General features: G+C 38.2%; 3 pseudogenes; 1 reads left to right on the top strand and 2 right to left on the bottom strand.

Annotated features, from left to right (window-relative positions):
* Positions 1-32,269: 32,269 nt before the first annotated feature.
* LOC124523420 (thymidylate synthase-like) lies at positions 32,270-33,614 on the bottom strand (annotated as a pseudogene).
* A 191-nt stretch (positions 33,615-33,805) lies between these two features.
* LOC124523419 (60S ribosomal protein L7-like) lies at positions 33,806-34,540 on the bottom strand (annotated as a pseudogene).
* Positions 34,541-48,038: 13,498 nt separating this feature from the next.
* Positions 48,039-48,410, top strand: LOC124523418 (anaphase-promoting complex subunit 16-like; annotated as a pseudogene).
* Positions 48,411-72,089: the final 23,679 nt, after the last annotated feature.

The raw sequence follows: 72,089 nt of genomic DNA, 5'->3' as shown, positions 1-72,089 counted from the left end.
GGATTCATAGCTCCATGACAAGTTTTTTTTTTTTTTAGAAACTTCATTTGTATTATTGGCTTTGGGCACTTTTGAATCAGAGATCCAGATGAGATCATGATGAGTCTATTTGTCTCGTCTCTCTGCTCTGCTTTCTGTGGACTTGCATTCACTTAGCAACTGCAGATGATTGCCCCCACTTGCTCTTTCAGGATCTCACTTTAAGGGAGTGAGGGAGTCAGAAGGCCTCAGCAGCTCTGGACCATGTATTCTCATGCTTCATGATCCAGGTTGTCCAAAGTCCAAAGAAGGGTTTCTAATAGACTGTTCCTGTTTTCCAGAAGCCCCAGCATTAGATATTCAACTCTTATTGACTTTGATTTTGTTAAACACACTTCCATAAGTTAATCGGTGTAATTAGGAAGATGAGATGTGTTAATTAGTTTAAATCAATCTGGGTTCATCCATGGAAATTGGGGTAAGGCCAGTTCCCCCAAAATCACAAGACTAAGAATGAGAGAGTGATGAATTCCCCAAAGCAAATTCCATGGGATGGTGTCGGTCAGCCAGAAGAGCAAAGGTCTGCTATGGAAAGCATCCATTTCATACATATTTTTTTACTTCTTTTTCTCATACCTGTTCTTCCAACTGACAGAGTGATTCCCGGTCTACCATTTTACCAAGACATTTGATGTCTACATATTCCATTGATGTTGAATGTGAGCCCTGTTACAGACTCCTAGCTTTGCCTAGACTCTCGGTATATGAAGTTATTGTCTCACTGGCTGTTTGCTCCTGCTTGGCCTTGGGTTCCACTTGAGTCCATTATCCTGTGTCTGTTCCTTTCTGTGTATCTCCTCCTCTTCCTTCTGCATGTCCTTTGTGGAAGGCTAGAGCTGGCCTAACTGAATGGTTACACTTCAAAGGGCAAACGTCTTACCTGAAGGAAGTGTGAGTGCTGAGGGAACCAAAGGCAAGCTAAGGGTAAAGCACAAGCTAGCAACCCCCCAGCTCTCCCTCCTCCCCCAAGGTGGGATATGTGAGACATTCCTCACACCCTCCTGGCTACCTGAGAACAAAGGAAAGGGAAAAACAAATGGTTAACTGAGTAGAGGTCACAGTCATGAAGGACAGGAGTCTCCAGCAGTTTACAAATGTCTTAGTGAATTACAATAAAAAGGCAACCTTATCAATAACTTAACCTCCAGAAACCTATAGACTCAGTTTCCTGGAGCCCTAACATCACCCTCCCCTCCATAGTGATGTGGGGCACAAAGGCAAGAAGGAAATGGCAGGTGAAATTAAATTTCTTTATAACCTGCAGCCCATTGACAAATACTTGAGGCAAATACAGAATATAACATTCCTCCAGGAACTCCCTATTGTCTTATTGTTAATGCTCTGCTAGAGGAAAAAACAACCTTAGTTTGACAATAGCTAGGCCTCCAGTATCTTAGAAGTCCTCTTTAGCATATACAAGTCCTTTTGGAAACCTCCCTTTTGCCTTTAGCTCCCACAACTTCCAGGTGTATAATCAGCCACTCCTCATAACCCCAGTGCAGCTCTTTCTGTCCCTGCTTTAATAAAACCGCCTTTTTGCACCAAAGATGTCTCAAGAATTCTTCCTTGGCCATTGGCTCTGGACCCTCACCACCACTCCAAAACTGCATCACAAGGCGATGGGAAAATGACAGGTTAAATAAAGTTAGGGAGTCGATAAGTCAGTCAAACACTAAGTCCAGAGGTCAGGTTGAAAACTAGATATATGACTTAAAAGGTACCATGTACAAAGCAGAATTTTGGATGGAAAGTGAGGGACCTAGGCAATATTGCATTCAGTGTCCTAGGCTTACCTTTATGGGCTTTATGTATATGGTTGATGGATGATCTGTACTGGCTTAAATGGACAGGGCATGATGAGCATCTATCTCAACTGGTCATAATGACCTGAGTTATGTGCCTGTGTGTGTGTGTGTGTGTGTGTGTGTGTGTGAGTGTGTGTGTGTTTGGCATATATCCTTGATTTATTAAAGTTTTATATTTCCTACATTTGGTTAAAATGTTGAAAGGAAGATGAATGGTGCTAGGATCTGCCTAATTCTGTTAAGATCAATCCTTGCCTCAGTTTCTATGACTCATCTTGACATCAGGCAGAAGGGGTTCTGTTAAGGTTTAGCTTAACAGTCAGGGTTCAACCTTAAATTCTTTTCATAGCACCCTGTTACCTTTGGTTCTAGCTCTGGTGAGTGGAGCTTCAGCTTTTTTCTTGGGTTGTGGTTTTCATATCCTTGTTGTAGCAACTGTGTTTCATATCGTGCCCCTGTGTGCTCAGCCTCTTGCCTCCTTAGCCTATGTAATTCTCAAACCGGGAGCTTTGCCTTACTGTTAGTCCCCTTGAAAGCTGAGTACGTGCTATTTACCGACTTTGAAATATGGATTTTGAGTGTAAACTGAGGTTCAAGCTTGGTTAGAAACAAAAAAACAATTGTAGGTCACAGTAGTATTTGAGGGGAGGTCTTTGGAGGAAATGGATATGGTTATTACTACTTTGAGTGAAATAGGGAACAGACAGGTATGATGAATATGTTCCAGTGACCTCTAAAGTACATCAACAAAGAACATCTTAGGAGAGGGATGGGTAAGGTCTTAGGCAGGTTTAAGTCTGTGCCTGGTCTGTTTCTTGTTATCATGAATTATTTCTTCTTTTTAATGTTGATTCATTAATGTTTAATCTCTCAAGAATGTAACCTTTAACCATGAAGCCTGTTATAAATACAAATCTTGGAAATATATTTATTATGAGATACTGAATATACTTGTACAATCTGTAGCTATGTTTATTATAGTTAAATAAATTTGTTTACTTAAGCTGTAAATAAGCTACCTTGTGATAATTAACTCCATTGATGAACTCACTTGTTTTGTGTAAGTTGATTAGCATGCCCCTCTGTACAGATCATGTAGGTTAGGTTGTTTGGCAAAGCTTTTGTTATGATTGTCAGGCCTTCTTGAGGGCTGCTTGACATAAAGGGCTGGTAGTAGGTTCTCTTTAATATAATGTGACACCATGTCCTTCTGCATTGACTCCCTGCCTGTTTGTCTATCTGCATCCCCAAATAGTTCCTGCCTGCCATTTCCTATCACTAAGCTTTACTACCTGTTGGGACCGTAAGTTCTTCTCTATCACTTCTTGTTGCTTTATGTATTCTCCCTTTCTCAGAGCTTCTGTATCCTGCCTGCTGAACTGTACTTCCTTTGTGCCCTGGCACTGGGTCTCCTCCTCCAGGTGTGTGTCCAGCTTCATGTTCCAGCCTCCTCCTGTCTTTCATCCCAATGCTGTAATTAATGGGATTAGGTCTAATCCTGACAGGTGGAAAACGCTACATTTTTCTTTCTAAAAAACTCAAAATATAACCTAGATTATGCTGCCTTTTGTAGCTCTGTGGTTCTTAAATGATTTTGTTTTGATGGGTCAAAAGAAATTGAATTGAGAAGCTGCTCAAAAATTGTTATATCCCCTTCTGCAGGAACTGACAGCCTCTGGGTCACTTCCTCTCAAATTTCCAAGGGCACAAGGATCACCTGAGAATTTGTTAAGATTCCCACAGGCAGCTGTAGATCTTTGACAGGATGTGAGGACTTTCTTTTTTCTGTGCCTCACTTGTTATTTTGAGGCAGGTGGTCTGGGGCCCACACATTGAGATAAATTGCTATGATGAGTTAGAGAAATCTGCCAAAGCTCTTTCTATTGTTTAAGGCAGGAAAATATACGATAGAGACTGCCCTTATTTTTTGACATATCAAAAGGCTAATCACAGGAGGAAAAAGCAGCTTCCCAGAACCATGCAGGGCATTATTTGCTATCTCATATGGACTGGCATACAATACAGGCATTTAGTTACTGAGTGAGGGAAATTCCCAGTGCGTTTATGATAGGATGCTCTAAGCTCCCTCTCCTTAGCAGGAAATGAAGACTACTTTGCCATCCATACCACTAATTTCTGATGGAACTTGGCATGGTTCTTGATAAAAGGAAAGATTCTCAAGAAGAATCACACACACACACACACACACACACACACACACACTGTCTCTCTCTCTCTCTCTCTCTGTCTCTCTCTCTTTAGCTCCAATTTCAAATCACTACTTGAGGTTTTTTGACTGAATTCCTACTTGTTGATTATAAAAATGGTACTTAGGAACATAATGCTTTTCATCCATTCATACAGTCATTCATCATTCAAATATTTATTGAGCATCCATTTTTTGCCAAAAAAAAAATGTGCTAGTGAGCACCGGAGAATAACCATGAATGAAAACAACAGTGTAATTCTGGTGACCACAAGGAATAAAAAGTTGAAAGTATTCCAAGAGTAGAATGTAACTTAGAAGCTGGGGAAGGTAGTGTGGAGAAATGAAAACTGGGGAGTATTTTTGTCTGATGAAGAGACCTTTAAACTTTGATCTTAAAGATGAATAGGAGTTAGGTTAACAGTGAGGGTGAGATCTTCCCTCGAGTGCTTGATGCGGAGAAGCCAGACTGTTCAAGGACCGGAGACAAAGCCACTGAGAGAATTGGGAGGGAATCGAGAAGAGGCTGGAATGGTGCATGGGGACAGCTCACCAGAACCATATGCATTATGCCAACTCATGTGCAGTGAAACACCACTGAGCGGGTTTGAAGTGAGGAGTGGTAGGATGAATCTTTTTTTTTTTTCTAAAGGACAGATAAGATACTATATGAAGGATGGATTGCAGGGGAAGAGTAGCAGCAATGAATGTAGGAGATGAATTAGGAAGCACTGCAATAGTCCAGGTGAGCAATGGTTTTGGATGGTTCTATGGTGATGATAATGGAATCAGAGAGTGTAAATCTGAGTCATAATTTTCAACTTGATAATTTATTAGACATGGAGGCAAGAGCCAAGGAAATGTGACAAAGTTCTCCAGGTAACTGACTTGAGCAACAGAATGGAGGGCTGTGTATTTTACTGAGGTTGGAAACACCAATAAAGTGGTAGTGTTCACATAGAGTTGACATGTTTAGCTCCTGTTGAGAATGGGTTATCTGAATGGAGCCATCAAATAAGTAATATAGGACTCCAGACAAGGGTCATGCATAGACACAGATGTACTGAAGTCATGGGAGTGGATGTCTTCACCTTGAAAATGAGTAGAGATGGGGGAGCCACTAGATAGGTAGCTGAGAAGGGAGGGTCCAGAGAACACAGAGAGGGACTGGCCTTTGAGAGGAGAAGGACATTTTTGCCAATAGGAAAGAGAAAAGAGGGGGAGGATAGATGGAGATGCAAGTAGATTTAGAGAAATTTTTCTTCTTTTGTAGGAAGGTAGCTTCTCTTATCTCTGCGAAGTCAGAGGCAAGGTCATCTGCTGAGAGTAAGGAAGATGGAAATGAAATCAGAGGTTCGAGGAGAGAAGAGAGGATTGAAATGCAGTGCTTTAGGACACACGCCAATGCTCCTATTTTGCCTTTTCCCAGTTGGCTGCTGGCTCCTCCTGGGCCCAGCCTAGCACTAAGACAGCTGATGTCTGTATGTCTTTTACAGAAGGATTTGAAAAGCATGGGTTGATTTGGTTTGGTGTTCTCAAATTTTTACAAGACTCTTATTTATTAAAGAAACTCCCGATACACTGTTCCTTCACTGCCTAGAATGTCTTCAGTGCACTTCAGGGTTATAAAACATTTAATTTTATGTCGCTGAGAGTTGTGCATACAGAATGTGTCACATAGCTCTTTTCTTGCTGAACACACCTGCCCTGAGAAAGTGACCTTTGGCTTTAGACCAAGGTGGGGGGGGGGGGAGTTGCTAAAGAACGCCCATGGAAAGCTTTGAAGTAGGCAATAAGATCAATTCATCTTTGTTGCCAGTAATGGTCGATTTTCCATTTAAATAAAAATGGACTTCCCTTCAGTGTGAATTTTACCAAAAACTGGTGCTAATGCCTAAATGTACGTATGGTCTGGTTCTCTTAGAATCTTACCAATCTTGGGGCGCCTGGGTGGCGCAGTCGGTTAAGCGTCCGACTTCAGCCAGGTCACGATCTCGCGGTCTGTGAGTTCGAGCCCCGCGTCGGGCTCTGGGCTGATGGCTCAGAGCCTGGAGCCTGTTTCCTATTCTGTGTCTCCCTCTCTCTCAGCCCCTCCCCCGTTCGTGCTCTGTCTCTCTCTGTCCCAAAAATAAATAAACGTTGAAAAAAAAAATTTTTAAGAATCTTACCAATCTGATGGGCGCCTGGGTGGCTCAGTCGGTTAAGCATCCGACTTCAGCTCAGGTCATGATCTCCCAGTCCATGGGTTCGAGCCCCGCGTCGGGCTCTGTGCTGACAGCTCGGAGCCTGGAGCCTGCTTTCAGATTCTGTGTCTCCCTCTTTCTCTTGACCCTCCCCTGCTCATGCTGTGTCTCTGTTTCAAAAATGAATAAAAACATTAAAAAATAATAAAAAAAAGAATCTTACCAAGCTGAAGAGTTTTCTAGTGAAACCTTTGACAGTTATATTTAATAGTAGCTGATAAGTAGTCAGGATGTGACTTGATTTGAAGCCAAACGTTGTAAGTAGGATTAATGTCCTTGTCTGTTTTTCCATCCCTAGTGCATATTTAACCAAATTATGCTTTTCCCTCTTGATTTTATTTAGTCATTAGCTGTGTTGTAATGAAGATCCACAGTGACTAATTCTTCAGTCTCCTAAGGAGGTTGAGATATATCAGTGCTGGTGTGAGGCTGTGGTGTGGAACAGCTCTCTCTTCTCTTAAGCTGTCACTCGAGAGGTACAGATTCACTGTCTGCCATTTAAACTGGAGGAGGAGCCCTCTTAAGGTTTGTAGAATGAAACACCATGGAAGGGGTTATGGGGAAAACTATACGGTCCTTTGGTTCTATGAGCTCTGTAGCAGTCTAAAGAGAAATAACAGGATTTTATTTACCGAAGGTGAATTCATGGAAAACTACTGAGCATGCTAAACAAACCTGTCTTTTCCTACATAGTTATTTCTCTCCCACCACTCACCCTTCTCCAACCTAATGTTAAGAGGGAGGATCTTAGATTTTTTGTGCTATTTTTCTACTTCTAATATAATTTTGTCTTTCTTCACTATGCAGTCCAAAAGTTACCTCCTAGCTGTCTGTTTAAAAAAAAAAAAAACAAAAGCAAAAACAAAAAACCCGCCAATGTTTTCTTCCCTTAATATCTTTAGGGACTTATTTTGCTATTCTCTCGAGGCTCACATCACTTTTCTTAATTGCTCACACGAATTTCTTAATGTCTATCCACAAATCTTGAAACACTCAAACTTCTACCTAGTATTTTCACCAAGATCATGGTTCCTCCATAGAGACAAAAACATCTTAGAATACCTGAGTGAGAAGTAGCTTAATAGGTTAAAATAACAAGAGTATTTGCCCTTTTAAAAGAAGAGAACTACATGAAAAGGAACTGATAGCAGTCGACATCAGTGGGATTTCGTGTCCTTGAATTTGTTTCATCAGATCTTTCATAACTGGATGCTCTGTCCGCATTCAAGGTTAAACGTGACTGCACCCAGAAACTGGGTCCTGTTTTCCGAAACACGGGCTGGTCAAACTACCTGAGTCTTTGGCCGTGTTGTGTGCTCTCTTCCAAGGGGAAGCCCTCTAACCCTTGCCTGAGGTGAAACTCCCACAGTGAGTAGAAGGAGTGCACTGTTCAAGTCCTGACCCACCATGGCTACCCTGTGATGTGTGTCAACCTCATCTTCCTTTTTAATGGAGAGGTGGACACCTAGTACCCTGCTCACAGGCAGTTGTGGTACCCAGGGCACTTTGTACTCAACTCTTTTTATAGTATAGCAAAACTTGGTGCATTGTTATTAATGTGGTTGTCTTTAAACCTTGACTAGAAGTTCAAGAACTGTCATTTTCATCTTTCTATCCACATTTGCCCAGCACATTGTAGAGATATCCTTTCAAATAAGCAAATTCCACTTAACAACATCTATATGTAAAGTCTTTCTCTAGGTGCAGGAGAAATGCCAAGATGAATAGGAACCTAAAATTTATTTGGGGAGATAGGAAAACAGCTAACTACACAGATCAGAGTACAAAGGTGAGATCATAGAGATGCCCAAAGAATCATTGGAGGGAAAGATTAATTTCAGTGGGAAAAACCCGGGAAGTGTTCTTCAAGGAAATGCTTTTCAACTGGCCTTGAAGGCTGGGAAGAATTTGGGCAGGTGGAAGCAGACAGGCAGTGTTATGAGGTGCATGAGCCAAACTCAGAGGAGGGTGGATTGCCCTCTGCTATGTAGAGGAAAAGAATCAAGGGGAATTGTGCTGAGTTGTGACATATAATACTCTTAGCAGAAAGCATGAAGGTTTGCCATTCATAATTAATAGAATAAGTGTCAGAAGTTTCTCTTTGATCCAACTTCAGAGTTCAAGCAAAGATCTAATAAATAATTCATCATTCCTAAGTGTTATCTTCATTTGTAAGTTTTTCCTAGGTTTTATAAACACATAATAGGACAATAATTATTATCTTTTTAAAAAGAATTTTTGTAAGGGAAATAAAGGCAGAGCGGGAAGATTTTTCTGCTTAGTAGAAGTGAAAAAAATGTATAATTCAGTTCTTATAATTTGACTCATTTTAAAAAACAAAGTGTGGAATATGGACATTAAATATCAAACTGTGCCCCAGAGGCCAACATCCCTGGATCGTTTCCATTCACGATGGAATTATGGTTCTTGGTAATTAGGGAGGAAGACTCACTTTTCCTTCTGTCCTATTTTCCCTCCCAGGCCTGAGCCCACACAGGCCCTAAGCTAGTGCTCTGGGAGTCAGGCAAAGAAGTGTCTGTGAGAACTTCTCAAAGCTATCTGGATTCTCTCCAAATGCAACAGTATAACACGTTTGGTACATCTGGCCCAAGGCCAGTTTGAAGACCATGGAATGGACTCTCCAAGAACTCAGTCTTCTTCTTCCCTCTCAGTCCTACCTCAATTAAAGCACTTAAAGGGCTTTCATCCTTAGGTCACCCAACTAGCACGACACCCTTAGATGGGGGAATGCCTTTGCTGGGGTCCTTTGGCACAGGCTGATAATACAAATGCTTTATGTTATAGTATCAGAGATGATGCAATATGAGAGAAAGACTTAAGGCTTAGAGACTGTCAAGCAGCAGATCTCAAAAAGTAGGGATCCTCAAAAGGAGATTATGAATAGGATATAGATCATAGTGATGTAAGAAGAGGAGAAACTTTCTGTTCCAGGTTAAAAGAACACAGCGTGAATACCTTTCTTAGCCGATACAAGGTGCCATGCCTAGAGGCATTTGGATCAGTCCTCCGATTTGACCCTGCTAATAATCCACTCCTGTACCTTCACAGGATTGCCAAGAGAGCCAGAATGGAGAGGTGAAGGAGCCTGGAAGAGTCCTCCCCATCCTTTCTGTGGACCAGCAACCAACAACTGGGGGATGGAGTACAAAAGCTCAGCTTCTCTGCTTCCAGATGGAGAAACTTTAAGGTGTAATTTCTGCTCTCAATCTCCCCACAGGGTCAGGCCAGGCCTAGGACTTCCTCCCTAAAACATACCCTTTCCTTGACTTGCCCCCCTTCCCAGTCCTCCTCCTACTTCTCGTTATCTCTTTGAATAGCACATTGTTAATAAATCACTTGTATCCAAATTCTTGGCTCAGGGTCTGCTTAAGGGAGAACCTCATTTAAGCCATCATTATTACATAATCCGCACCTTAGTTTGCAAGAAAGACAAGAAGAGAGGTGTTTCATTTGTTAACAAGAAGAGTTGTTAAGAAAGGCAGTTTTATGTCTACTACTCTATGAAAACAAATCAGAAGAATGATAGCAATATCAGCAAGTGGTTCTAAAAGAATAGTAGGCATTGGCTACAATGTTTCTGAAGCAGCATTTCAGAGAACAAATATATCCTACTTTCTATCTTCCTGTCTTGTTTTGTTTTCCAGTGAAAATCCTACTTCCCAGGATGCTGCGTGGCTGTCGGTTAAGCATCCGACTTCAGCTCAGGTCGTGATCTCATGATTCGTGGGTTCGAGCCCCACATCTGGTTCTGAGCTGGCAGCCTGGAGCCTGCTTCAGATTCTGTATGTCCCTCTCTCTCTGCCCGCCCCCTGATTGTGCTTGCTCTCTCTCAGATAAATATTTATTAAGAAAAAGTCCTACTTCCCATCTTATTTATTAAGCACCCCGTTAGGTTTTTCCAGGTTATATTCGGTTGAAATGAATGAGCTCAAGGAGATAAAAAGATGGCCTTTCTCCATGGGTAAATAACATAAATATATCCTCTGTTGATTTTCAACAGGATAATCTCGATATATCCTGCCAATAATCCATTTAAAATTGGTCTGTGTGGCTGCTGCTATTGCCCACAAGTCCAAGACAGCAATGTCCATAGTAACTGAACTTGCTTCCTTTGCTTTCGGTGGCCTATGATGTAATCATGTAGCAGTCTGAATACTGGGTAAGCTTCAGCTTACTGTCAGAAACAGGGAAAAGGAAAAAAGTGATTCCGGGGGCTCCTTGGTGGCTTGGTTAAGGGTCTGACTTGATTTCGGCTCAGGTCTTGATTTCATGGTTTGTGGGATCGAGCCCTGTGTCAGGCTCTGCGCTGACCGTGCAGAGCCTGCTTGAGATTCCCTCTCCCCCTCCCCCGCTCTCAAACTAAATAAATAAACTTAAAAAAAAAAAAAGTGATTCAGGAGGAAAAAGTGCCATGACTGAGACTGAATTAATCTTAAGGAATTATGTCTAGGTTGATCACCTAACAGGGGATATGGGGGATATAAGAGAGGAATGCTCTCTTTTTCAGATCTCAACAATGGGGGGCTAACATGCACCCATTTCATCATTCGAGAAGCCCTCATCATCTTTTCTGAATACTTCTACACATAGGATTAACATGTAATGTTGATGAGTACTTACTTGTTTAAGCTTTATGTTTCTGTCAATTGTGGGGTTTTTTGCTTGTTTGTTTGTTGTTTTGTTGCTGCTGATGTGTTTTATTCTGTCTTATCTCATTGACTAGAGGACTGTTTTCTTTTTCTTTCCAAACTCCCCACAGAATGAGCTCCTGGAATGTCTTATTCACTGTTGTGAAATAGATGATTACTGTAAAAGCATGTTTGCTTCAAGGTTTATAATTTGAATCCTTCCTTATTTACTCTAGAGTATTTTGATATTTAAAGAATGCTGTGGTGATTTTTGTTTTGTTTTGCTCTTAAATATCATATTGAATTATATACAGCAGTTTCCAGGCCTCTCTGGGTAGCAGTTAGTCTTCTTTGCGCAGTCTGAATTTCATCAACCAGGAAACTTGATTTTAGATGTACTACAAACAAATATGGATTTAGTGCAACGATATATGATCTGAATCCTCCTCACTTTATTTCTGGAGATCTAGGACTAGTTGTCTGGGTCCCAGCCATTTCTTGTACTGTGAAAGCTAAAGGCCATGTATCAATTTCAAGAACACATTCAGAGAAGGTGACAATGACCACAAGGAATGTTTTTGATTCTCGGTGATCGTCGTGTAAGTTTTGTGCCACCTAGTAACCCCAACTACTTTCTCCTCTGTGTTCTCCTGTAATTAAATCAACCCCTCTCATCCAGTTGTGATTGCCTGGAATTAGGGTAATCTCTGGGCCTCTATTTGAAAATCCTTGAAGTTTTAAGATACTTACTTTTGTCCAAAACACATAAACTACACATAGGGCCTTGTGTGTCATCTAACAGATCTGATATTATAATGGATTTAAAGAAAAGCTTTGGACTTTTTGTCTTTCTCTGCAGGATGACTCTGCCTAGTTTCTAATCTTTAAGGCCAGTACCCATAATTCAGTGAAATAAGGATACATTAAAGAGATTTCTTAAAAGTGACCCCTTGCTGTTCAGGAGCAGAGATTCAAGAACACCTGGCCTTGAAATTCCCATTTCTGGTCTGTGTCCCAGGACTTTTGAACAGGCTACTGCTCAAGTTGAGAACTTGCAAGAATTTTTGCAACCCCTGCAGTGGCTTCTCAGAATTTAACATTTTTAGGTGCTGCATCTTTTATTCTTGGTCACTTTTTCAGCTCAAATATTGTGGATTTGAGCTTCTTGTATTCCTAAACTAATAATGCATTCATACTGAGGAATTGCTGTAAGGATAAAGCTTGGACTAATATTCAAGCATGGGTTACTCATTACACGTGGCAGATTGACAAAGGCATTTGTCTCTACTGCCTTCTTAAACCCAGATAGGATCAAAATGGAAAGGATAAAATAACAAATAAGAGATGTCAAGAGAATTTTGGAAGATGAAAGTATATAAAACTTACCATCTCTTGCAGCCGGATTCCTCTTCTACTCTGGAGAAATTGAGCCAGGCAGGATATGGTCTCAGGGCAACTGGGCACACCTGAAGACAGGGTGGCGGCCACATCCAGAAAATGGATATTTAAGTGAAGGCCTGCATATGGAATGAGGAATGCCTTCATTCCTCTCTCCTGCTTGGCATTAATATCTCTAGAAGTCACATTAATACTTAAATAGAAGATGTGAGAAAAGAAATGAGTCCAAGAGAAAGATCTTTAGTGATTTGTGGGTGACCCAGAGAGATGGTGAATTTCTTGCTTGGCCAGCCTGAACTAAAGCCCAGAAGTCAGAAAACTCTACCCCCACCCAGGAGCTTCCCACGGTGACCCTTAAATATAAATAGATCCACCAAGATCACCAGGGATTTAATGAAAGCCTCTAGAATGAAAAACACAGACCCAAAGCAAAGTGAGAAGCACAAGGAAGAGGGAAATTCATAGCAAATAGCAAAATGCAAGGAGTAAGAAAACATTAGGAAACAAACTAGTATTTCCAGAGATGAGAAGAGATTGCATTTATTTTTTTAAGAGAAGCAGGATAAGAGGAAAAGGGGAACATTAGAGAAGAAGAAAAGCTCCAGGAAATTAAAACAGTGTTGGAAGGTAAAATTGAGGAAATCCCCAAGAAATTAGAAACAACGCCATCAACAAAGTGATGGAAAATAAGAAAATTGCTCATCTTAGACTGTATAGGAAGAAAATCATTATCATTATTATTTAAAAATATTACCATAAAATACAATCATTATTTTAAAGTGGTGATTTTTATCTTTTTCTTTCCAGAGATTATTTTTCTTATTAGTTTTTCTTGGCTGATCCATTGCCTTGCCTTCCAGAACAACACTGATGAGTACCTATAATAGCAGACATCCTTGTTTAGCTCCTGACTTAAATAGTAAATACTTCTTATCTGGCTAAATGAATTCTTATATTCTTGACTTATTTATTATTTTTAATCATGAATGAGTGTTGAGTATTATAAAATGGAGATTTATAAATCTCTATTCAAAAGAATAAGTGGTCTTTCTCCTTTAAATTTAAAACAGTGTTGTACTGGTCCAGGAGTAGATTAGGGGATTAAGAGTCAGAGGGGAATAAATTGTAATAGACATGTCTTACTCAATGATATTATTTAGTATAAAATAATTTAAATAAGCACAAAATTAATGATGAAATCACCGTAGTTTTAGTTGTTACTTGTTCTTAGCATCATTTAGGAATGAGCTAATTTGGTAAAAGATAAATAATTTCCTTGAGCCTAATTTGTTAATCTCGTTAATTTATTTAAATAAATGTGATATTTTGGAAGTATCAAAAGCACATTAAGATAAAATCACAAAAACCATCACAGAGTAAATTAATAACTTTAGTTTGGTAACAAAAAATGAAATTGTCTTGTATTCCACTATGCAGATAAAGCAACTTACTGATTTTATATATATTTGAACTGTATGGACAGGCTGTGTGTAGATATCAGTCCTGCACTGTGAACTGGGAAACATGGATCTTTCAATGTGTGGAACAGAAAAGACTTACTCTGAACCACCTAGAGCAAAAAATAAAGATGTGAATTAGAACGTAAGTACTAGATTGCCCAAAAGGGTCTGCTTGTAAGATCTCTGAAAAGAAATGCATTGGTATGGTAAGAACCCTGGACTCTGTAGCCAGACTGCTTGGGTTGGAATCTCAACTCTACCCTGATTGGCCATGCAAACTCAGGAAAGTATTTGACCTTTCTGAGTTTTGTTTCCATTTATGTATGTATGTAGGTATGTATGTATTTATTTATAAGTTATTGTCAAGTTAGCTAGAGCACAACGTATACAGTGTGCTCTTGGCGTCGGGGTAGATTTCTGTGATTTGTCACTTGTATATAACACCTAATGCTCATCCCAGCAAGTGCCCTCCTCAATGCCCATCACCCATTTCCCCTCTCCTCCCCTCAGTTTGTTCTCTGTGTTTAAGAGTCTCTTATGGTTTGCCCCCCTCTCTGTTTGAAACTATTTTTTCCCCTTCTCTTCCCCTGTGATCTTCTGTTAAGTTTCTCAAGTTCCACATATGAGTGAAAACATATGATATGTCTTTCTCTGACTGACTTATTTCACTTAGGTACCCTCCAGTTCCATCCGCGTTGTTGCAAATGGCAGGATTTCATTTTTCTCATTGCAAGTAGTATTCCATTGTATATATAAATCACATCTTCTTTATCCATTCATCAGTTGATGGACATTTGGGCTCTTTCCATAATTTGGCTATTATTGAAAGTGCTGCTATAAACATTGGGATACGTGTGCTCCTATGAATCAGCACTCCTGTATCCTTTGGATAAATTCCTAATAGTGCTATTGCTGGCTTGAAGGGTAATTCTATTTTTAGTTTTTTAAGGAACCTCCACACTGTTTCTTTCTCTTTAAAATGAAGTTGTAATAGTACTCCACTCATAGGATTGCTGTAAGGATTGAATGAATTAATATGTGCAAAGCCCCTGGAATAGTGCCTGATCCCTTAGGCATCTGTAACTGTCAGCTATTATTATTGGTTTGTTGTTTTAAAGTTCAAACATATGCATCTCTTTGTCTTTATTGTTTACCATCCGGGACCATTTACAATTTTCTCTTTTCCACCTTAGGAATTAGTATGTGTGAGCACACATGTATGTGTAGTGTGCCTTATGTTAGGCAGAAGGACCCAAAAAGTCCTATTTGCAAAACCTGATTCCCATATCCTCCTTGTAATAAAACCCACAGACATTGGATTACGATGTCATTGAGTAGTTGCCTCTGTTTCCTTATGACAGCAAGTTTTCCACGTGTTGGCAAACCTCCGAGTGTGTTTTGGAGTAGAGCCCTATACCAGAATCACCTGGCTCTAAATTTACCTTCTGCCTTAAGCTGTTTGGCTTTAGGCTTATGCTTTACTTTTATGGGGTGTATTCAGGATTTTAAAAGGAAAGTCACGCTGTGGTGCACAGGGTAATTTCTTAGCTTTTCTGAGAAACAGACTCTTATTAAACCACACATCTGTGAAAATGATGTATGTTCTTCTTGTGCCTAATAAAACAGCAACAACATCCTTTCCTGAGCATTGGATAATCTTTTGGTTCTTCTTTTTTACATGATATTATAATTGTGCCCCTTCTTCATGAACTCTAATTTTAGAATTTAGAAACAAAGGAAATAACAAACTTAATTTGGATAGAGAGAATTTGAACAAGGGTAATGTTTTGAAATGTATGTCCTGTGTCTTCTCCTAAAAAGAGGAAGTAATGTACCAGAATGATGAAAGTTCTTAACTCCAGGTCATTTTTCTACATACCCTTGGGAAGGGTTATAGTCCTTGTGATGTTTTTGATATGACTCCCCCTCCCTTTCTCTAGGGTCCAGTGTAGGGTTTGAACTCTACACTGCTCTCCAACATAGACTGCTCTCTGGAGTTTACAGAAGGTAAACATATTCTCATTGACTTGTATATGATGCTAATGTGTTAATTGTCCGAGAGCATCTGCATTTTCAGGGGATACAGAATCAGTCTTTGCTAGTGGGATTTTGCACAGCAGGAAATGACTGGAGGGCCTTGCTAGGAGACCAACCTAGGCTTAGTGGAAGCATACATAAACGACAACTGCTCACTGGAACAGGGTCTCATGGTTTGTGAAGCACTTCATATGCATTTAATTTTTTACCTTTAATTTAATCTCGGTAGCAATCCTATGAGGTAAGCCTTAATAGCCTCACTTTCTGAGTTAGAAAATTAAGGCCCAGAACATTCAAGTGGTGGGATCCAACTTGCAAAGCCAGAGATTTGCTATGACCTGACAGAAGCTGTTCATCTTCTCATCAGGTGTTCTTACTATTCCTTTGGGCAGGTGGGAAAAGGAAACTATCTGTATATGTTATGCTACCTATAATGACAAATACAAATTAAAAGAAAGAGGCTTAATTCTCCCATTTGAAACCAAGGGATGAAACTTCTCTCTCCTTTTTCTCAGAGCATTTACTTTAAAAATGCTTTAGAAAACTTGTAAAAAGAGAGAGAGAGGGAGAGAGAGAAAGGACTCAGATAAATAAAGTGACAAATAAGAGGAGAAATAACAACCAACACCCCACAGAAATACAAACAATTATAAGAGAGTATTATGAAAAACTATATGCCAACAAATTGGACAACCTAGAAGAAATGGATAGATTCCTAGAAACATATAAACTACCAAAACTGAAACAGGAAGAAATAGAAAACTTGGACAGATTGGTAATCAGCAAAAAAATGCATCAGTAATCAAAGAACTCCTAACAAACGAAAGTCCAGGGCCAGATGGCTTTGTAGGTGAATTCTACCAAACATTAAAGAAAAGTTAATACCTATTCTTCTCAAAACATTCCAAAAAAAAAATAGAAAAAGGAAAGAACTTCCAAATTCATTCCATGAAGCCAGCACTATCCTGATACCAAAAACCAGATAAAGGCACCACTGAGAAAAGAGAACTATATCCAGTATTCGTGATGAACATAGATGCAAAAATCTTCAATAAAAGGCTAGCAAACTGAATTCAACAATATATTTAAGAAATCATTCACATGATCAAGTGAGATTTATTCCTGGGTTGCAAGGGTGGTTCAGTATTCACAAATCAATCAATAAGAGAAAGGATAAGAAGCGTATAATCATTTCAATAGATGCAGAAAAGGCATTTGCCAAAGTACAGCAACCATTCATGATAGAAACCGTCAACAAAGTAGGTTTACAGTGAACATACTTCAACATAATAAAGTCCATGTATTAAAAACCCACAGCTAACATCATCCTTAATGGGGAAAACCTGAGAGCTTTTCCCCTAAGATCAGGAACTAGACAAGGTTGTCCACCATCACCACTTTTATTCAACATAGTAACTGAAGTCCTTCCTGGTCGCAGCAATTAGACAACACAAAGAAATAAAAGGCATCCAAATTGGTGAGGAAGAAGTAAAACTTTCACTTTTTGTAGATGACATGATACTCAATATAGAAAACCTGAAAGACTCCACCAAAAAGCTACTACAGCTGATAAATGAATATAGTAAAATCACAGGATACATCCATGTGCACAAATCGGTTGCATTGCTATACACCACTTTCAATGAAGCAGCAGAAAAATTAAGAAAACAATCCCATTTACAACTGTACCCAAAATAATAAGATACCTAGGAATAAACCTAACGAAAGGAGTGAAAGACCTATACTCTGAAAACTATAAAAAACAGATGAAAGAGATTCAAGATGACACAGAGAAATGGAAATACATTCCATGTTCATGGATTGGGAGAACAAATATTGCTAAAATGTCTACACTACCCAAAACAATCTACACATTTAATGTAATCCTTGTCAAAATACCAACAGCATTTTTCACAGAATTTGAACAAACAGTCCTAACATGTATATGGAACCACAATAGACCATGAATAGCCAAAGCAATCCTGAAAAAGAAAAGCAAAGCTGGAGGCATCACAATACCAGAATTCAAGTTATATTACAAAGCTGTAGTAATCAAAACTGTATGGTGCTGGAACAAAAATGGACACATAGATCAATGGAACAGAAGAGAAAACCCAGAAATAAACCTACAACTCTATGGTCAATTAATCTTCAACAAAGTGGCAAAGAATATCCAATGGGACAAGGACAGTCTCTTCAACAAATAGTGCTGGGAAAACTGGACAACAACATGCAAAAGAAAGAAACTGGACCACTTTCTTACATAAAACACAAAAATAAATTCAAAACGGACTAAACACCTACGTGTGAGACCTGAAACCATAAACATCTTAGAAGAGAACACAGGCAGTAACTTCTCTGACATCAGCCACAGCAACTTTTTTCTAGATATGTCTCCTGAAATAAGGAAACATAAGCAAAAATAAACTTTGGGGACTTAATCAAAATAAAATGTTTCTGCACAGCAAAGGAAACAATCAACAAAACTAAAAGGCAACCTATGGAATGGGAGAAGATATTCGCAAATGGCATATCTGATAAAGGGCTAGTATCCAAAATATGTAAAGAACTTTAAAATCCAACACCCAAAAAACAAATAATCTGATAAAAATGGGCAGAAGACATGAACAGACATTTCTCCACAGAAGACGCCCGGATGGCCAACAGACACATGCTCATCATCACTTACCATCAGGAAATTGCAAATCAAAACCATGATGAGATGCCACTTCACACCTATCAGAATGGCTAAAACCAACAATATAGGAAACAACAGGTGTTGGTGAAGATGTGGAGGAAAAGGAAACCTCTTACACTGTTGGTGGGAATATGAACTGGTGCAGCCACTTTGGATAACAGTATGGAGGTTCCTCACTAAGTTAAAGATAGAATTATCCTATGATGTAGCAATTGCACTACTGGGTATTTACCAAAGGATACAAAAACGCTATTTCAAAGGGATACATGCACCCCTATGTTTATAGCAGCACTATTTACAATAGTCAAATTATGGAAACAGCCCAAGTGTCCATCTACTGATGAATGGATAAAGAAGTGGCATGTATATACAATGGACTATTACTCAGCCATAAAAAAGAGTGAAATATTGCCATTTGCAATCACATGGTTGGAGCCAGAGAGGGTAATGCTAAGCAAAATAAGTCAGTCAGAGAAAGACAAATACCATTTGATTTTACTCATGTGGAATTTAAGAAATGAAACAAATGAGCAAAGGGAAAAAGAGAGGCAAACCAAGAAACAGACTCCTAATTATAGAAACAGACTCCTAATTATAGACTCCTAATATAAACTGATATTTACCAGAGGGGAGGAGGGTGGAGGATTGGGTTAATGTGTGATGGGGATTAAGAAGGGTAGTTGTGATGGGCACTGGGTGAGGTATGGAAGTGTTGAACTTGTACACTTGAAACTAATACAAGACTGTATGTTAACTAACTGGAATTAAAAGCTTAAAAGAAATGCCTTAGAAAACTTGTCTTTATACATACTTCTCTTTTTGAAATGTATATAAATATTTTTGAAGACTAAATAAGCCTTTTGTTGGCCTTATGACAGAGCAAGGTCCAAGACTGTGGAGTCATCTCTTTCAAATGTAAACACCAAGGGAGGTAGCATCCCTATCTCCCAGTTTTAGGGGAGACTGTAGGAGCCTCACTTTGGTGGCCCTCTTACTCCAAGCTGCAAAACGACTACCTTCTGTCATGAATATATGAGCTTGTTGTTCTCCTGGATAAAGCCAATAAACTTAACACAGATGGTTATCCCAATTAGTGGATTAAGTTAGGATGAAACATGTGTGATGAATGGCTCTGCCAAGCCCTCTTGCTTGAAAACGATTGATTATCTTCCGAACATATGTATGTTGAGTTGTATCTGCCTGGCTATATAAAAGGGTGAGATTACTTTCTGTTCTTGCAATCTCTTAGAGGGTTGCTTGTGATGGGTATCACTTTCTGGCTTACTGCTTATTCAATAATAAAAACTATTTTCTTTCTATACTTCATAGAGAAATTTTCTCAGTTGGGAGATTTGTTTTTATGCATTCCCCCTGCATACCCACGTCAGTTTTTCATTAATTTCACCGTCCTTTTTTTAAAACGGAAAATCAAGTGTTTTTCAGAGATTTTGATATTTAAGTTACGATGCTGTTTATTTGCATGGGAGTGTTAAGATTGGATGAAGTTTTGACAGCTTACACAATTAGGATGAGTAATGTTTTTACTAGCCAATGGGAATTGTCACACATCTGGCCTTTTCTTAAACATCCTTGTGAGATAGATCTATTTATTATTTTTACACCTTTTCTTAGTCTTCAGTTTTTAATTAATTTGCCCTCTCAGCCACACACAGAACTAAAAAGATGTGGCGACTGATTGAATACAAATGCCAAATTCAATCAACTCTTCAATGTGCACCATGAACCACAGAAGCATAGTCAAAGATAGAACTTAGAGACCTCATATTAAATTAAATTCTTCAAATCACCTTGGTATAGTTCCCTGTTTGAATATTTTCATCATGACTGGATATATGTATATCCATATAGGTCCAACCATGCTGAACGTATGTAATTTCTGTGGTCAGTGAATAGTCTTCTATTGCTTTTTTTTTTAGCAGCAGTAAGAAAAGACTGACTTTACCTGGCTAGCACAACAACTGTTTGCCACAAAAATTGTTCAAGTCCAAAGTCCAAGGTCGGAACTAACACAGATCAGGGGGGAGAAGCTTTGTTACTGTGAGAGATATGCCTTGGGGATATATGGTGCTAATGTGCATTTATTAACTGAATTCCATCTGAAGTTTAATCAGTCTTCAAAGTAAGGAAATGGATTGAATGTCATATTTTTAGGATAGATGATGACAAGACTTTTTTCATCTCAGACCGATTTTCTACTTTGGCATTTTTTCAAGAAAGATAAGATCCACTTAGAAGCTGGTCTGTATATACATTTGCACATTTTCTGTATTGAAGAGCTCCATCTTTCTTTTTATATAAACCTATTTTTATTAGTTTAATTGCAATTTGAAAAAAATGTTCCCCTTGGCTGCATTTCAGAGTGTGAAAATTTTCACTACAAGGTTTCTGAATACGCTAATAGATCACATTACTGTGCAAAGTAAAACTGTGTGTGTGTGTGTGTGTGTGTGTGTGTGTGTGTGTGTGTGTGTGAAATAAAATGTAACACAACAATGTGGCCAACTTATAGATTAGGATCTATCTTTTCCCCCTTTTTATTCTATAGTCCTGTAATATCTCTAACTTTAAATTAGAGATTATTTTAATGATTTTTGAAATAATTTAAAAATAATCTTTAATAACTTTTTGAAAGTGTAGTACATACTATGGCATCACAGTTATGATCAACGTTGAAAAACCAATGGAGTATAGTGAAGCAACTGAGGTTTTAATCAGAACTGAATTTATTTATTTATTTATATTTATTTTTAGTTTTTTATGTTTATTGTTGAGAGAGAGACAGAGCGTGAGCAGGGGAGGGGCAGAGAGAGAGGGAGATACAGAATCCAAAACAGGCTCTCAGCTGTCAGCACAGAGCCCCATGTGGGACTTGAACTCCTGAACTGCAAGATCATGACCTGAGCTGAAGTGAGACGCTCAACTGACTGAGCCACCCAGGCGCCCCTAATCAGAACTGAATTTAAATTTTAGTTTTGTCATTTATCAGTGTTGAGACGTTAATTTCCCTGAATCTCAACTGACTCATCAATAAATGAGGAAAAAAATACCTAGCTACCTCTTTAGAGTTTTTGTGAAAATAATATTTATAAAATATCTATTGTGCCCAGCATATAGTAGCTGCTAAAAAGTTCTCTTAACGTCTTTGTTGTTACAGAAGTCGTTGGGATGTATACCTCTTGTGATTCTTTGTAAAGCAAGTCATTCAATTCTAGGATAACCAAATCTGTAGTTAATGTCAGTAACATAGGATTTGGTCAAGGAGGGCTAAAATATTTTAAATTCTTCTAAGAATTAACACAAAGCTTCTCAACTTAAATGTGCCTACTAATCACCTGGAGATTTTGTTTGATGGTGATTGTGATTTCATAGGTTTGCTTGAAGCTGGAGATTCTGCATTTCAAACAGGCTCCCAATGATAATGATCATGTTGCTGGCCCATGGACCACACTTGGAGTAAGATGGCTCAGGTATGAGGCAAGCTCTTGGGATACTTCTTATCACATAGAAGGTAGTTTGTATGTGATTGGTACAAATACTACTGAACCTATTTTATTCAGTTATCTAATATTAAAATAGAACTTATTATTTTGTATGTCACTCCTTATTTTTAAAGTATTTTCCACTGTCATCCACAAATTGCACAGTTACAGAAAGATTAAAAAGTACCAAATCCAAATATCCTGTCACTTGCCCTAACTACTTTTAGAGGGGTGGTCCTTAGATTGATTGATATTTATCCAATTTTATTGAGATGTAATTAACATAACATTATGTAAATTTGAGGTGTACATGTTGATTTAATACACATATATGACAAAATGATTACCGCCATAGCATTAGCTGACTCCTTCAGTTTTGTCACATAATTACCAGTGTGTGTGTGTGTGTGTGTGTGTGTGTGTGTGTGAACACTTAAGACTTACTTTCTTAGCAACTTTCAAGTAATGTAATACAATATTGTTAACTATAATCATCATGCTGTACGTTAGATCCCCAGAACTTATTCATCTTATAAGTGGAAGTTTATATTCTTTGACCAACATCTCTCCATTTTCCCCGCCCCCCAGTTCCTGGTAACCACTCTCTGCTTCCATGAATTAAGCTTTTTTAGATTCCGTATATAAGTGAGATCATACAGCATTTGCCTTTCTCTGACTTATTTCGCTTAGCATAATGCCATCAAGGCCTATCTATGTTGTTGCAAATAGCAGGATTTCTTTATCATGACTAAATAATATTCCATTGTATATGTATACCACACTTTATTCAAACATCGATAGACACTTAGTTTGTTTCCATATATTGGCTGTTGTGAATAATGCTAGAAATAAACAAGAGAGTGCAGATACGAGATAGTAATTTCATTTCCTTTAGAAATATACCCAAAAGTGGAACTGCTGGATCATATGGTAGCTTTATTTTTATTTTTTTGAGGAACATCCAAAATGTTTTCTGCACCAGTTTACATTCCCACCAACAGTGCACAAGGGATCTCTTTTCTCCATATCTTTGCAAACACTTGGTCATCAGTATCTCTTTATCTTTTTGAAACTAGGCGTTCTAACAGATGTGAGGGGATAGCTCATTGTGGCTTGATTTGCATTTCTCTGATGATTAGTGATATTGAGTCTTTTCATGTGTCTGTTGGCCATCTGTATATCTTCTTTGGAACATGTCTCTTCAGTTCCTTAGCCCGTTCCTAAATGTTTTTTAAATCACTTCATATTCGTATAGTTCATACCTAGCACAGAACCTGGTGTATAGTAGATGGTCAATAATTGCATTTTGATTACCCTGAGGGTAAAAAGCATTCTTAGATGGTTTTTTATCCTGACTACACAAGAATTGCCTGGGTTTTATTTTAAAACATACCCATGCTTGGCCCCTCCCCAGACCAATTAAGTCAGCATCTTTGCCAGTGGGTTTTGGAAGATTTTTAAAACTCCCCAGGTGATTCTAATGGGCAGCCACGATTGAACTGCTAAAATGAGTATGAACAAATATCCAGACATTTTCTCTAAATATCCTACCTGTGGGTTCCTTCAGGTCATGTACGAGATTTTCATTATCCTATTTCCTGCTTGTGTTCAGCATGAATGTTAATCATGTCTTAGGGACCCTCTGCTTCGAATTTTGAACATGAAAAGCCCCAGGGGAATTTTAATTTCTTAACCATCTCTTGCTATCTTGGGGCATTTTTTTGTCTCTCCTCCCCTCCCCCCCACTGCTAAGTAGATTTTAAGGAACATTTTAATTTCTTTTCTTTTCTTTTTTTTTTTCAGTATATGAAGTTTATTGACAAATTGGTTTCCATACAACACCCAGTGCTCATCCCAAAAGGTGCCCTCCTCAATACCCATCACCCACCCTCCCCTCCCTCCCACCCCCCATCAACCCTCAGTTTGTTCTCAGTTTTTAAGAGTCTCCTATGCTTTGCCTCTCTTCCACTCTAACCTCTTTTTTTTTCCTTCCCCTCCCCCATGGGTTTCTGTTAAGTTTCTCAGGATCCACATAAGAGTGAAACCATATGGTATCTGTCTTTCTCTGTATGGCTTATTTCACTTAGCATCACACTCTCCAGTTCCATCCACGTTGCTACAAAAGGCCATATGTCATTCTTTCTCATTGCCACATAGTACTCCAATGTGTATATAAACCACAATTTCTTTATCCATTCATCAGTTGATGGACATTTAGGCTCTTTCCATAATTTGGCTATTATTGAGAGTGCTGCTATAAACATTGGGGTGTAAGTGCCCCTATGCATCAGTACTCCTGTATCCCTTGGGTAAATTCCTAGCAGTGCTATTGCTGGGTCATAGGGTAGATCTATTTTTAATTTTTTGAGGAACCTCCACACTGTTTTCCAGAGTGGCTGCACCAATTTACATTCCCACCAACAGTGCAAGAGGGTTCCCGTTTCTCCACATCCTCGCCAGCATCTATAGTCTCCTGATTTGTTCATTTTGGCCACTCTGGCTGGCGTGAGGTGGTATCTGAGTGTAGTTTTGATTTGTATTTCCCTGATGAGAAGCGACGTTGAGCATCTTTTCATGTGCCTGTTGGCCATCTGGATGTCTTCTTTAGAGAAGTGTCTATTCATGTTTTCTGCCCATTTCTTCACTGGGTTATTTGTTTTTCGGGTGTGGAGTTTGGTGAGCTCTTTATACACTTTGGATACTAGCCCTTTGTCTGATATGTCATTTGCAAATATAGTTTCCCATTCCGTTGGTTGCCTTTTAGTTTTGTTGGTTGTTTCCTTTGCCGTGCAGAAGCTTTTTATCTTCATAAAGTCCCAGTAGTTCATTTTTGCTTTTAATTCCCTTGCCTTTGGGGATGTGTCAAGTAAGACATTGCTGTGGCTGAGGTCAGAGAGGTCTTTTCCTGCTTTCTATTCTGGGGTTTTGATGGTTTCCTGACTCACATTCAGGTCCTTTATCCATTTTGAGTTTGTTTTTGTGAATGGTGTGAGAAAGTGGTCTAGTTTCAATCTTTTGCATGTTGCTGTCCAGTTCTCCCAGCACCATTTGTTAAAGAGACTGTCTTTTTTCCATTGGATGTTCTTTCCTGCTTTGTCAAAGATTAGGTGGCCATACATTTGTGGGTCTAGTTCTGGGGTTTCTATTCTATTCCATTGGTCTATGTGTCTGTTTTTGTGCCAATACCATGCTGTCTTGATGATTACAGCTTTGTAGTAGAGGCTAAAGCCTGGGATTGCGATGCCTCCTGCTTTGGGCTTCTTCTTCAAAATTACTCTGGCTATTCGGGGCCTTTTGTGGTTCCATATGAATTTTAGGATTGCTTGTTCTAGTTTCAAGAAGAATGCTGGTGCAGTTTTGATTGGGATTGCATTGAATGTGTAGATAGATAGCTTTGGGTAGTATTGACATTTTGACAATATTTATTCTTCCAATCCATGAGCACGGAATGGTTTTCCATTTCTTTATATCTTCTTCAATTTCCTTCATAAGCTTTCTATAGTTTTCAGCATACAGATCTTTTACATCTTTGGTTAGATTTATTCCTAGGTATTTTATGCTTCTTGGTGCAATTGTGAATGAGATCAGTTTCTTTATTTGTCTTTCTGTTGCTTCATTATTAGTGTATAAGAATGCAACTGATTTCTGGACATTGATTTTGTATCCTGCAACTTTGCTGAATTCATGTATCAGTTCTAGAAGACTTCTGGTGGAGTCTATCGGATTTTCCATGTATAATATCATGTCATCTGCAAAAAGTGAAAGCTTGACTTCATCTTTGCCAATTTTGATGCCTTTGATTTCCTTTTGTTGTCTGATTGCTGATGCTAGAACTTCCAACACTATGTTAAACAACAGTGGTGAGTGGACATCCCTGTCATATTCCTGATCTCAGGGAAAAAGCTCTCAGTTTTTCCCCGTTGAGGATGATGTGAGCTGTGGGCTTTTCATAAATGGTTTTTGTGATCTTTAAGTATGTTGCTTCTATCCCGACTTTCTTGAGGGTTTTTATTAAGAAAGTTGCTGAATTTTGTCAAAGGCCTTTTCTGCATCGATTGACAGGATCATATAGTTCTTATCTTTTCTTTTATTAATGTGATGTATCACATTGATTGATTTGTGAATGTTGAACCAGCCCTGCATCCCAGGAATGAATCCCACTTGATCATGGTGAATAATTCTTTTTATATGCCGTTGAATTCGATTTGCTAGTATCTTATTGAGAATTTTTGCATCCATATTCATCAGGGATTTTGACCTGTAGTTATCTTTTTTGGCTGGGTCTCTGTCTGGTATAGGAATCAAAGTAATGCTGGCTTCATAGAATGAGTCTGGAAGTTTTCCTTCCCTTTCTATTTTTTGGAACAGCTTGAGAAGGATAGGTATTATCTCTGCTTTAAATGTCTGGTAGAATTCCCCTGGGAAGCCATCTGGTCCTGGACTCTTATTTGTTGGGAGTTTTTTTGATAACTGATTCAATTTCTTCACTGGTTATGGGTCTGTTCAAGCTTTCTATTTCCTCCTGATTAAGTTTTGGAAGCGTGTGGGTGTTTAGGAATTTGTCCATTTCTTCCAGGTTGTCCAGTTTGTTGGCATATAATTTTTCATAGTATTCCCTGATAATTGCTTGTATCTCTGAGGGATTGGTTGTCATAATTCCATTTTCATTCATGATTTTATCTATTTGGGTCATCTCCCTTTTCTTTTTGAGAAGCCTGGCTAGAGGTTTGTCAATTTTGTTTATTTTTTCAAAAAACCAACTCTTGGTTTCGTTGATCTGCTCTACAGTTTTTTTAGATTCTATATTGTTTATGTCTGCTCTGATCTTTATTATTTCTCTTCTTCTGCTGGGTTTAGGCTGTCTTTGCTGTTCTGCTTCTATTTCCTTTAGGTGTGCTATTAGATTTTGTATGTGGGATTTTTCTTGTTTCTTGAGATAGGCCTGGATTGCAATGTATTTTCCTCTCAGGACTGCCTTTGCTGCATCCCAAAGCGTTTGGGTTGTTGTATTTTCATTTTCATTTGTTTCCATATATTTTTTAATCTCTGATTGCCTGGTTGGCCCACTCATTCTTTGTAGGGTGTTCTTTAACCTCCATGCTTTTGGAGGTTTTCCAGACTTTTTCCTGTGTTTGATTTCAAGCTTCATAGCTTGTGGTCTGAAAGTATGTATGGTATGATCTCAATTCTTGTATACTTATGAAGGGCTGTTTTGTGACCCAGTATGTGATCTATCTTGGAGAATGTTCCATGTGCACTTGAGAAGAAAGTGTATTCTGTTGCTTTGGTATGCAGAGTTCTAAATATATCTGTCAAGTCCATCTGATCCAATGTATCATTCAGGGCCCTTGTTTCTTTATTGACCGTGTGTCTAGATGATCTATCCATTTCTGTAAGTGGAGTGTTAAAGTCCCCTGCAATGACCACATTCTTATCAATAAGGTTGCTTATGTTTGTGAGTAATTGTTTTATATATTTGGGGGCTCCCGTATTCGGCGCATAGACATTTATAATTGTTGGCTCTTCCTGATGGATAGACCCTGTGATTATTATATAATGCCCTTCTTCATCTCTTATTACAGCCTTTAATTGAAAGTCTAGTTTGTCTGATATAAGTATGGCTACTCCAGCTTTCTTCTGACTTCCAGTGGCATGATAGCTAGTTCTCCATCCCCTCACTTTCAATCTGAAGGTGTCCTCAGGTCTAAAATGAGTCTCTTGTAGACAGCAAATAGATGGGTCTTGTTTTTTTATACATTCTGATACACTATGTCTTTTGGTTGGCGCATTTAGTCCATTTACGTTCAGTGTTATTATAGTAAGATATGGGTTTAGAGTCATTGTGATGTCTGTATGTTTTATGCTTGTAGCAATGTCTCTGGTACTTTGTCTCACAGGATCCCCTTTAGAATCTCTTGTAGGGCTGGTTTAGTGGTGATGAATTCCTTCAGTTTTTGTTTGTTTGGGAAGACCTTTATCTCTCCTTCTATTCTAAATGACAGACATGCTGAGTAAAGGATTCTCGGCTGCATATTTTTTCCATTCATCACATGGAAGATCTGCCATTCCTTTCTGGCCTGCCAAGTTTCAGTAGAGAGATCGGTCACGAGTCTTATGGGTCTCCCTTTATATGTTAGAGCATGTTTATCCCTAGCTGCGTTCAGAATTTTCTCTTTATCCTTGTATTTTGCCAGTTTCACTATGATATGTCGTGGAGAAGATCGATTCAAGTTATATCTGAAGGGAGTTCTCTTTGCCTCTTGGATTTCAATCCCTTTTTCCTTCCCCAGATCCAAAAAGTTCTCAGCTATTATTTCTTCAAGTACACCTTCAGCACCTTTCCCTCTCTCTTCCTCCTGTGGAATACCAATTATGCGTAGATTATTTCTCTTTAGTGCATCACTTAGTGCTCTAATTTTCCCCTCATACTCCTGGATTTTTTTATCTCTCTTTTCCTCAGCTTCCTCTTTTTCCATAACTTTATCTTCTAGTTCACCTATTCTCTCCTTTGCCTCTTCAGTCCGAGCCGTAGTTGTCTCCATTTTATTTTGCAGCTCATTGATTTCATTTTTTAGCTCCTCCTGGCTGTTCCTTAGTCCCTTGATCTCTGTAGCAAGAGATTCTCTGCTGTCCTTTATACTGTTTTCAAGCCCAGCGATTAATTTTATGACTATTATTCTAAATTCACTTTCTGTTATATTGTTTAAATCATTTTTGATCAGTTTGTTAACTGTTGTTATTTCCTGGACATTTTTCTGAGGGGAATTCTTCCATCTCATCATTTTAGATAGTCCCTGGAGTGGTGCAGGACTGCGGGGCACTTCCCCTGTGCTGTCTTGAATAACTTGCGTTGGTGGGCAGGGCTGCAGTCAGACCTGATGTCTGCCCCCAGTCCCCCACTGGGGCCACAGTCAGACCGGTGTGTGCCTTCTCTTCCCCTCTCCTAGGGGCGGGATTCACTGTGGGGTGGCGTGGCCTGTCTGGGCTACTTGCACACTGCCAGGCTTGTGGTGCTGGGGATCTGAAGTAATAGCTGGGGTGGATCGGCGAGGTGCACTGGGGCGGGAGGGGTAGGCTCATATTGCTTTTCATTCGGAGATCCGCTTCGGGAGGGGCCCTGCGGCACGGGGAGGGAGTCAGACTTGCTGGAGGGATGCATCCACAGAAGCACAGCGTTGGGTGTTTGCGAGGTGCAAGCAAGTTCCCTGGCAGGAACCGGTTCTCTTTGGGATTTTGGCTGGGGGATGGGTGAGGGAGATTGCGCTGGCGAGCGCCTTTGTTCCCCACCAAGCTGCGCTCTGTCGTCCTGGGCTCAACAACTCTCCCTCCCGTTGTCCTCCAGCACTCCCGTTCTCCGAGCAGAGCTGTTAGCTTATAACCTTCCAGATGTCAAGTCCCGCTCACTGTGCGAACACACTCCGTCTGGCCCATCCGCTTTTGCAAGCCAGACTCGGGGGCTCTGCTTGGCTGGCAGGCCACCTCTCCACCCCGGCTCCCTCCCGCCAGTCCGCATAGTGCGCACCGCCTCGCCGCCGCCCTTCCTACCCTCTTCCGTGGGCCTCTCGTCTGCGCTTGACTCCGGAGACTCCATTCTGCTAATCCTCTGGCGGTTTTCTGGGTTATTTAGGCAGGTGTAGGTGGAATATAAGTGATCAGCAGGACATGCGGTGAGCCCAGCGTCCTCCTACACCGCCATCTTCCCAGGATCCTCAATTTATTTTATTTTCATTGCAAAAGACATACATGCTTATAAATTTTTTAAAAATCAAGCAATAGATTGAAGAAATTTAAGTAAAAAGCCTTCTCTTTGCACATCCTTCATTCCTACTCCATTCCACAATATCCTCCCCCATTGATAGTTTTTGTGTATGCTTCCAGTAATTTTCCATGCATATATCATCATATATTCTTACATAAACATATCATGCATACAAACACTCAAACCACATTCTGTTGGGAGCTTGCTTGTTCATTTAACAACATATCTTGGAGGTACTTCCATTAGCATATACAGTTTTACTTTGTTCTTTTTAAAGGATACGTATCGTTCCATCACATGGCTAGATCATGATTTTTTAACCAGGTCCTTGTTAATGCACACACAAAATGTTTCCAGTTTGTAAGCACTGTATTAAAATCAAGGCCACAATGATCATCCTTGCACATGTCTTGACATAATTTTGGCATCATTTCTGTTAAAAAATGTATGTGTACTGTCCAACTTCCACTTTCAGCAGCTGTTATTGGCGGTGATTCCCTGTCTCCCCTCGGTAATAGTGGAATATGTCGGCCCGCGCTCTGCCTTCCCAGTGTCTCATAGCAGAACTCATTAATCCTGCATCACAGGCTCAGCTGCAATCCATTTCTTAGATCCATCCTAAGGGAAGAGTAGAGAGGGAAGAAGAAATGCTGATTATGTTCCAAATATTGCCAGACACAGTAGCTCTGAAAGCAATGATAAAAAAGTAGTTATTTTTACCTATAAACATGGTGATAAACATGGCCCATAGAAATTAATCATTCTAGGCATATAGGGGTGGAATGGAGATTCAAAACCCAGGTTTGTTCTCTTCTGAGTATTTAGTCTCAATGTCTTTTTTTGAAAATTTTGTTTAATGTTTGTTTATTTTTGAGAGAGAGAGAGACAGAGCACAAGCAGGGGAGGAGCAGAAAGAGAGGGAGGCACAGAATCTGAAACTGGCTCCAGGCTCTGAGCTGTCAGCACAGAGCCCAATGTGGTGCTGGAACTCATGAACTGCGAGATCACGACCTGAGCCCAAATTGGACACTCAATTGGCTGAGCCACCCAGGCACCCCTTAGTCTCAATGTCTTAATACTTTTTCTCCTTCTTTGCTGTTCTAGTGGTACAGGTATTTGGTCCTACTCACCACGAATGAGACTGGGATGACCTTTGAGCTCCCATGTTATTTTGTGAACTGTAGCCTCTCCTCTTACCTAGCAGTGTCTCTGTTCTGGTAACTGGCTGGTAGTATACTCTTTCCTTCTTGTGCCTTGCTCCTATATCCAGGTTTCTCTTCCAGCACCTGACCTGGTATTCTAAATGTTCCAAGACAAGGTACCAGCCTTCTGTGTCTCACATTTCTTTGGGCACTAAGTTATTAAGTTGCCATTTAGCTACAGTGCATAATGTGTGTTTGCTGGTGGGGTATTTGTGGTATTAACAGGAAAATGACCTGACATCTGAATTTCTGCTGAATAGGGTTCTTGTTCATTTGGGGTTCCCATCAGGAAGTTACTTTACCCAATAAAGCACATACTATAAAGCCTACCCTTTGCAAAAAGGAAGAACAAAAGTGTCAAAGTAAGTCACAGAACACAGACATAGGGAACCAAAATGTGTAGACAAGCAGATAGGGAAAGATTCAATTCTCCATTAATAAATACTAGTAGTAGGCAGTTTGTAAAGTGTTTTCCAGGGAAGACACACTTTCTTTGCAGTACTAATGGTGAACAAACTAAGAATTTTCTGCGAACAGTGAAATCATCAATATGAGGAGTAGTTTCATATAGTACATGTAACAATATTCCAGCACAGAATGGGGTTAGGCAAGACTTGCTGAAGATCCATAGAAGGGAAATCCATAAAAGAAACAAACAAAAAGAAACTATTATCTTTTCCATATTAGACCAAGTTTTTACCAGTTCTTCAGGGAAGAGTAATTAAAATTTAATACTAATAACTAACCCGTGTGCATCATTTACTTTTTCTTTTTTTTTGCAGAACACTCCTTTATTATAGCAATGTATAAAGCAAATATACCATTAAAGGTTTACAACCACAACTGTACATTATTATGACTGTTGGTGTTGTTACTCAGCTTGCTCGCATTTAGGGGAATAGCTTATACGTAATTCTTGAAATTCACTGAACTTCTTCATAAAAATGTGGGATTGAAATGCATGAACACATTTCTAAGCAGATCTAAATTTTCACTCTCCTGAGCAGCTCTAAATTTTCGCTCTATTCCCAGCCTCAGCATTTTCACACATCCTTTGCGAGTTCACCAAACTCAAGGCCTTTTGTTACTAAGAGAACCAGCAAGGCTACGTTTGCAGTGGCAACATCCTTACAAGATAATGAATAAAAATTGGTGTTTACCAATAGATTTTTGACCTCGTTCCTTCTTCCTTTAGGGCAACCAAACTTTCACTGGGCATTCAGTCCAACCACTAAAGACTGAGTATCCTTCAAATCCCTCCTTTAAAAGCACTTCAAACAGGCATTTCCATTTTAATAGTCCAGTGAGGATTGTACCCTTCAATCTGAAAGTCCTCAGCCTTGAAGTCATCAATTGTCTCAACTTTTGGAGGGATTTTGAGCTTGGGTAAAGGCAGTGGTTCTTGCTGTAGCTGCATTATCAGGTAAATATGTGCATCTCCCAAAGTATATACGAAGTCACCTGGCTTCGGGGCAGTACTATCATGTATGTAGGTGGGCAGGGTGGAGCTGGCGGTGTGGAAGGGCACACCCAGGTCCAGGTCTCCTGACCTTCAGTACAGCTGTCAGGACAGCTCACCGTTCACCGTGTAGGACTGGCAAAGGGCATGGCATGGAAGTAGGGCCATAAGACGAGGATCTTTTGGATTCCATCCACACAGGAAAGATGATGGTTTTGGTTGTGTCAGTCACCTTTTGCAGACCTTTTGGTCTACTCCTTGACCTGAATAATCTGAATCCTTATCTTTGTATTCTGCCCCCAAATGCCTCTCTACTGATAGCCATAAACTGGGCCTAAATCCCCTTCTCTGTTGGAGAATCCCAGGCTGTCCAAGAAATCTCAGGGTGCACCGGCATCCCGGATATTCACTCCCTTGGAAGACAGTTCCCTAGCGTTTGTAGGTCTCTTGGTAAAACCACAGCAACTCCTCCAAAACACCCTTTCAGAATACACGTTTTGTTGTCAGCAGAGGAAATTGATCTCTCACTCCGGCTATAGTGCGCCTGCGTGCAGAGCACCCACAGCATGCTGGCGCGGTGTGGTCATCCTTCCAGAACCTGCAGCGCAGGCAGGATGTGCTGCTCCCTATTGGGTGGCGGCCATGACTGGGAGCCCCCTGCTGCGGGGCTGTAGGAGCAGGTGGCGGGCGGGCAAGGTGGTGTGGGCCCTTCTGTGTGCCTCTTTTCCCTCGTCTACTCACTTCTGAGAAGCTTGCTTCCTTGGACAATTACTACATTAACGCACATATGGAGCCTTGAGAATGGTATATGGTGCAAGAAAGCGAGCAGTTTGACATGATACAGCTCAGGCTTTGAATTCTGGATTGGTCACATAACCACCAATGTCAGTATTTTCAAGGATGAACACAACAGTATCTGTCATCCTACATGTATTTCTGGAATCTTGCCATTCTCACATAAAGAGGTATAGTCAAATTCTCCTCTAGCTGAAAATGTGTGGATTCGTGACTACCTTATAACCAAGAATGTGACAGAAGTGACACTGTGTGACTCAGAAGCTAGGTCAGAAAAGGTGATGTGACTCCCCTTGCTTGCAAGAACACTTGTGCCAAAATCTAAATCATTGTGTAAGCAATCCAAGTATCCTGAGGCTGCCATGCTTTGAGGAAGCCCAAACTAGTTTACATGGAAAAGCTCTAACTCCCTCCCTCTCTCTCTCTCCCTCCCTCTCTCTCTCTCTCTCTCTCTCTCTCTCTCGATAGGTAGATAGGTATCTTTTTTTTTGTTTCAATTTGAAAGTAGTCATTTATTAAACTGATTAGATTATAGAAATAATCATAGTAGATACCTTAGATCATCCTTCTAATAAAGCTCTTGATCTGGTCTTCTCTGTTGTCGGCATCTCCACCTGCTACAAAACAGGTGGACTTTTTCTTCATCCCCACTTGTGGAGAAGATAATCTGAAGGCCCATAAGAAGTTGTTTGCTTCTTTGAGATGTTTTCCATCAATATAGATCTCGTGATTCAGATCCTCCATGTAGATAATGCCATATTTACCAGGAGATTGAACAATCAGTGTTTTATCTGTCAGGGTAATTCACCTCTCGTTGATTTTGTCATAACCATGTTTGCAAATCATTTCATTCACCAACTTCAAGGTTGGGTATCCCCTTGCTATATATGGTTTCACAATCTTTAGCATGTTAACTGAAGCCTTGTTGAGCTTAACAAAGGTGCCATGGAAGATCTGGCTAAGACGAAGAAGCTGCAACACCTGTAATCTTTGGGCTTACACCATTGATACCTCTGATGCTGATGACAAATGCCATTTTGGGTTCTGCAGAAGTTGCCAGCTTTTCTTGCCATCTTAGCCATTTGAATCTCAGTTCTATACATTTGCCTATTTTCCTTGTGGTGATGCTTGGCTTTTTCACAGAGAAGCTGCCACCTTGCCTTTTGAAACATCTTTGGCAAATTTCTTTCTCAAATGCTAGATCTTCAACATTTTGAAATTCCTTCACTTTTTCTTAAGGGTTTCTGGCACAACAGGAACCTTCTTTTTCTTCTCTTTTGTACCCTCCATAGTTCCAGCTGGAAAACAGCTCTAGATAGATATCTTGATATCAGTACATCTCAAGAGAGAGAGAGGGAGACCAGCTTTTAGTTTCAATATAGCTGATATCTGACTGTGGCCTCATGAGAGAGCCTAAGACAGAGTGGCCCAGCTGAACTTTTCTTAAATATAAAGTCCACATATTCTGTTAACCTAATAATATGAGTGTTTTATGCCACTAAGTTATGAAGTGAATTGTTACAATGCAGTAGTAATTTAGGATTGACATCTTGTGATCTTCAGCAAATCATTTGATTTATAGGAGGCTTGGCTTTCTTACCTGTAAGATAGTGGCAAAGATAACAGCTAAGGAGGGTAAGTATTAAAGTAGCCCACCTGATAAACTACTCCTAGTAGCAAGACCCATCCTCATGTGTGGGTCCACTACTTCCTAGCCCCTCCTCACTGTCCTATTTCACTGTAAGGAAGCAATCACTCCTTTCTACTATTGACCTAATGACAAGATCTCAAAACTTCTAGACATTTTGAAACCACTAGACAAAATACAGTATGGTTTATATGAAGTTAAACAGGCTTCTTCTCACTGGTTCACAGGAGATAGGGCATGGAAGAGTCTTATGGACATGAAAATATATTATTTAGGAGAAATCATACATTGAAGCACTGTGAACCACTAAGCATAAATTAGTTCACCAGATTCGTCACCAAAAAGAGTTACCAGGACCTAATAGCAATACAGCAGTTTTGGTTGGAGATGTAGAGAGTTGGGGGTAGGAATAAGATATATACCAGCAGAGGAATACAGCCACATTGAAGGCTGAATTGAAAGTGTTTTATTTCCCTCTCCTGACTTGCCCAGTGCATCCCTCCAATTTCATAGATCCTACTACATTCACTGAAATTTCTTGTTGACTACCAATTTGCATAGCCCCTCAGAATGTCCTCAATGTAGACCTTACTGTGTGTATAATTGTGTGTGTGTGTGTGTGTGTGTGTGTGTGTGTGTGCGCACGCATGTGCACGTGTGTATGCATTTGGGAGAAAAAATTTGATTCTATCTTTCTAGGTTCTTTGGTCTGATAATCAAATTAACATAAAACAGATTAATAAGATAAAACAAATGTAATTAGGGGGCGCCTGGGTGGCGCAGTCGGTTGGGCGTCCGACTTCGGCCAGGTCACGATCTCGCGGTCCGTGAGTTCGAGCCCCGCGTCGGGCTCTGGGCTGATGGCTCGGAGCCTGGAGCCTGTTTCCGATTCTGTGTCTCCCTCTCTCTCTGCCCCTCTCCCGTTCATGCTCTGTCTCTCTCTGTCCCAAAAATGAATAAACGTTGAAAAAAAAAATTAAAAAAAAAAAAAACAAATGTAATTACATATTTATTGACGGTCCATAAGAATATGAGACCCAAGGACAAGCCAGACAATTGAGACTTATGTGGCATCTTGAGCTAAGGAATGGGATATGGGCCTGGGGTTTAAAGGGGAGGAGGATGATTCACAGGATGATAAGAGCAGATGTTTGGTAATTAGATATTTGTCCTGCCATACAGATAGGTCATTCAGATAAAAATGTAATCTCTTAGTAATAGCTCTTTTTCTGGGCCAGGCCCTTCTCTACATTTTTTCAGGTAGTTTACAAAAGAGATGAAAGTTACTTCTGAGTCTGCTGAATCTTGATTGCTCAAAATTGTCCATATGCCAAAGTGGCACATTTTGGGGCTACTTGTCCTTGAGCCTCTTTAGGAAGGATAAGGAAAGTGGTGTGGCAGTAAATCTTTAACATTCAGTTCTTTAGAAAGAAAAAGCCCTGATTTTTAGCATTTTTCTGATTTCCATGGGGGTAAATACTTTCATCATGGCCAATTTCAAGCTACCAATTTGCCGTTACTGAGCACAGAGCTGGGAGAGCCTGAGTAAGCAGCACTCCATTATGCTCCCATCATACACATTATAGTAGGCATAAATAATTTCAAAAACATAGTTAACAATAAAATGTAAGAATTACATAATAGTAAAATGTAAAATGTAATGTTTTGACAATTTCGTACCTTTATTTTAATATAATTTATTTATAATTTTATATAATTTAATTTTTAACAATGGTCGGGCAGAATTCCTCTCAATTTAGTAATTGGCTCTCACCAGCCAATAGGAGACATATCTAGCATATCGCTGGAGATTAGTTAATAATTCTACATCAGCAATTACAGCAAACCTCAGAGAAAGCTTTCCAGCAGTTATGCCACTGAAGGTGAGCAGAATTTGCCACTCCAAAATATGCCCCTTTGGCACAAAGCTTATTTTAGGATGATTATTTTTGCAAAAAACAACAGAAGTTACCCTTTTGTAAGAAACATTTACACTTACAAGGAAAATCTCCATTTGTAAGGGTGTCTCCTTCTCTGTACCAGGAAAAGAAGAATGACTCAATTTCTAGAAACTATTATCAATGGAGAAAGCAACTGACTTAAATCTGCTTAACTATTTACACTTGTTAACTGTGCTTTGCCTGATAATCTCATATAACTGACTCCCTACCACCGCCCCCCCTCCCTGCCCCCAACATCTTTTGTCTTTGGCTAGAGATATTTAAGGTGGTAGCTTGGGCCATATTAGAGTTACTCAGTTTTCCTGGGTCTTCCCCGTGTATATAGGAGGTATACATGTTATTAAACTTTAGTTTGTTTTTCTCCTGTTAATCTGTCTTTTATTACAGAGGGGTCTCAGCCAAGAACCTAGAAGGTAGGTTCTTGCATATACCATGGTATGGTTGCAGTGAGATACTAATCTCCTACATGGTATGGTAGGGTCTGAGTCACCTCTGACTTCAAGCAGCCTCATTCATTTAGCCACGTGCTGTGCAAATGGGCCAGGACAGGACATGAAAAAGTCCGAGAAGCCCTGCTTCAGAATACCTATTAACTCCTTTCAAGCCATTTCTCTCTTGAGCCAGTGCTCAACTATATATTGACTAAAGTTTAATTTTTTCTATGTTTTTTTATGTGTGTAATAACCTAAAAGTGCTATCAGATAAATAACCAGGAAATATTAATCACATGTCCTGTGCTATAGACTCTGGGAACATTATAAGGAAGAATACAATAAAATCCCAGTCCTGAAGGACTCTATAATCTAGTCACAGAGATAAGACTAACACTTCAAACAATCACAAAGGCAATAAAAGATAGTAGATGTGTGTAATAAAAGGTGAAATGATATGGCACAAACCATAACTGTCATTGAATTTCAGACAAGGTGTTGAGAAAACAAAAGGAAACCCAACTGATTTTACCCTCTCAATTTACAAATACAGGACTTACTATGATTATTAACCAGTTATGTGGGAGTGAGGCAGGGTCCAGCTCTCCTAAATTCCATGCCATCCATTTAATCCACTTAACAACTGAGCAGCTATCATGCCCAGGGTACTGTTCTCAGGTGAATTTTCCATTAGGAGATACAGTGCCCAAGACTCACAAAGAAATTTTAATTTCTTTTCTGTCAGAAGGATAAAAACACTAAAATTTAGGTCCAAGAAAAGTTTTAATATATGATATTAATATATTTGTCTTTATACCAGTATAATCATAAAACACAATTTTTAATATTTTTATTTGCCAGCCGAAATATATCTCTTTGGCATGTGGATTATTTTAGGCTGATTATTTTTAAGAAGCAGAAGGCTCAAGAAATTTTTCTTTTTTTCCTTCCCACTAATTGCCTAAAAGAATTTAGATAGAGGGCTTGTTCCAGGAAGGGAGCCATCACCATAGGTAACGATTATGTGATATGAACTAGGTATGGTAGACAGGGAGGAGCTTAGCAAGATCTGTTGGATTGAAGTCCTCTCTATGTCCCATTGTTTTTGCAAGGCCCATCAGATATTTGTTTACCAAAAATTTACACTTTTTCATCTTTTGTGAATTGCTTTCCTTCCTTTTGAAGACCTCTACCCTCTTCTGCTTAGCTTAGGATGACATATATAACTTTTTTTGCCTGATTATCTTTGGAATCTCTCATGTTTATGTGGATTCCTTACACGTACATCATTAAATCTGATTGTCTCATGTTAATCTGTCTCATGCCAATTTAATTCTTTTTGTTTCAAAATTTTATTTTTTTATTCAAGTATAATTAATATACATTGTAATGTTAGTTTCAGGTGATATTATAATGATTCCACAATTCTATACATTTCTCATTGCTCATCAAGATAGGTGTAGTCTTAATTCCCTTTATCTTTTTTACCGATGCTCCCATACACCTTCCCTCTGGCAACCATCAGTTTGTTTCCTGTTTTTAAGACTCTTTGTTTCTTTGTCTCTTTTTTCTTTGTTCATTTGCTTTGTTTCTTAAATTCCACATACGAGTGAAAGCATATGGTGTTTGTCTTTGTCTGACTGACTTATTTCACTTAGCATTATGCCCTCTAGGATCATACATGTTGTTGCAAATGGCAAGATTTCATTCTTTTTTAGAGCAGAGTAATATTCCATTTTGTGTGTGTGTGTGTGTGTGTGTGTGTGTGTGTGTGTGTGTGCATGCACACATACATACCACATCTTCTTTATCCATTCTTTTATCAGTGAACATTTGGGTTGCTTCTATATCTTGCAAGGTTATGGTATTTAATACTGCAGTAAACATAGGGGTGCATATATATTTTTGGATTACTGTTTTCATTTTCTTTAGGTAAATACCCAGTAATGGAATTACTATATCATATGGTATTTCCACGTTTACTTTTTGAGGAACATCAATGTGGTTTTCCACTGTGGCTGCACCAATTTGCATTGCTACCAACAGGGCACAAGGGTTTCTTTTTCTCCACATCCTCTCCAACACTTGTTATGTTTTGTCTTTTTGATACTAGCCATTCTGACAGGTATAAGGTGATATTTCATATGGTTTTAATTTGCATTTCTCTGATGATTAGTGATGTTAAGCATATTTTCATGTTTCTGTTGACCACTTGTCTGTCTTACTTGTAAAAATGTCTATGTTGTCTGCCTATTTTTAATTCTTTGGGGGGTTTTATTTGGTGCTGAATTGTATAAGTTCTTTATATATTTTGAATAGTAACTCCTTATCACTTATATAATTTGCAAATATCTTCTCCCAATCAGTAGGTTGCCTCTTTGTTTTCTTTATGGTTTCCTTTGCTGTGCAAAAGCTTTTTATTTTGGTGTAATCAATAGTTTAATTTTGCTTTTATTTTCCTTTCCTGGGAAGACATATCTAGAAAAATGTTTGTATATCTGATGTGAAAGAAATGACTAGCTATGTTTTCTTCTTGGAATTTTATGTTTACAGGTCTCACATTTAAATCTTTGATCCGTTTGAGTTTATTTTTGTGTATGGTGTAAGAAAGTGGTCCATTTTCATTCTTTTGCATGTAGCTGTCCGGTTTTGCCATCACCATTTGTTAAAGAGACTGTCTTTTCCCCATTGTATATTATTGCATCTTTGTCATGGATTAATTGACCATGTAACTGTGAGTTTGTGGAATCTCCTGTTCCCTTGATCTGTGTGTCTATTTTTATGTCATTACCATACAGTTTTGATTACTATGGCTTTGTAGTATATCTTAAAATCTGGGATTGTGAGAGAGAGACAGAGAGAAAGGGAGAGAGAGAATCCAAATCAGGCTCCGTGCTGTGAACACAGAGCCTGATGCAGGCTTGATCTGGCGAACAGTGAGATCATGACCTGAACTGAAATCAATAGTGGGATGTTCAACCATTAAGCTAACCAGGCACCCCTCAACTTTGTTCTTTTTAAAGACTACTTTGGCTATTTGGGGTCCTTAATGGTTCTATACAAATTTTAGAATTATTTGTTCTAATTTTATGAAATATGTTGTTTAATAGGGATTGTTTTGTTGTTATGAAATATGTTGTTTAATATGGGATTGCATTGAATTTACAGATTGCTTTGGATAGTGTGGACTATTTAAACCCTGTCGGTTCTTCCAGTCCATGAGCATGGAATATCTTTCCATTTGTTTGTGTGCCTTCAATTTCTTTCATCAGTGTTTTATCATTTTTAGAGTATAGGTCTTTTACTTTAAATTTTTAATATTTTTTATGGAGAAAAAAGCCCAGGAAGGCAAAAGCACCTCTGACCCATGAAGGTCATAATGAGGTTCTATTTTAGGCACTAGGGAAAGGTAAAAGGGTGAGTAAGACAGATAATGCTCTGCTTTCATGGAACTTTCATTCTCTTAGGGGGAGAAACCATTAGGAAGTCCATAAACAAATCAAGAAGCAAAATGATTGCAGACAGTGATAAAGGAAAGGCTGTAAGAAAATAAAACATGATTTTTTTTTACAGAGAGACAGGGTGGGAATGTTTCTAAAATAGGCCTTTTGGAGGAAGTTGAGCTCTGAATGATGAGAAAAAGCCAGTCCAATAAAAAGATCCAAAGGAAGAGCTTTCCAGACTAAGGGAAGAGCGTGGGCAAAGGTGCTGAGGAATTAGCTTGGTGGAGTGGAGGAGCCAAAAGCTCAGGGGATTAGTGGGTTTGAGCATAGAGGGAAAAGAGAGGAGGTGAACAGAAGAGGTGGAAGTGGTAGGAGGGGCTGTAGCATGGAGACTTGAGGCCATTGAAGGGCATTACATTTAGTGAAGAACACAGTGGGAAACCACTGTAGGTGTTTAAACAGAGGAAGGATAGAATCGCAATACATATATCACAATAAGATCAGTCCAGGTTTAGTGTGGAGAATTGCCTGGAAATGGAGGAGACCAGTTTGGAAGCCTGAACATTAAGGCAAGCAAGTGATGACATTCCTTAAGTCAGTGTGGTAGCGCTGGGGATGGAAAGGACAGGATAGATCCGGGATGTGTTTTGGATGTAGAGTAGCAGGAATGGATGTTGGAGCAGCGGGAAAAAGCATCAAGGGTGGGGAAGAATGGGAGAGAAGCCCCATAGTATTAGACTATGAAAATACACCAAAGTTAATGGGATAAAACGTATGCAAACCCCAATTGTAGTTACTTGTAATATTTTGGTATTTGAAAGCTATTAAAAAGGGAGTAAGTTCTTTCAGTTTATATTGCTTATGAATCAGAAGATGCATTGTTTTATAATAACTTTAATTGTCCTGAAATACATTTCATTGAACATATATTGTGGGTAAATGAGCCACAAAGGAAGGCCCGATTTTTAATTCGAAGAGTACTCAAAAACAAATGAAAACAATATATCAATAGAAACAAAAGACAATTTTAATGAGTGTTTTATGGAACACTGAAATAATTCCTCTGTATTATAACTTGAATCCATTATGTAAAAATTAAGCACAATAGGATGGATAAAAAATGTTTAAATTAATAGAAGCTTATACATGTGTGATGGAAGCATGAGAATCATCTGGGGGAGGCCATAGTGAACCTCAGAAATTATTTAGTCTTTCAAAGTCTGTCTTCTAAAATGTAATAATGCTCAACTCATAGCATGAGATTAAATTAATGTACTTTGTAGTCTGCTATATCAGTGGGTGTGTTACTTTTCAGAGACGTGGTTTCTGAACTTAAAAAAAGTTAACAAACTAGATAAAAAGCCAATTTTAATCCAGTTAGTCTCTTAAACAAATTATTGGGATAAAGCAGATTGCAGGATAAAAATTTTGACCAACTATGAAAGCAAACAGCTTTATTTTTCCAGCTTTATTGAGGAATAATTGACAAATAAAATTGTCATGTATATTTAAAGTATACAGTGTGATGATTTTATATATATATATATATATATATATATATATATATATATATATATATATAATTTGTAAAATGATTACCATAATAAGGTTAATTAATGTATCCATCACCTCATATAGTTACCTTTTGTGTATGTGTGGTGAGAATGCTTAAGATTTACTCTTAGCAAATTTCAATTATACAACACAATTGTCATTAACTATAGTTACCAAGCTGTACATTAGATCCCCGGAACTTAGTCATATCGTAACTAAAGACTTGTACCCTTTGACCAGCATATTTCCCCCACACCCCAACCCCTGGTAATTACCATTCTATTCTCTGTTTCTGTGAGCTTGACTTTTTTTTTTTTTTTTCAACGTTTATTTATTTTTTGGGACAGAGAGAGACAGAGCATGAATGGGGGAGGGGCAGAGAGAGAGAGAGACACAGAATCGGAAACAGGCTCCAGGCTCTGAGCCATCAGCCCAGAGCCCGACGCGGGGCTCGAACTCACGGACGCAAGATCGTGACCTGGCTGAAGTCGGACGCTTAACCGACTGCGCCACCCAGGCGCCCCGCTTGACTTTTTTTAACTTTTAGATTCCACATATAAGTGAGATCATATTATATGTATCTTTCCCTGGCCGACTTACTTCACTTAGCATAATGTCCTTCAGTTTCATCCACATTGTTGCAAATGTCAGGATTTCCTTCTTCTTGCCAGCTGAAAAATATTCTGTGTGTGTGTATGTGCGCACATGCACACAAATATTGCATCTTCTTTATCCATTCATCTAGAGAAGTACAACTAGGTTGTTTTTGTATCTTGGCTATTGAGAATGATGCTGGAATGGACATGGGAGTACAGATATCTCTTCAAGATAATGAGTGCATTTCTTTTAGGTATATAACCCTTAAGTGGGATTTATGGGTCATATGGTAGCTCTATTTTTTAATTTCTTGAGGAAGGAAACTCCATAGTGTTTTCCATAATGGCTGCACCAGTTTATATTCCCACTGACAGTACACAGGTTTTCTTTCCTCCATATTCTTGTCAGCATTTATCTCTTATGTTGATGACAGTCATCCTAACAGATATGACTCATACCTTGTTGTGGTTTTAATTTGCATTTCCCTGATGATTAGTGATGTTGAGCACCTTTCATATACCCCCTGTTGGTCATTTAAGCAAACAACTTTAAGGAATGTTAAGACTAATAGTGTTGGGTTTTACAGAAAAATTAAAGTTATATATATATCTTTATTACCTTTAATATCTAGAAATATGCAATGGTATACTGTGAGAATTTAGAGAAATTATAGAAGTCAGACAGTCTAATGGTTCCCAGACCTTGGGATTTATAGAACAGTTAATTTTCTGGAAAAAAAAAAAAAAAGAAAAAAAAAGAAATAGAAATGAGAGACTGACACAGGACTGGCAACTTTTGATTTATTCATATTATAAGATAAAAACATCAAATAACCACTATCATCTACTACTATGAAATTGAGTTCTTAAAATAAGACATTTTTATGCCAAACTTTTATTAAAAAATAATTACTCAAAAATACAAAGTGCTGTCTATATATATATATATATATTTTTTTTTTTACAAATAACCAATTATAAAATGTTGGTCCATATTTCTTATTTTTGGCAGACTGTTGAATGTTTGTCATGATCCAGTTGGCAATTGTTGATGCCTATGCCCTTTGGCAATTGAAAATTCATCCAGTACTCCAATTTTTAAAACGACAGGAAGCTCATCACCAACAAATCACTTGGTGACTCATCAAGTTTAAAACCAGGTAAGTTTGCTTAATACAGTAAAATTTACCATTGATATTTCTTATACAGACTGTTTTTTAATGCCTCTTGAAAGCATGGATTCCATTGATATACCTATTATTCACATATAACTATTATTATACCAAACACACATTGTTCTGTTTATTCACATGATTTTGGTAGGATCTTGGAGATGATATTTTATTGTGTATATAGCTGTGTTAGAGTTACACTTTAAAAATCTGTGGATTTTTCCATAGTTCAGGTTAGTCTCCCTCTTGAGAATATTTTATATTCAATTATTCTTTTGACAAGTATCAATCCATATTATTTCATGTCTCCTGGGCTGCCCAAGGCTGATGTAAGTAGTCACTAGTGTAGGAGGAGATTTGAGTGTCAAGGAGAGGATACCCAGAGGGCTCAGAGTCAGGGAAAGTAATGAGGGGATAGCCTGGTACCACAAAATAAAATGAGAGGTGGCATTTTATCCAAATACAAGATAAAAAAGAATTGTGCTGACTTTGACAATAGTATTAGTAGTTAACTCTCATAAATCTTCTCTTCTCTAAGATAAGAATCAGATACTAATGAAGTCATGAGAAGAGAGGCTTCTGGGAATGACTTTGAAGGGGGCCATTTAATTCTTTGCTGTAGTAAGTTCGTAACTGAAACAAGGATTCTGAGCTCTATTTTCTCTCTTTCCTCTCACTTGTGATGCTTCAACTCCTTAGTCCACTTCAGCCAAAGAAAATGTATTAGTCTCCTGATATAAATTTGAGAGCTGAGAAGAGAGTTTTCGGAAACCATGATTGCTCTAAAGAATGTAGATGAAACCTTGTAAAATGATAGGCAATTAAAGTAAGAAGTATACCAAAATGTCAAAATTTATTATCTCTGGGCAAAGGGATTATAAGCACTTTTTATTACTTTCCCTTTTCTGTAGTTTTCAAATGTTCTATTGTACATATGTATCACTTTTACAAGCCCAAGAAACGTGTTGCATATGTAGAAAAACAAAACAAAAAACAAAACCCTGCCAGTATGGACAACCGATTGAATCGATTATAGAGATATTGTCAGTGAAAGCAGAATAATTTGCCACAAAACCTGCATATTTTAAGCACTAATGAAATAATATCTTAAACTAGAATAGAGAGGTGCTTGATGGATTGCATAAATAAACTGTTTGCTTTATCAAAGGAAACCTGTAATTACATTTAATATGCTTAATCCCTGAACTGTGCCTTCTTAGCAATGTTAAGTCGTAAAAAAGAGGCAATGTGGATCATGGTTAGGTTTGCTCTGTAAAATTGCAGGAGGTATTCCAAGGAGAATGATGTAGAAGAAGTTATAACACAATTGCCTTTCCAGGGACTTACTTGGAAAGTAGATCTCTAGGATGAGTAGACACATATCAGAGATGTGAGGAGCCATTGTGTTTGAGGTGACTGGCATGGGTAGTGACCCCCCAGCAGTGGAGAGCACCTATCATAAACTCCTTCAGCCTGTGTCCTAGTTCCCTGAGGCACTTGCCTGCACCTGGGTAAATGTGGAGTATGTTTTAGCCAACTCCTATGTAACCAGATTGCTGCTTCCTCTATAGTGGACAGAATATCCTAGATATCCTAGTCATTTGAAAATCCATGTAGAGACATTTGAACCCAATCTTTAAAAGAGACTTAGCTATATGGAATATCACAGAGCTGATTTCACTGGAGCTCTTTGGCCTATATTTCTTTATTTCTCTCTTTTTTAGTTTTTTAAAATTATTTTTATCTTTGAAAGAGAGAGAGAAAAACAGTCCGAGCAGGGGAGGGGCAGAGAGAGAGGGAGACACAGAATCGGAAGTAGCCCCCAGGCTCTGAGCTGTCAGCACAGAGCCTGCCACAGGGCTTGAACTCACAACCCATGAGATCATGACCTGAGCCGAAGTTGGACGCTTGACCTCCTGAGCCACCCAAGCGACCCTGGCCTATATTTCTTTAAAGTACTATTTTAGATTTTAGAGGGAAAATGTCTTTGCCATTCACTGTGTAAGAAGATCCAATACCATATTTATATATATGTATCTGAGCCAGTATTAAGTAGAGTGGAATTTGAGTGACTGATGTAATTATAAAATTTTTGAATAAAACTAGCACCAAAATTCTTTAATGTCCTCCATCCTTTTATCCTAAAACAAAATTGATAATTGGGGACATGTAGTGTCACAACTGAGAAATTGTGTTTCTTTTGAATACTTCTTTTTTGGAAGGACCATTAAGGTGCTTAGAGTAAATACTTCTACTTATCTGTGTGTAAGTCTGTGAAAAGATGACTGGTTGACTCTTGTTTAGATAAAAGCACCACAAAACCTCAATGATCTCAAGCTTTATTTATTTATTTATTTATTTATTTATTTATTTATTTATTTTTAAGTGTTTATTTATTTTGAGAGAGAGAGAGCAAGCAGGGGAGGGGCAGAGAAAGAGGGAGAGAGAATCCCAAGTAGGCTTCCATACTGTCAGTGCAGAATGCAACATGGGGCTCAGTCCCACAAACCATGAGATCATGACCTGAGCCAAAGTCAAGAATTGGAGCCTTAACTGGCTGAGCCATTCAGGCACGGCAGTGATTGCCCCCCCGCCCCCCCCCGTGATCTCAAATTTGAAGGCCAAGAAAAAGTAATTACGCATGTCAGAAACATAAATGGCAATTCTTCACAGGAAAGATTTAGGTAAAAGTTGAACCCATAGGACCTCCCTCCAGATGGCAAATTGCACAGCCTCACTTCCACATGCTAAGGAAATGACTTCATCTTTAAGTATTGCCTGCTCCCCTGTCATTCTAAGGTCTGTGCTAGATGGGAATTTTAAAGTTTGGGGTTGTTATGTCATCAGCTCAGGAGATGCAGAACTGAGAAAGATGTTAGGAAACCTCCAATCCAACTCCCTTGTTTTAATGTTTTTGAGAGAATGAAGAACAGGACAGAGGAAAACTCGAGACATTCCCCTAGGTCACACAGAAAGGCAAGTTGCTAATTACATGACAGTTGCTCATATGGTTTAATTGTTTTTATGACAACCCTTAAATCCTGTTTCTCCCTCCTTCTTCACTGCATTTCCTTTTTCTTTGGAGACTGTCATGATCAGGGTAAAATACTGAGGTAATCACAGACCCATTGTGATTGCCATCCAGGGTCCAGCATTCATATATTATTTACTGCTGAGTTCTAGCCTGTAAAACACCTGTTCTCCTAATTTTTCTCTGGAATGAACACAAGTATGCATATGAGTATGCATATACCTGACCTACTCCTGGCTGTGGGCTCATATTTCCAATGCACTGTAACTGCACTGCTTTCCCTTCCCAAGAAAGAACAATTGACTATAATAGTGACATTCTTTATAGGGAAAATCTTAAGTATTCTAAAAAATTTTTATTCATTAAATCATTCACATATTTTCATAGTTTAAGCTATTTCTAGCCACATCTCCAAACTGATTGTGACTATGGTCACTAATATTCCCAATGAGAAATGTTGCTTTGTGAAGTCACTTTGTTTGATTTAATCCTTTGCACGCTCTTATGTGGTAGTTACTGATTTTATCTCCATTTTATACATGAGAAACCTGAAGCTCAGAGAAGTTAAGTAACTTGCCCAAAGTCCCACTGGCCAGTGGAGGAAAAGTCAGCATCTTAACCCTGATGTCACTGACTCAAAAGCACATAACCTTTCTCCTATGCTATGGTGCTTTCTTTAAGAATTGAGTCTCCACTTAAAAACTGAGAACAAACTGAGGGTAGATGGGGGGGTGGGAGGTAGGGGATGGGGGGTGATGGGTATTGAGGAGGGCACCTTTTGGGATGAGCACTGGGTTTTGTATGGAAACCAATTTCACAATAAATTTGATATTAAAAAAAAAATAAAAACAAAACAAAACAAAAGAATTGAGTGTCCAGTCCTCCTCTTAAACACTGCCTGCGCTGCAGCTCTGGCTGCCCCTGGGGGGCAGGGCTGTAGGGGAAAGTGCCACATCCTTTGAGTGAAGTGAGAATTCTGCTAGAGAGGAAATGGCTGCCTCTTCATCATCCTCCTCAGCTGCTGGGGTCGTTGGAAGTTCTGTCACTGGATCTGGTGTCAGTGTCTCAGACCCTGCCCCACCACGGAAAGCCCTTTTCACCTACCCCAAGGGAGCTGGAGAGATGTTGGAAGATGGCTCTGAGAGATTCCTCTGCAAAATCTGTTTTCAGTTACCAAGTGACATCTGTGCTTAAACAGGTGAAAGATGATCAGCAAGTTGCTCGGATGAAAAAATTAGCTGGTTTGGTAGAAGAGCTGGAGGCAGATGAGTGGTGGTTTAAACCCATCGAGCAGCTGCTGGTGTTCACATCCTCTTCAGATTGACCTTGCCCGGATGGCCACCTCTGGTGCACAGCCAGTGCCCCGGGAGGGACTTTTCTTGCAGCTTACACAGCCACCCAGAGATGCACAGCTCCACTGTGGAATTGCTTGATACACATCCATGCTTGGTTTCTCTGTATCTATCTGCAAGCAACAAATACTTAAATGTGTGATCATGCAGGGAAAAGTTTTGTTTATTCAGAAAAAGTATTGAGAATCAGATTAATACAACCAGCATCAGGTTTAAAAGATATTTATAAAACTTTACAAGCCAGGTAAGACATATGCCAGAATTGGCCAACTGAATGACGTCACTCCTGTCATTCATGCAGTGCCTGGAGTCCTCACTAGTCAAATCCAAGATCAGGATCTGGAATTATAAAACACAGCATTTCTGACCTAAAACAGTTCTTTGCAGATGAATGTGATTTAAGCTCAGGACCTGTCCAAATGAGGAATTTTAAAATGTTCATTTTTTTCCTTCTATTTTTAGACATCTAATTCTATAGATTCCAATTTTTTCTAACCTCTTCTAGATACATGCTAAATGCTGGCAAAAATACTTACTTTTTGAATGTTGAAGCACTTGTAAAAATAAATCTGTGAGCAAAATCCTTTTAAACAAAGAAATCCTGAGTTCATTTTATTGGTGGGCTCAAGCAATTCTGTAGCAAATAAATCCTTTGAAAGAGTTAAAAAAAATTGAGTCTCAAATACATCCTTCTTTCATAAATACCCAGTGTTAGGTGGGTGATTCCATGCTTAGTTGGAGTAAGAACACCTAGAGAAATGTAGCTTCTGTCCTGTCCTCTCTACTATATTTCATCCCTCTTCTTTGAATGATTTTTCATTACCTTTTCAATTTAAAATGTATATAAAAGCAAATGCATGTGTTCTTCTCTCTTTCTTTCATAAACAGTAGTGTAATACACTACTATGTATTTTTCCCCATTTTGCTTTTTTACTTAGCCATACTTTCTGGAAATGACTACAAGGACATGCACAGACATACTCTCTATTCCTTTTACAGCTCCATAGCACTCTACTCAATGCATGTACTGTACTTCATTTAGCCAGCTCCATTGGATTGATAGTTGGGTTCCTTTTGGTCTTATTTTGTTGTAAACACTATTTCAAAGAATAGATAGCCTTATGTATTATTGTATTGTTTTTGTATACATCTTTTTTTGTCATGCATCGTTAGGATAGATTCATAGAAGTAGTTGGTATTGCTAAGAAGGTAAATGCACATATAATTTTGCTACATGTTGTTAAATTCTACTCTGTAATAGTTGTATTAATTTACCACCCCAATCAGCAATTCAAGAGCATCTTTCCTTCACAGTGTTGCTACCAATAATGTTCATCAAATTTGAATTTTTATCAAACTGATAAGTGGGGAAAGATGTGACAGTGCAGTTTTAATTTGTGTTTTTCTTATTATGAATAAATTTGGGTATTTTTCCATATGGTTAAAAGCTATTTATTTGTGTCTTTTTGGGGGGCAATATTTGTTCATTTCCATTGTTTGTCTTTTTTTTCAGTTTTTAAGGGCTCTTTATTTTTACGAATATCGATTTTTTTTCTGTGATAGATATTACAAATATTTTTCTCAGTTTGTCATTTGTCTTTTGGCATTTTGATTTTGCTACCATAAAACTATTTGCCATAAAATTTCCATTATAATCAATTTCCACTTATCAAGAAATAGTACAGAGTAACCAATCTGAGAAATAATTGTGATTAAAAGCATTATTAATATACTGTGAATTTTGGAAATGTATAGTTACTATGAATCAATGAAGATAGCCACAAATAAGAAGCCAGGTCTTTGCAAGAAAAAAAAAAAACCTAACAATATGTAAGGGTACAAGAAATATATGAACAAATAGGGGAAATATAGTATTTTTGGATAAAAATATTCCATAGTAAAGGTGTCATTTTACCTACCAGATATATAGGAACTATCAAATCCAAAGATTTAAAAATGAAAAAAAGTAAACAGGGACTCAAAAAACTTGTAGAACAGTACCAAATTACTAACATATGTGCAATTGGAATCTTATAATCAGAAGAGAGTAAGATTGAGCCAGAAAAAAAAAATCAAAATTCAGAATATCATGCCTGAAAACTTTCTAAATTTTATGAAAAAAAATCCCTCAAAACCCTGATTTACAGATCCAAGGAACTCACCAAACACCAAACAGAATATATACATATGTAATTATAATAGCTATATTTGAAAGAAAACCATACCTGTGCACATGATAGCCAAATTGCTAAAAACTGAAGATAAAGAAAAAAAGCATATACAAAAAAGACATTATTTAAAGGAAAACAGGATAAGAAGGGCATCCTTAAAATGTTGAAAGAAAAATAAATTATTCACCTAGAATCCTATGTTAAGTAATAATAAGCTTTAAAATCAAGGATAAAATAAAAACATTTTCAGATAAATGAAAACAGAGAAAATTCCTTGATGGCAGATATCCTTAAAATAGACAATGGGCAATGAATAAAGTTTACAAATCCAAACATTAGTTACTTGAATAGATTAATAAAATGGATAAACCCCCTAACAAAAGTAGTCAGTAATAAAGAGAATACAAATTACCAAAATAAAAAATGTAAGCGGGATTATCACTACAGATAATACAGGTCTTAAAAGGGGAGTATGATAATCACATTTCTGACAATTAATACAACAACTTTGATAAAATAGATAAATTCCTTGAAAAACAAAATTTACCAAAATGAACTCAAGAAGAAATACAAAATATGAATAACTTCTTATCCATTAAGGAAATTAAAATTTTAATTAAAAAACTTCCCACAAAGAAGATTACAAGCTTATATGATTTTACTGATAATGTTAACAAACATTCAAGAAAAAATAAATATCAATATTACATAAATTTTTACAAAAAATTGAGGAGGAGGGAACATTTCTCAATTACTTTTATGAGGCCAGACTAACACTGACAACAAAACTCACAAAGACAATACCAAAAAAAATGATGTTACAGACCAATAACACTCACAGAACAAATTCTCAACAATATTAGTAAATAAAATCCAACAATATATAAATGAGGGTAATACCACACGATTAAGTCAGGTTTATCCCAGATATTCAAGATTGCTTCATTGTTCAAAACTCAGTGTAACTCACTACATTAAGAAAGTAAAGGAGGGGCAACTGGGTGGCTTAGTTGGTTAAGTGCCCGACTCTTGATCTGAACTCAGCCTTGATATCAGGGACATTAGTTCAGGCCCTGCATTGGACCCCATGCCAGGTGTGGAGCCTACTTAAAAAAAAAGAAAAGAAGGCCACCTGGGTGGCTCAGTCAGTTAAGCGTCTGACTTCGGCCCAGGTCATGATCTCACAGTTCGTGGGTTTGAGCCCCACATCAGGCTCCGTGCTGACAGCTCAGGGCCTAGAGCCTACTTCTGATTCTATGTCTCCCTCTCTCTTTGCCCCGTCCCCACTCATGCTGTCTCTCTCTCTCTCTCTCTCTCTCAAAAATGAATAAATGTTAAAAAAAAATTAAAAGAAAAGAAAGGAAAAACATGTTATGATCTTAGCAGATTCAAAAAAAGCATTTGACAAAATTTAAAACCAGTGTGTAGTAAAAATTCTCAGTAATAGGAATAAAAGAAAACTGCCTCATGTTGATAAAAGGCATTTGTGAAAATCCTGCAAAAAAATTCATACTTAATGGTGATGCTCTAAATTATTTCTCCCTAAGATCAGGAACATTGAGAGGATGCCCTCTTTGCCCTCTCTCACTGTTTTCATTCAATATTTTACTAGCTATTCTAGCCACCGCAGTAGGCAAGATAAATAAATAAAAGACATACAAATTGGAAGGGAAGAAATAAAACTGTATTTATTTACAGACAGCATAAATGGCTAAATAGAAAATCCCGAGGGCACTAAAAAACTGTTAGAACAATAACTGAATTTGCAATAATAATAAATGGATTTTAGAATATACAATATACAAAATTTCAGTATAGAACATTTCTATATTTCCAACATTATATTTCTATATACTTGCAACAAAAAATGGAAAATAAAAATTTTAAACACTAAAATTTATTATAATATAAAAATAACCATAGAATACCTAGACATACATTTAACAAATTATGTAAAGGACCTGTACATTGAAAACTACAGGTGTTGCTAAAAGAAACTAAAGATTATCTAAATCATTGGGAAGATATACTATATTCATGGATTGAAAGAATCATTTATTTTTTAAAAAATTTTTTTTTCAACGTTTATTTATTTTTGGGACAGAGAGAGACAGAGCATGAACGGGGGAGGGGCAGAGAGAGAGGGAGACACAGAATCGGAAACAGGCTCCAGGCTCTGAGCCATCAGCCCGGAGCCTGACGCGGGGCTCGAACTCCCGGACCGCGAGATCCTGACCTGGCTGAAGTCGGACGCTTAACCGACTGTGCCACCCAGGCGCCCCAGGAATCATTTATGTTAAAATATATATTCTTCCCAAGTTTATCTTGAAACACAAAGCAATCCCAGTAAAAATTTCAGCAGAATTTTGTTTAGTTTTAGAAATTGACAAGTTAATTCTAAAAATTACATAGAAATGCAAATGATTGAGAATAGCCAGTGTAATTTTAAAAGAAAGTTGGAGGAATTGTATTAACTATTTTAAGATTTACTATGAAGCTATGATTATCAGAGTATAGAATTATGTGTCTTTTAATGGACATATAAGTCAATGAAACAGAATAGAAGTACAAAAATAGAGCTGCATGCACACACACACACACACACACACACACACACACACGTACACACACACACTGATTTCTGACAAAGACTCAGAAGTAAAAGAATTCTAACAAGAATGGATTTCACATACATTTGGGCAAACATGCCATTTTATGAACTTATAGAATAGGCAAGTCTAGTCTTGATAAAAATCAGATCACCTCTTTTCAGGAGTAAGTAATAGTTGTAAGAGATTGACTACAAAAGGATATGAGGATCATTGTTTGGGGGAAGTAAATGTTCTTGAAAAAATGAGTTTTTTAATGTTTATTTATTTTTAAGAGACAGAGAGTGTGTGTGTGAGCAGGGAAGGGGCAGAGATAGAGGGAGACACAGAATCTGAAGCAGGCTCCAAGCTCTGAGCTGTCAGCACAGAATCCAACACAGGGCTCGAACCCAGGAACCAGGAGATCATGACCTGAGCCAAAGTCCGATGCTTAACCTACTGAGCCACCCTGGCATCCCTGGGGGAAGTAAATGTTCTGTAGTTTGATTGGTATGGTGTTTACAAGTTCGTATACAGTTGTCAAATGTCAGCAGCCCGTGCCCTTAAATTTTGACATTATTTTTATTGTATGTGTATATACCTCAATAAATTTTATTTTAAAAACATCTTTCATATAACTGTTACCTCTCAGTAATGAATGTGTATTGTAATCTTGTTTAGAATGGTAAAAAATATTGGAAATAAATTAATCCAACAACGGAGAAAGAGTTAACTTATAGCCACAAATGACTGGAGATGGGAATAATTAAAATTACTATAACTGAGCAAAAATATTTACTCAGTTTGTAACTACTATTGTGAACCATAACAACCAGTAGACATATACTGTGTGCTTGTTATTCTACATTTGCTTCCTTCATTCTCATTTTCTATCTTTCAATTCTCTACTTGTTGCCCTGCATGGCTGAGGCATAGGGCCAGCATTGCCCAGATTCCCTTGTTAGCTAGATAAAGTTGTTCAGTTTAGCCAGTGAAAGCCATCAACAGAACATTGGGATGAAAAAGGAAGACAAGATATAAGTATTTCTTTACCATTTCTTCCTTGCTTTGTTTCAGGGTTCTGGCAGTGGCTTTGGCGCCCAAGACCATAGCTTTGTCTGTTGGGCAACCTCTCTTCTATGACTCCAGCTCTTATTGGGCTCCAATAACATTACCTAGTCCTTTATTTCCAAGTTTTGGATGGTAATAGCTTCCTGCTCTGCTATCTCCGGGTACTTTAACATCCTTTATTGTTTTTATTGACTGCCCACACCTCTGTAAATAGTCTCCTTATTAAGGTCTGTTGAATTGCTCCATCTTAATAAAATTCTGTTTCCCACCAAGACAGATCTACCCTGGTCTTTCTGCAATATTTCTAATTGCATATAACAGTTTGTTTTACCTTACTAATGTCAAAGCAACCAAAATAAAATTAGGTAACACATCTGAAAGCAGACTTTTCAGTTGCTACCATTTGACCATTTTCCATCAAGCAATTTGTATAGACTAGCTTTAGACATTTTACTTTACTCTTTGTGAGGATATCTTTAAAATGATAACTGTACATCAAATATTAAATGGAATTTAACCTAATCATCCAAGTATATTTCATACAGCTTTGACCTGTTTTAATTGTGTCATTGACTTTTCTATGATTTCTTTCTCTTCTTTTACCAGGTGTAATAGAGAAGTCAGATTTCTGGTCCAAGAATCTCTGTAGGTTTATGTACTTAGCATTTAGCACTTTCATAAAATTCAGGCTGGGTAGCTTGACAAGTACAGCAGTATTTTTATTTATGAGGCATAAATATGCTACCTCTAGCTTAGTCAGATTTCCTGAAGCCTTTCTTAAATGATTTTCTGCTGCTAAAACCTCTTGTGCTCAGTACACAATTGATTTAGATATTGTTAAACCATTAAATTGCCAGCTTTCTCTTCTGCTTTCTTTGCTGAATAACACAGCTATGTGTTTGTTGTTCTCTTTTAGCTCTGAGCTAAAATTCAGAAGAAAGCAGTGCTAAGAATTGTGATTAGTGATTCCAGGTGAAATGGCTGCTAATGTCAAACATTTCTTCCTTGACTAGGAAAGATGAGAAGTCAATCTTTTTTAATATGATCATCCTAATGGTGCTACTCTGGGTAATGAAAGATTTTAGTTTATTTGGAATCAGACCATATACTAAGATTAGCAGGAACCAGATATTTTTCCAGGACAGAACCTTAGAGTAATCTTGGTCCAGAAACATTATTACCTGCACAGATGCTGACAACACAGTCAAAGCTGCTTTTCATTTATGAAAATCAGAATCAATTTAGTACTAAATCAGGAGCCCATGAAGGCGTTACTTCAAGCGGCGATTTCTTTGATTAGCTATAACTTCAGTTTTGTGACTGTGGGAAGTGATTATCTTTGCTCGTGGAAGACAAATTCCTACTGCAAAAGGACAAGAAATCTATCCCCCTTTTGACTATGACACCAATCAGTTCTAATGTGAACTATAATTCTTCAGTGCCCTGTAATTTTCCTAAAAGCTTCCAGATTGGAAAATGCTGTTCAAACTGACAGCTTCTTTCTCTCTTTATGTACTTGCACAGCAGGTGGATGTAGAAGTGACAGAAATGTGTCCTGTTTCATTACTTAATCTTTTTGATGGATATCATGCTATCTCTTTATTGTGCAACTGGAGAAAGGGCTTCTTTGCTGTCATGGTTACAATATGTCATTGCTGGAATTTTAAACTGAGACACGATGTAGTTGATGAGAGTTTTTATGCAATCTCTAATATTGTCCCTGTCATTGATATCTCTGCAGAAGAAAGTCTTTGTCTGTTCTGAAGTATATAATCCAGTTTTCTTAGTGATTATGAAGTCTTTGGATGACCAAGAGAAGTATAAAATTCAGTAGTTAAAGAATGAAATTGTCTTTATTGGTTCTCTTCAGCAAATACCACATTTTTGTGTTATTCTTCAGAAAATATTAACTATTTCAGTAAATATTTCCCTGGGGGCTTAATTGATACCCAATTATCATTATTTTAAACCCTAATATTCTTTATAAAAATGTAGCATTTGCTGAAATAGTGCATCTTATGTACTGTTAACCTGTTTATCCTCTCAGTTTTTATATAACAATATTTCTTAAATAACAGTTACTTTCTCTACTTATTATCTAGAGTTCAACAACATTTATCTACATAGGGTCTGTACACAGGTGTTTAACAAATTTAAAAATACAATAAAATTTGATATTATTAGTCTGTTTATGTGAAAACATTTGAATTAATTCATCTGGAAGCATAAATTCAGCCAAAATTATATTGAAGTATTTCTGAAAAGTTAAGCTTATCACATCACCTGTGACTTAGTATTCAGCATCTATAAACTCTTTAGTATTCAGCATCATGTCCCTTTGAAACTGATTGCATTAACCCAATTTTTAAAAGGGAGGAATGAGTCAGAAAGATGTTAGGAAGTTTTAGGTTTAAGTATGTGTTTGTATTTTTAGTTTAAATTTTCACTGTAATTATTGTGGTGTTTTTTGAAATGTGTACTTATTTATTTGGAGAGAGAGAGAGTGTGAGAGAGAGAGAGAGATCATGAGTGGGATTGGGGCAGAGAAAGAGGAGAGAGAGAATTCTAAGCCAACATGGGGCTTGATCCCACAAACACTGAAATTACGACCTGAGCCAAGATCAAGAGTCAGACACTCAATGGACTCAGCCACTCAGGTGCCCCTATAATTATTGTAGTGTTTTATTTTGAAAAGTGAAGTTTCTGAGAGGAAAAAGTAATATAAACTCAGTTACAACCATTGTTCCTTTGCAAATGGACTATATATCTGTTTTATGGTAAGCGTATTACAACATTGAGAATTTATGTTTTGCTTGAGTCACATGAAACATGATTTAAAAAGCAATATTGTTTTGGTGATATGTAAACAATTTCTAAATTTAAGTGTATATATTTATATTTCTTCTTCTAAAATGGTAAATGTTTCCAGATAATCATTTATACTTCAATTTTTAGTTGTTAAAGGCAATGCTATATATATTTTTTTCTGGTGCTTTAAGACACCTTATTTGTGTGAAATATGTGTGCTCACCAACCTAGGTAGTCACTGCATGATTCAGGGTAGTTTCAGAGGGTCCTGCACACCTTTCGCCGTCGGCTGCTCTCACTGTAGCTTACTGCCTGCTGCCCAGAGAAACAAAAGCTGGCAGTCCAAGCCCCATTTCCCTCGATGTTAGGTTTATATGTGTATTTGGAATAGTGAGATATGCCAGTCACAGTTTTGACTGCTTTGGACAACTTCCTTCTGTTTCTTGTGGAAGGGTGGATAAAGGGAGGGTAGGGAAGGAAGCATTTTTTTCTCAACAACTTTCATAAGCTTCAAAATAAACCACTTCTGCCATCTCTCTTTAATAGATTGCTTGTAAGGATAACCAGTGAGCCAGGTTCTGATGCACAGATCATTCCAGAACAGGTTGTGTGTGTGTGTATGTGTGTGTGTGTGTGTGTGTGTGTAATAAACTCCATAAGATATTATCATAACAGGTTTATGTGGCTAATTTTCATTTATTTTATCCACCTAGTTACAGTTTTCTTTATTTTGCATTTATCCTAAATTTGTAAGACTTATCTAGGACTGTGTCCTTCTATGTGGAGACTATTCTTTATTATTTCCTTGGTAGTTTTGCTGGTGATGAATTCTCTATTTTTTTTTTTAGCCTGAGGATATCATTTTAGTTTAAATTTGGATGATACTTTCAATAGCATAGAAATCAATTCTTTTTCTTTCAGTCCATTTGAAAATATCACTGTATACTGTTTTATGAGAAGTCATCTCTTATACTGATTATTACTCATTTGAATATAGTATCTCTTTTCCTCTGTCTGCTTTTAAGATTGCTCTTTATATTTGGCTGTCTGAAATTTTACCTTGATATGTATAGGTGTGGATTTGTCTGTATTTTTCACGCTTGGGCTTCTTAAATCTGTGGATGATGTCTTTGAACAGTTTTGGAAAATTCACAGCCATTATCTTTTTAAGGATTGTGGCTTCTGCCACATCTGAGAAAGGAAATAAATGCATGTTTGCTCTTTTCACTGTATTATCTATGTCTCTTCCTCCTCTCTTGTTTCTGCTGGTTCATATGCATTTTTTCCTCTCTCTGTGTTATCACTGGTTGCATTATCATTGCCTGGTTATCACTGATTGTGTTCCAGACACTTTATTTGAAAAATTCCTTGAATAAATAACTTGAGGCTTAGCTAATATTATGTTCCAATCAAAATTATTTTTGTTGGCTTCTGTTGTGCACCTGTGGGCACTGTAAACTCTTGCCTAGTATTACCTTAATCCAATTTCAGAATTCATCCAACTTGATCACTTGACATTGGGCCATAGTCCATATAGGGGAGAGTTTATCTCTGGTTCTTCTTACTTCTATGATTAAGCCATTTGGGGTCCCAACCCCAATACAGGATTGTACCAGATTCCCCAGTTGTTGAGGACACTGCTTTTTTTCTGTACTCCAAGCTAAATAAGTCTGCTGACTGAGTAGCCTCTTTAGGAATCAACAGATGCCCCTGAGAAGCAGTTCCAAATGCTTATGTCTCTGTTTTCCCACCTTCTCCGAAATCTTGGCCTGGGGATTTTTCAATATTTTCATATCTTTATGACACTAACATGTAATTTTTTAAATTTGTGTTCATTTTTTAAAAATGTCATCTGAGTGAGTGCTGCTCTGAATTATCTGGCTTTCCATTACTGCAAGTGGAAGGCTCATTGTCTTTTTAATTTTCGTATAGATCTTACTGCTCATATCAACTAATACAGATAATATAGAGATAATATACAATTGTGTTTCTCTACACTTGTTTCACTGTGGGAACATTTATTTCCCCACTGACACTAAGCTTTTTGCAAGCAAGGGCTATGTTATGTATTTTTCCATATACACCCTGTACCACCATTCACCCCATATCCCACATTCTAACTCAGACTGAAAAATAAATAAACACAATTATATCTTTAGTAGCTTGATATAATAAATGCCTGAGTCAATTAACACAGGAAGAAATTGCCTTTACTTTCATTTAAAATAAATTATTATGGTAGAGGTTAATTAGGTTTAAGATAGCAATGCTCTTCTGTTATTTATTACTGCTATTTTTATTATTGCTCTCTCTTAGGTGTTTCATACAGTGTAATCACTATCTTCTCTTGCCCTTTATCCGTACTACATCTTTCTGGCATCTTCTCTTGATGAATCATTCATATTGCCCACATTGCCTATTCTGTGTATGTTTCTTTTCAGGGGGCCTACAGTTATGCCCCTGGCAGAGCTAGAAAGCCCAACTCCTGGTCACCTCTTAAGCAGTGGCCATTGCTCATTGGACCTCAGGACACATAAGGACACCTGGAACAAATTCAGCCAATCAGATGCTTTCTTCAGAGAGTTAGGAATTAGGTTCTAATCCATTTTCTTAAGTTGTGGAATTGAAAAAAAATGACATGAATAGTACTGAGGTAGCCATGTCTATAGTAGACATAAAAAAGTCAATCTGCAGAGAAGGAGTGAGAAAAATGGGACAGATACCAAGAATTAAGCAAAGAGAGGCCATGCCACACCTTTTCACTTTCGGAGCTTGAGCTTGTTTTTGTTAGCTGTGATACCTAACTGCACAAGTCATTGTGAAATAATCCTTCTATTAAATCTCCTCACCCCTGCCTTTTTTTTTTTTTTTTTTTTTTTTTTTTTTTGCAACGGCTAATACAGGTGAGTTCTGTTCCTTGTAATCTAAATAATTTTTCACCAGGGCAAGACCAATTCATGATATTACATTTTGAACACTGGTTTATTTTTATCTCTATCTTGTATGAATAACTGGTAGTTTATTACATCTCCCAATTTTATTTGAGATCTAAAGTAATTGGAATTACATACATAGAAAGCCACTTTATAAGTTCCTGGAACATAGTAGGTTAGAGTACTTAATGAATAAGTGAATACTTTGAACTAGGGAGAAAACAAAATCCTTGATTAACAACTCATTGCGTTTTAGGAAATCTTTACAAGACATATGCTATTATGTGATCTTTTTTCTAAGGTAAACTTTCAGATAGAGGCCCCAAATGAGGCAATAAAATGACTTTGAAAAACCCCCAGGAAAAGAAGCATCATAAATCTATCCAATCCTTGATTCATGTTGCATTGTTTATAATTAACCACACAAGGAACTAACCCACAGAGACCATAATGGAATTATCTTTCTGAAAGAACCCTTTCAGAATGACCCACTGAGAGATTTTAGAAATCTCTCTATAGGCAAGTTTTCCTAAGACTTGTGAAATGTACTAAAGAAAATAGCACAATACTGGGAGATTTTATTTTAAGTGGGTACAGAATAAATCAGCTGTGCTTAAAAAAATGTTTCTTAGAAATGATGGGATTCATGCAGCAACATTTAATGCCTGTAAAAAAGCTGAAAATTCTGTGCTTTTAACTAGCAATTTCAGAAAAAGCTTCCTTTTTCCTTGTTTACTTGTAAAACCAATGGTAATTAAGCATCAATAGGCAGGGGCAATTCAACTTCAGGGTTTTTTAATTTTTTTTTTTTTTTTTTGAGAGAGAATGCTCTTGCATGCAAGGTGGTGGGAAGACAGAGAGGAAGAGAGAATCGTAAGCAGGCTCCTCCCTGTCAGCGCAGAGCCTGACATGGGACTTGTGGGGCTTGATCTCAGGACCCTGCGATCATGACCTGAGCCTAAATCAAGAGTCGGACACTTAACTGATTTGAGTCACTCAGGTGCCCTGCAACTTCAGAGTTTTTAATAAGTAAAAATTTACATGGATACATACAGTCCCTTCTTGAATTTGCAGAAGCATGTTCGCAAAGAGTTTAACATCCACTTTGGAAGACAAAGCATAAACACGTGAAAAAAAATAAGAAGAAAGGCAACATTTATTATGCATTTAGGATCACATACTCCTATGAGAAATTCTAAACTGCACCCGGTGGATTGAGAACACAAGTGCTAATCATATGTAAGACTAAGATCATGAACAGCTGTGGGGGAAGACGATCATTGTAACCTGGAAGCTTTACAAAGGGAGATGTCCTCTGGTAAGAGGCATTAGGAATTAGGTCAGGTGTGTTTCCCTCTGCAGATACAATATTAGTAAATACTTTAACCATTTTTGTAAATTAAAAATAATGGCAAATAAGCACAAAGTATCAGTGGATTTCAAAAAACTATAAATTGGGAAAATGAATTCCCAGGATGGAAATAGACTGTGGAAGAAATGCTCTAAAGGATTTGAGTGTTAATCATAGAAAGTATGTTGCCTGCTGCAGTGAATGCCAGGGGGGTAGCTGGAAACCCTGTTATCAGCTTGAGACAGATCAGAAGTAACGTAAGATGTGATGTTGCCACATCTGTCCTTTAATCAGATTTCCCTGTGCATCTTGTGCTGTAGTCCACATTCTTCTCTTCTTGACTGTTATGGTCTTTAGCATTTGAGGGAGACTTGGATTTGGGAGATACGCCTAATTTTCCAAGTGTGAAGGTGGTTTGGCAAATATCTCTTCCACCTTGCTTGCACCAAATGTGGTAATGAAGCTTCTGAAGAAGGGAGAGGATAAAGGGAAATTAAGATTCCTTTCCCAGCTGCTTGGCTGGGCCAGTGGTTCTCAACACCCACCACAAAATATGACCACCCGTGGAGCTTTTCTGTATGCCGAAGGCTGCTCTTGAGGCCTCTGAAATTCTGATTATACTGATTAGGTAGCTCTGGAAGGGGAAGAGATGACCATCAGCACTGTAACAAACATTTCATAGGCAGTTTTTGTGAATGGCCAAAATTAGGACCTACACGTTAGGTTCAGGAATGTGGACATTCCAAACAGGGTTCCTTTTTCAAAAGTATATTTTGAAATATACTTTATATATATATTATGTATTTTTCCCTTCTTTTTTCTTAGGCTTTCTGTTAATTGTACATTGCTTAATGGTAATCTGGTACCATTTTGACCACTTACACTTTTAGCATTTAACAATGTGCCTCAAACATAGTGTTAACCAGTAAGTGTTTGCTAAATGCATCTTTCAAACTTGATGTAAATGTGGACAGATATTATTGCTTTCAACTTAAAGTTGGTAAACCTGAAAGGTTGAAACTCACTTAGAATGATCAGAAATAGCCCTCGGGATCTTGTGTGAGGTGACTATAACATTTCAGGTGTATCAGTTTATAAACTTCAACTCATAGTCCTTTATCAGTCAGAATAGTGGTGATGGCATCTGTCACCTCACACAGGCTACCTAAAGGGAAATTGGAAAGCCACCTCCAAACAAACTTTAATCCATACTTTGTCACAGACTGGCCCTAAAGAGGGTGCTCCAGTTGGATACCTCAAGCATTTGCTAATTGTCTTTTTCCACCATCCTTTTTATAAACATCACAGCACAATATAATAAAGCAGTTTAGTAGTCTTGAAACAAATACATACAATTTAAGCAGTTGTAATAGAATAAGAGTAAGCATAGACGTGGCCCCATCTCCCCTCTATTCCTACCATTGCTAAATCAACTTTGATTCTCTTTATGGCATTCCAAAATCATGCCCTGGAAAATAACTAAACCATCGCTTCCTTTGCCTCTGTGAGAAAAATCTAATGAGAAAAATCAATAATAATTAAAATATGGGTCTAATTAGGCTTTCAAGTCATTGCCTGATATGGGGAAAATCTGTATCATGTTAACCTGTTTGTAAGATAAAAATGAGGTGAAAGTCTTCAGAAAGGTGATCCATACTCTCTGCTTTAAAGAGAATTTGAAATTTGCTGAGAGCTCTGGGTCATCTTCAGTGTTCATGTCTTCTGTATTTTTTTGGTTTAATTATTTGTTGTTATATTAAGGTGAATATGGGCTTGCAAATTTATAAGGCATTTGATACTAAAGGTAGCTTTTAGAAATTCGTACAAAATCAGTCATCCAGGGGAAAATTGCACAATTTGGGGACAATCCAAAATTTAGCATGGGTAATGGTGTTCTGCCACTGTTTTGTAGATGAGGACATGTGCTTTGAAATGCACCAAATCATGCCTTTTCCTGTTCATAGTTGTCCCAATGTGTGTTTGTGTGTTTGTTTATAAATGTAGGTACCCTACACTGAGTACTAGGTAACGGCTATAGGTCTGTTTTCCCACAATTTTCCAACTAGATAGCATGTTACAATGAAAGCAAGTTCTAAACCAAATTTTGTTACAGTACAAACATTTACTGTAAGTGAGGCTAATAACAGGCCCCAGGGCACATTTTTCCGTTTCTGTGAGCTCTGTGAATTTCTGTTCTTTGTCCCTTTAAGTACTTCATTAAGCACCTTGGCTGAGAGGTTCACTCCAGTGTTTTAAGATAGCTCAAGTGAAGTTTTGATCGGCTCAGGCAAAGGAACACTCCATTAAGGGGTCAAGTGGAATTCTAGACCTAAAGAGTTACTCTTGAGGTAGATGGCTAGTGTAGACTCTTTGGTTTCTCATGCTCCCTTCATGCAATGGAGGAAGGATCAGTACAGTATTATAAACCAACCCATATACCATAAACAAGTTCATTGCACCAATGAGATGCTAATTCTTACATTTACAATTATTTAAAATTTGGTAGTGAGGACGGAGATAGCAGTATCTGAAGCACTAATGGTAGTTGGGTTAGGACTTTAGAGGGAAGCGTTTCAAAGGCTTGTTAACCACCTCTGGTATGTGTGTTTGTGATTAAAACACTTCAAAGATTAACCAGCTGTCCACAGACATATAATCTTCTCATTCACAAATATATCATACCGTGTATACTGAAGTGATTTTTAAGCAAATTGCATCCAAAATATCAACATGGTAAGAGAGTTTATCAGGCAGATTTTCCTTAGATCAGTGTGTAGATTGGGCATTTACCTCAAAATGTTCCCTCCTCTGTTAGAAACACCTGCAGAATACTCACAATGCTGCACTCAATGCCCACTGCAGCCTGCTTGTTCTCGCTACCCAACAGAGGCTAAAGATACCCGGTTGCCATTGGTCACTGTCTGATCTAAACTTGCCATGTACTATGGTCTGAATGTTGGTGTCCCCTCAAAATTCGTATGTTGAAATCCTAACCCCCAAGGTGATGGCATTAGGTAGTGGGGTCTTTGGGAAATGATTATATTATGAGGGCTGAGCCCTTTGAATGGGATTAATGACCTTATAAAAGAGACCCCAGAGAGATTGCTTACCCTTTCTGCCATCTGCATTTACAGTGAAAAGACAGCCATCAGTGAGCAAGCAGTTCTCACCAGACATCGAATTTGCCAGTGCTATGATCTTAGACTTCCAGCCTCCAAAACTGTGAGGAATCAATTTCTGTTGTTTATAAGTCACCTGTCTGTGGTATTCTGTTATAGCAGCCTAAATGGACTGAGGCACTGTGGGATATTGAAAAAGGAACTTCACTTTGGTGTTCTATCATTCAAAATATCATGGGGTTCCTGTATCATGATCATCAGTAAAACCTGAAAAAGAAGACTTCCTTCTGTAACCAGGAGCCCTGTCAGAAGCCTGGTCAGAAATGGGATATAAACTCTTCATTCTTCATCTGTCAGAAGGTCTTCGGATGCCCTCGACTAAAGTGGATCAATTCACTACTCGTCACAGGCAGTTAATCAGTCTTTTGGCCCCAGAGACGTGCTTCCTGGAATGAATCCAAATGCTTACCCTATCTCTTGCCAAATGATTCAAAACTACCATATTGCTGTTTTATTCTGTTCTGTTTTCAAACTGCAAGCCTACCAATTTTTCTTTTAAATGCAACAGCTTTGGGGCGCCTGGGTGGCGCAGTCGGTTAGGCGTCCGACTTCAGCCAGGTCACGATCTCTCAGTCTGTGAGTTCGAGCCCCGCGTCGGGCTCTGGGCTGATGGCTCAGAGCCTGGAGCCTGTTTCCGATTCTGTGTCTCCCTCTCTCTCTGCCCCTCCCCGTTCATGCTCTGTCTCTCTCTGTCCCCAAAATAAATAAACGTTAAAAAAAAAAATAAATGCAACAGCTTTTATGGTCTCTAAAATATTTACCAAAAACAATATGAGCAAGGATGTGAACGGCAGGTGGGTGAAGAAGCAGCCCAATGACTGGGAAGACACCCGTCCCCATTGCCCACGTCCCCTTGACTCTTCCTAGGATGTGCAATTCCTCTCAGTCTCTTGCTTCATCTGTAAACAGTTCCTGTCCTGGCTGAAAAGGTTTCCTCAGCACCACTTTTGCCCACAAACAATAGAATGGATCAGAACTTACAAAATCATATCTAACTTGAAGACTCTTTGCTAGACGGAGTGATGTCCTGCAGTCCTGCTGTGTCCCCAGAAACAGACAGAAGAGCAGTCAGCCTTTCACACCCACCCCACCCCTCCAAATTGGCCATGGATGTAACCTCAGGGCAGAGAGAACTCACTAAGGTCAGGATGCTTTGGTAGTGGTCTTAGGAAGTGACTGAAAAGAAGAGGCAGGGCAGACCATTCAGCTGACCTCACTGCAGCAGGCAGTCAGCTCAGAAGTGGTCACAGAGGGGGCCAGTACAAAATGGGCAGAAGCTGTGCAGAGGCATTCAGCAAACCTCCAGCCAAGCATCAACACTGGTGGAAGAGAGTGTGAGGGCAGTCTGCAACAGCTGAATTTTAAAGCTGCATTGCCTGAGAAAACATAGAAATTGACAGAGCTCACCTAGGAGCAATTACATTAGATTTTCCACATTAGGCAGGAGAAAGGTTTCAGCCAAAAATAAAGTCAGATGGAAATACTTAAAGAAATAGACATATACAAATATAAATATAATTATATATATGTGATATATGTAAGGTACACTATGAAATTATATATGTATATGATTTATATTGTTAATTATAAGATTATATATTATAAATAGAAGATATATAGAAAATCTCATAAGTTGTAATCTCAATTGTAAGATAATTGTAATTATAAGATAATCATAAGATATACATATAAGGTACATATCATAGATATCATTTCCTATCATTTAGTCCATAAGCCTTCATATAGATATAAATATATGTGTAATTTATGATATATCGATATCAGTGTAGATCTATCATATCAGGGTTTGTGGACTCTATGACTGAAATTTGAACTCATGACTTTTAAAATAGTCTTACCTAGACAGTTTACTCATCTAGTTGGCTTTTATCTAACAGTTCTAATTTTATGCAAACTTAGGCTTATTTGGAATGGAAGCAGTCTAGAAAGTGGGTTCTTTGGAGAGCTGTACAAGGCATGACATTCTGATAGACCAAAGTGAGCAGGCACAAGGCATCTACTGATTGGTTAAAGCAGGGTTACTTTCCTTATATGGAACAAAGGGAAAACTTGGAGCCAGGTTAGTAACTGGTGCTGAGCAGTCAAGTGCTGATTGGTTACCCTAGGCCTTCCACTTCTGGGAGAGCTGAACAAAGAAACTTAAGTGTTGGTTTGCTGACAGATAAATACATATCTATCTGTCTGTGTATCTATCTATCATCTATCTTTCTACAGATACATGCAAATCATCACATTCCATTGCTTCCCATCTTTCTTTGCTTCGCTTCCCCTTATTTCCTGACCTGACCTTGCACCTCAGGCTCTGTTCTTGAGAGAATTCAGGCTAAGGCACTCAGTCAAGCTCTTGTCACTGGCTCTTCCCTATATTATGAAGGTAAGTTCTCTCTGGAAGGAGTCCTCAGCTTTCCTCCTCCCACACATCTGCAAATAGACCCAAGTCAGGTGACCCCATCTTGGACAATCTTGTCTAAATTTGGGCAGAGCAAGAGTTCATTCTGAGGAATTTTCATTCAAAATGAAATACTGGCTATGATGAGCCCTTAAAAAAGTTTATATGAGTTAAGGGGACGCCTGGCTGGCTCAGGGGTCATGATCTTGGGGTCATGAGTTGAAGCCCCATGTTGGAGATTACTTTAAAAAGATGAGTCAGTAACAAAAATGAGGGAAGGGGGAAAAAACTTTGCAAATACCTAAAAAGAAAGGGAAACTTACCTTAAATATGAGATCTAGCTCAAAGATGGTTTAGGTTTTCAGTGCACTCTTTTTTTTTTTTTAATTTTTTTTTTTCAACGTTTATTTATTTTTGGGACAGAGAGAGACAGAGCATGAACGGGGGAGGGGCAGAGAGAGAGGGAGACACAGAATTGGAAACAGGCTCCAGGCTCTGAGCCATCAGCCCAGAGCCCGACGCGGGGCTCGAACTCACGGACCGCGAGATCGTGACCTGGCTGAAGTCGGACGCTCAACCGACTGCGCCGCCCAGGCGCCCCAAGTGCACTCTTAATAAAAAGCAGTTCCAATAGTGCTGTGTATTTTTCTATAAGATGGAATTTCATTAATTGTAATTAAATTTTTTTTCAAATGTCTTGGGACTTTTGAATTTTTTATTGATTATTTCCCGCCAATAATTTCTAGACACCATCACCACTGAAAACATCTTATGCATTTGGATTATGTTTGGAAATGACAAAAGCAGAGACTCCGTGTCCCAGGCTGCATCAGCTCTGAATCCAACCACAGCTGGAGTAGACAGTTCCTGTGCACCAAGAATCATCCCAGCTCAGGCTCCTTCAGCTCACAGGTAGGCAAGTCCTAGGCATAAGGGGGGTTTGTGTTTCCAGAGGTATCCTCCAAACTTTGCATTAATGCTCAGCATCCTGTCCTTCAGAGGGATGGTTCCTCAAAGTGTTAAAGAGTAGCAACTACACAATCCCACATCCACTATGGGCTCTGCCTTCTTGGTCTCTGTCTCAGTCTTCTGGGCTCTTCATCACTGCTTCCTGATATTTCCCCAAAATACCTGTGCCCATTTTTCTATCTCTGTCTCTGTTTGTGTGGAAACCCAAATTTAGATGTGTGGGGACAAATAAAGATCAGCAATTTCCTGAATTTTTGCACAGTTAAGGCAATTTGAGCTTTTTATACCTAAAAATCAAGAACCCATTGAAAAACACTACTGTTGATGATATAGGGTGTAGTCTCTCTCTAGTAGTACATAGTTTGAAAAATTCCTAGTCTACTGATGGTATGGAACCAGAAAATGATAGTAAAGTCTTGAGGTTTAATATCAGGTGTTCAGTTGTAGTCAAATATTACCTAATGATCCTAAAGAGATTTGTCTTCCTTGGAACAATTAGCATTACAAGGCATGGATCACTGTTCTGTGTTTGCAGCTTTGTAGATTATAGTCAAGATGAGAAGAAAGTAATTTAGTGGCTATTTATGTGACTTCAAGTGCTTGAATATAGAAAAAAGAGGCTATAATATAGAAAATGGGGTAAATATATTTGAGCTTGAATACAGAGAAAAAGGATCAGAGGTGATAGTAAAATATAAATTCTGTGGACAAACTGATGAATCCAGTTTAAGCATTAATCATGACATTATAAATAAGACAAGACAGATTTAGCCTGTCAAATTAAACCTTAAGACTTTAGTGTGAGTTCTGGCTCAATCTGTATGTGAGGAGGAAGATATTGTTAACCAGACTCATTGTTGCCCTGCACAGATCAGAGTTCTGGTAACAAGGAAAAGGGAGAGAGTGTTTATTGGGTTGGGAATTTCCCATAAATGCCACAATGAGGAACTGGTGAAAAACTGAGAAATTCAACTTAAAAAGAGAAGAACAAGAGAACATGATATTTCAAAGTATCATGAACAGTCAAGACTTAAGTGGATAGGTTTTTATTCACCAACTCCCTCTTGCCTGTGTTTCGCTTCTCTCCTTTCCTTTATGCCCCAACTTCTTTCCCTGATTCTACGAAGGAAAACCAGAATAAGATGGAAATAAAGGGAGAATGCATGTAAAAATAACTTTATAAAAGATGCTTGGCCAACTCCACATAGCTGATCTGTTTTGAGCTCTCATTTGTTGTTTGTACCCATGATCATCCAACAATAGGCTTAGCTGTAATTTCTTGAGGATCTAAGACATAGATACAACTATGCCAGTTTTGAAGGTTAGGAAATTAAGACTTACAGAGGATAAATCCTTTGATGACACAAGAGATAAATACTGAGTCTGGGGTTTGAACTAACATCTGAACTATTTCAAATACTCCAGCGGTGCTCATATTAATCATCTCATGCCCAAAGCTCTGAGCTGGACATTTTAGACTGCTTGAGAGCTGTAACTATTATGGGGAGTGTTCTGTGCCAAAAGGGCATTTCTAAAAGATTATCATATTTCTTAACCTGAGGCCTTCATATTGATTTCATTATTTAAAAGAAAACAAGAGCATTTCATATACACCTGTAATAAGACTACAGAGGTAAATAAAGTAACACATTTCTTTCTTTTTGATATGAATTTAATTAGCTTTACCTGTTTACCTTTCTGAACAGAAAGGCCTTGCAATTATATGTTGTCTGATTAAAAATGGAGAAGAAAAATATTGTTACCTCATCAATGCAATTGATTTTGTTGAAAAAATAATCTTTTAAAACTTGAAACTCCTGGCAAAAATAATAGACAATGTGGGCAGTAAAAAGTTTGGGAGCATCATATCAATGAAACATGAAATTATGCCGAGGCAGTGTGAATCATTCAGGGGCTGAAGTTTATCTATCCCTTTTCCTTTTTTCCTTTACTTCTTTTTTGTCCCGAAGTTCTCTATTCCCTGTCAGTATCCCTCACTGGCCTTCTGGAGCTTGCCCAGTTCACCTACGTAACAGGGATTTGATTGGTGGTAGCGATCCATTTCAGCCAGTGGCCAGCTTGCTCTCCCACATTCCCTGCAGACACAGAGCACCTGCTGCATGGTTTTCTGAAATAATTTCATCCACATTTTTAAAATTTCATACACATTTCAACAATGTAGAAGCCAAGTATGCTGACTGTGGGAGCAGGAAGCACAACAGGTAGTAATGAAACAGCATTTTGCTTCCATCCAGCTTAACACAGGTAGTTGTCTTCCAACTGTCATCTCAGCTGAGACTCTTGTTCTCAAAATGAAAATCTGAGTAGGAAGTGACCCCACAGACATATTAATGAGGGATGTGCACCTCCAGGGGACGCTTAATATTGTGTAAAGACAATGGTTTGATTTTTTTCCCCTTTAAAAAATGTTTTTTTATTTATTTTAAGAGAGAGAGCATGAGTGAGGGAGGAGCAGAGAGAGAGGAAGAGAGAGAATCCCAAGCAAGGTCTGCATGGTCAGTGTAGAGCCCCATGCGGGGCTTGATCCCACAAACTCTGAGATCATGACCTGAGCCAAAATCAAGAGTCAGATGCTCAGCTGACTGAGCCACCCAGGTGCCCCACCCATGGTTTGATTTTGCCTTCTTTTTCAGAATTTGGGCTTCAGTTTTCAATACCCACAACTATGCTATTATTACTCTTTAGGCAGACAGTAATTTGGAAAACGGGCTTGGTATTTCCTGGTAGAGGGTGTAAGAGCCTACTGGGAACCAAACAAATTAGCAGAGATGGCGTTAATGTGGAAGGGTATTAAAGGTCTAGGGATTCTACTTTTTTTAACCCCACTTCTGTTGGTTGTATAACCTAAATAAAAAATGAAAAGATTGGAATTCCAGGATTTTGAAGCCAAAAGGGTCTCTTGAAGTCCCTCTTATATTATAGCTGGTTCATGGAGACCCAGGGAGGAAAAGTGAGCCAAGACCAGAGGAGCTATTCAGTGTCTGCCCCAGCTTCTGCCCAGTGCAGATCATAGGTCTGAGGTTATACATGGAATGGGGAGAGGGAATCACTTCTTGGAGAAGATACAAGGTGACCACTTTAGGCATCACCAAAAGTAGAGAAAAGTGATTTGTAAAAATTTGGAAAGATCCAAAGAGGCCATTTATTTTGGTGTCTACCTTTATCATCCCTAAAAGGTGTATTATACTCTGTAATTATTTAGTTAAACTTTTTTATTTTAAAATAATTACAGATATGCAGTTGTAAGAAATAATACAGTGCGATCCTGTATATCCTTTGCCTAATATCCCCCATTGGTAACATCTTGCAAAACTTTAATACAATATCACAACTAGGATATTGATAGAAGATAGAGAAGATAGAGAACAGTTCCATCACTATGAGGATTCCTTTTATAGACACACACCTTCCTTCCTCTCCATCTCTGCCACTGACCACCAATCTGTTCCTTATCTACACAACTTTGCAATGTCAAGAATGTTATATAAATAGATCAAAAATTATATAAATAAAATCATGAAATCCTAATATTTAGGGATTCACTTTTTTTTACTCTACATCATTGCCTCAAAGTTCAACCCAAGTTGTATATATCAATAGTTTGTTTATTTTTATTGTTTAATAGTTTATTCCAAAGTATGAATGTACTATAGTTCACTTAACTGTTTATCTGTTGAAGGATATCTGGGTTATTTCCAGTTTCTGGAAGTTATCAGTAAATCTAGCAGATTTACATTTGTGTACACGGTTTTATGTGAACATGTGTTCATTGCTTTGGGATAAATGTCCAGGAATGCAGTTTCTGGGCCATATAGTAGTTGCATGTTTAATTTTAAAAGAAACTGCTAAACTCTTCCAGAAGGAGTGTACCATTTTACATTACCACAAACAACGGATAAGTGATCCAGTTTCTCTGTATCTTCACCAGCATTTAATATTGTCATTAATTTTTTTGTTTAGCCATTCTACCAGGTGTGTAGTAATATCTCATTGTGGTTTTAATTTACATTTCCCTAAGGCTAATGATGTTGTAGATATTTTCTTCTGTTTATTTGCTATCTGTATATCCTTTGGGGAGAGATGTCCATTCATATATTTTGCCATTTTTTATTAAATTTGTTTGGTTGTTTTATTGCTGAGTTTTGAGAGA

The sequence above is a fragment of the Lynx rufus genome, unplaced genomic scaffold (genome assembly GCF_022079265.1).
Source record: "Lynx rufus isolate CCGP_SWC_20201006 ecotype Redwood Valley unplaced genomic scaffold, mLynRuf1.p SCAF_4, whole genome shotgun sequence".
Lineage (NCBI taxonomy): Eukaryota > Metazoa > Chordata > Mammalia > Carnivora > Felidae > Lynx > Lynx rufus.
The sequence above is the reverse complement of the archived record's forward strand: the minus strand, read 5'-3'. Positions and strand labels throughout refer to the sequence as shown.